Below are 72,089 nucleotides of genomic sequence, written 5' to 3'. Positions count from 1 at the left end.
AATCAATTTTTATCCTACCATATCAAAGATAACATAAGTAAAGGAAACATTTATCATGGGCACTGCTAGCAAGACTGCTGCCTCCATCAGAAGAGAAGACCCCATTAATCAAAGAATCAGCTCAAAATCATGATTCTTGGTGGATGAGTAAACCAATCGACATGTGATGTTTAATATCACAGAGGGAAAACACCGTCCTACATAATTAGAAGAAGAAGTTAGAAAACATACTAACATAAGTTTAATTAATGTTAATGATAAATTTCTACAAACTAATCATTATAAAATTGAATCTGAAAATACATAATTAACTAATAATCAGAAGATAAAAGCATCAAAGATTGTAAACACATAATAATCAAAACCCACCATTTGTTCCAAGGGATCCATATCCACAGGAAATAAAATTTAAAGAGAAGAAAATACCTACTCATTACACATAACGTTATAATCTACTAACTTTAAAATATCTGCACTAAAAAATCTTTCTCCTTTATTTCTTTTACAGTGCATATCGAAGTTATAGTTATATGAAAGTGCTCAATCTTAACTTCAACCGGGATGGCAATAATTCAAACTCTCATCTATGTACATCAGATACCCAAAAAGCACACAGTTATACCTAAGAGACACCTAATGAAAAACTAAGAGACAGAGAAGAGGAAACCACAACGAAACCCAAGAATCTAATATTATACACAATTTCACTTAACTCTTAAAAAATATCGCACTTCTAACCGAAATGAGACGAAATAGAACAAACAAAAACCCCCAATTACTACCTCCTTTCCCCAACTTACCCCTCAACTAACCTCATCCCGAAAACTAAAAATCACTCGTAAATCTCAAATTTATCCCGAAAAACGCATAAGATAAAAAATACGGCACAATTCCACCTAAAAATCAGTATCCAAATTCACCACACCATAGACAAATGATTGCACATGCTGCCAAAATCGAGCTCAACGCATAACGCGAGAAAATTAATCATAGATTTGCAAAGAAAAAAAAATCAGACATGAAAGAAGGGAGATAATAAAAGGTTCCTAGAGAGAGAAAGGCTAGGATTTTGATAGAAAGAGAGAAAAAGCATGAACTCACAGTGACATTGAGGTGGCTCCATTGAAGCTCGAGACTGATCCCCCCTCTCTTGAAGAGTGTCGAGGAGCCAAAGCATTAGGGTTTCAAAAAGGGAATATGTTAAACAAAAAAAAGAGAATATGCATTTATAAATAACAAAAAAATATATATAACAAAATGCATACATATTAAAAAAATAACTAGTGAAAGATATGTTAAACAAAATAGAGACAGAATAAAAAAAATAAAAATTAAAAGAAAGAAAGAGAAAAAGGATTTATAAAAAAAATTAAAAAAAGGGATGAGAAACAGTAAAATGTAAATTTAATAATATACATCCCATGAATTTTTTTAATAAATTCAAAAAATCATTTAACCTTTTTAACTTGGTCAAATTTAAAAAGTGTGAAAAGATTATATATGAGCATGTAATCCATTAATGTGAGTATGAAATGATTATATGTGACCGAAAAAGTTTGCATAATGAAATAGAAACAAATTGTTCACATATAATCTTTTCACACTTTTTAAATTTAACCAAATTAAAAAATTAAATAATTTTTGAATTTATGAAAAAAATTAATAGGATATATATTACTAAATTTACACTTCACTGTTTCTCATCTTTTTTTTTAATTTTTTTTATAAATTTTTTTTCTTTTTTTTCTTCTTCTTCTTTCTTTTAATTTTTTTTGTCTTTATTTTGTTTAACATATATTTGACTCATTATTTTTTAATATGTATGCATATAATATATATATATATATATATATATATATATATATATATATATAAATGCATAAAGTAATATTTTTTTCACTAATTATTTATAAATGTATTAAGAGAAAATATATTTTTTCCGATAAAAAAGGGAAGAAAGAAATCATAAAAAGAATATCTCACAATAACAAGAAAACACACACACATATATATATATATATATATATTCTTTTTTTTAAAACTTACTAAAATAATTTTTTTTAAAACTTACTAAAATAATTTATGTAAGAGTGATAGTTATTTAGAATGTTTCAATTTTCATTCTATTAATAGAAAAAAAACTTTCTTTGTATAAAAAAAGGGAAATAGAAATAAGTACAAATTATAACACGATTGAAAAAAAATACATTTTTTCAATGATTTTGAGGTTCATTATTTATATTATTGCATACATTTAAATAATTTGTAAAGAAAAAAAATATCATATATATATATATATATATATATATATATATATACAGAGACGGATTCATGTGTAGGGATGTGGGAGAAATTGCCCCATTGAACTTTTAAAAAACTAATAATAAGTATATATGTGTAGAGAATGGATTTGGATCTTCTAAAGTTGTAAATTTTATTTTAGAGAGTAAAGTGTAATTTTCTATCCTTGAATAGTTTCTCTTTCATATTTATTTTTGGTCCCACCTATGAAATTAATGGTGAGAGATCACACTTTACTCTTTAAAGTGAAATTCAAACTTTAGAGGATCCAAATTCGTAGAGAATTGTCCCCATTACAATAATTTATTTGCCCCCACACTTCAATAAAAATTATTGTATTATATAAATTCAAAACAAATATTAATAATAACTAATAACAATCTAATGATTTAATTGCCTAATAAGCTTAAATTTTTAAACATAAATGAGATTATTAGTATTTAATACTTTTTTATAATTTATATAATTTATTTATTTTTTTATTGTTTTGTTTAATTTAATTTTGTTTATACATACATATAATATTATTTTCGTTAAAAAAATTTATTATAATATTATAAAATATCAACTTTGCAATTAAATATCAAAAAATTATTTGATATTTGTTTAATAGAAAGAAATATATTATTTTATCTATACCTACATATAAAGATAACTGTGATGGTTTAATTTGAATTTTATTTTTTTCATAATTTTTTTGTCTCTCTCGCATAATTTTAGAAAAAATTCAGACATCAAAATAAAAAATAGTCAAAATTCTAAATTAATTCATTTGAGTTATATTCCTTATAAATTTTTTAGCTATTGAGTTATAATTTTTTTTGTATCATAAAAAATAATCAATATAAATATAATTTGACGGATATCAGATGCTTGACTAAGCACAAGTATTAATAATAAATGTATTACTCATGCAATATTATCAAAATATTAAAATAAAAAAATATTTTTAAATTAAATTACTATACTTTTAGATGTATCAATTATATTTATTTATTAGAAATTTGATTAGCTAATATATTCCAAAATTTAAATATCTAAATATATTAATATTAATATATATTTTTTATTATTTTATTATATTATTTTGCCCCCACTTTTAAAATTTTCTGGATCCGTCACTAAATATATATATACCAACCAAAGCAAATGTCTATATATAATAACCATAGTTTATTCAACAACACAAAAAAACATACCCACACATAGAAATTTAAATATATGAAAGAGAACAATAAGTTTCATAAATATCACAACTCCAGAAATGAGTTGATATTACATACCAAAATAGATATGTTGACAACAGGTTTTATCAATTTTCCAACTACTTAACACAACTAAGCAAACTTCTGACAATTCTTTACAGAGTTGGAATTATATTATAGATATCTATATATATTGTAATGTAACAAATGATTAGCCACTACACTCATCCATCCTTTCAACAGCCTCGACAGTATTTTTACATTGTCCAAAAGCACTCCAAAGCTCTTCCCTAGTAGTGAGAGGCTGATGACTCCCAAATAAATTTGAACCTTGAGAGGATGAGATTCTTGCATGAAAATTATGGTTAACAGTCTACAAATAACACAACAAAATATAAGAACAACGAATGAAGAAGCCACAAAAAAATATGAGAAAGAAACCAGGTATGATGAAACTTTGAAGAGTAATAAAACAAATATTAAACAAATAAAGTAAAAAAATTTAAGCGATACATATGTAGGAATATATCTGTTACTGTTCACATAGTTTAGCAAGAGATAAAGAATCAAAGTGCATTAGGTCAACAAATACCCAATAATTCCAGTTGAGAACAGAAATGGGTGAAGCCTGACCCACTGCAGGACTTGAGCTTGATGAACATTGAATGCTTGCATTGGAGTGAAACTGAACTGAATTCTTAAATTTGAAAGAAAAATGAGGAACAAAGGGATCCAGATCAAATTTTTAAATTGAACAACAGAGGAATAACATCAGTAACCATTAACACATGACACATGAAAAACACAGAATAATATAGCCAATTCAGGTTGACCTGATTAGAAACAAATTCGACTAACTCACATCAGATTCACTTAACAATCTTATCACCTGCTGTTGATTATTATGGCTAGAGTCCTCCAAAAACTTCACAATTTCAACATCATCACATACTGCACGAACAACGTGAAGAGATGTATTCAATTTATATCCAACAGGTCTAGGATTCACTATGAAGACAATTTTCTTGTTCATCAACTGAGAAATCATCCCATTCGAAACAGTGTAATCATCGGTTGACTAAGAAAAAAAAAAGAGAAAGTACATTAGCAAAATCCACATACCTGAACCATAAATACTAAAATGAAAATAAGGACAACTAAATTAAATTAAAACCAAAATGATTACTTGGGAGGATTTTCTTTCGTCTATCAAAAAGTCTGAACAACTCTTTTTGAGCAATTGCATCACTTCATCATCCTCAAGTATGAAAATATTGCTGCCATTTGAATGGAAAACAATAATTTTGATCCGATACCTAAATAATGTAAACAAAAAAAAAATACAGTAAGAAACATGTGCAGAAGATGCAATAAACAAAAAAAACTGGTACCAACAATTCCAAGAGATAAAATAGATACATTCTTATGCCATCAACACACTCAACTCTACACAGATAACAATAAAATACATTTCCAACATGAGAAACATGTGCATTAGACAAACAACAGTAGTACCACCACTTCTGATGTTTCAACACATCAATAATATCACCATCAAAAAACAAATCTGATCCTATAGATAAACAATAATTGGTATATTATGATACATATTTTATTATACTACACATTTTGAAACACGGTTCAGATGATTGAAAATAAAAACATAAATACTAACATTTTTTGATGTAGAAGAATATATCTTAGCACAAAGAATGTCAGCAAGCATCTCTTAATGCTATGCAGTTGTATTGGAACACCAGATATGACTTGTTTCTCATAACTTCTAAGCTGTCCATACAGAGAGAAGTCTTCAAATATTGGGTTAAAGGCCAAATCAAAACTAACAGCCTTAAAATTTGGAAATAAAACATGAATTATTAAATGCGGCCAACTTTGTAAAGTATGAGGTAAAATCATGTTGGCATGTAAAGCATACCATTCAAAACAACAGCCAAATAATTAGAAAATGGGGATTAACAAACTATATATAAAAATGACTCCTAAATTCATCCATACCTAACATAAAGAAAGAGTACTAACCTTGATGCACTGATCAGCCTGAAGTTTGTTAAAAAAATGTGTATCACTAATGACATTGATGACTTTAAAGGTACCACAATAACCCTGAGTGCTAATCCTCTTTACTTGAACTTTGAAAATAATTTCTTTTCCAATGAGTTTATGAAAAAACTGTGAACAGTATCGGTGCTCAATTCTTTGTCATAGATATTGAAAAGTGATCATTAATTAGTGAACAAAAATGAAGTATAAGAAATACTTATTCATAGAGTATACAGCAATAAAATCTAAGTGGTGATAATGAAATCTCATACCTTCATAATGATTCCCAAATTTCTAATTTCTAATAAAGAATATATAGCACAACCTTATTATGTGTGGAGAACACATTTTCATGGGAAAACCAACTGCTGGATAGTTTTTTCTTTGGCTAAGGACATGTGCTAGTTAGACAAAGAATACCATGAACCCATTTTACTCGCACAAGGTCAATCTTTTCTCAATGAACCTCTTAACTTGAGACCAAGGAGGTGTATGTCCATCCAACAGCTAAAGTATAAAACAAATTTAACACAATCAACAGAAAAATGTAATCCAATTCAGTTGAACTTAAAAAATAAATAAATAAACAACAGGCTACACATCAATTTTTGTGAATCACATTACCACTGATAAAATAGATTAGGTACAAAACTGATTCCTTCATAATCACCCACACAACCCACATGCAACCAGAAACACAAATAGTGGAGTGATGCCATAATTTTTTTTCTCTAATTATCAATAGAAAATAAGAATGAAAAAATTGTGAAAATTAGTTAAACTTTGAGGTAGACCTAGTAACACAAATAGTGGAGTGATGCCATCTTATTCTAACAAAGCCACTTCCTTTGTGAATGACATCTCAAAATCAGGAAAAGACTCCCATGTCTTTTCAAGAGGTGAAATATAAAATAATTTTTACATAAATAATAAAAAAAACTGAGAATGCAATTGAGTTGAAAAAAATATTTCATTCAATGAGAAAGATGCTACGAATTAATTTATATCAATCACATCAATACTCACCAAATAGGTTAGATAGAAAGTCTATACCTTGAGAGGCATTCCCACATTCTTATCTCTATTCAATGGCATAGAGACAACTAATCATAGGAGCAAAATCTGAACCAATATAAAAACAAGAAAAACAAGTGAAACTTTCAAGAAATCAATAAATAGGGACCAGAAATTGAGATATGAGACTATACCTACTACAGTGCACCTACAAGTCATAAGACCATAGGGAAGGCAGTAATCAACTACCCCAAATAATGATTGTACTCATCACAATGAGAGTTGATAAATGTGTTAGGTAAGGATACATTGAAAATAAGAGATGAGTGGGAAAAAAAGTATAGACAAACATGAGTAAAAATCTCTCAATGACATCAACATTTATGAAAGGGATGAGATTGAAATCTCATACCTTGATAATGATTCCTAAATTTCGAATTTTCAATGAAAAATATACAGCACAACCTTACTATGTATCCAGACCACATTTTCATGTGAATATTACATCAAACATAGATAACAGAACATGTTTCTGAATACAAAAAATAGTTTAAAAACTCAAAGAATTTGTTGAATGTACACAAAATAAAAAATTAAAAATATATTCATGAAAAACACAACACACGTGCAACAAACAATTCAACAGGTAACAAAAGGAGATCTGATAATGAGTTCAAACTAAAGGTTAACAGCAAGTCCCAAAAAATGTAACCAAGAACATGAACCCACAAAAAAACTAAGTCACAAACACAATTTGCAAAATAGAAATTTCACAAATCCTAGACAATAACATGTGCGTTAAACATCGAATAGATACCCAAAACGATCACAATTTGCAAGATTAGAAATTTCACAAACCCTAGAGAATAAAATGTCGCTTAACCATAGAACAGATACCAAAAATGATCAGAATTTGCACAATTAGAAATTTCACAAATCATAGACAATAAAACCTGGGTCAATCATGAAACAGATGCCAAAATTCATCACAAGGATCAACACAATGAAGGAAAAAGAAAAAGGATGAAGAGGAAAATAGGTTTGGATGCACCTGATTGATTGATCTGAGATCTTGAATCTGAGCGAAAAATTGGAAAATCACTAATCCGGATGAACGGCGACGAACAAACTCCCAGGAGAACACAGTTCGTAGACAGAGTTTCGTACGGCAGACGAAACGAAATTTGGAGAAGAAAGCAAAGCTCCTAGGGTTCAAAGAAATCATTACCTATTCAAACAGATCCATCAAGAAGGAAGGTTACCTCAGTGATTTGGTGAAAAGGATGCGAGGTTGCGTGAGAGAAAAGCTGAAAAGGATGGCTGACGACTACTGTCAGAGGAGCACATGCATCTCTGAACGCGAGAAGCCAGGTGGAGGAGGTGCTACCGTGGAGGAGAGCCTCCACCTGGGACTGGAACTGGTGTGGGGTGCGGGAAGCTCTCCAACTGGGAGATGAAACCACGCCTATCTAGTGTATAATAATAATAATATATATATATATATATGTTATATTAATGAAATTTATTTATTTTTTGTTTAAAAATAAACTCAGTACGAATAATATTTATTTGGATTAATTATATATAGGAGAAAGTAAAAATTCGAATACAATTAACTTTACGTGAAGTTGTGAAGTTAATAATTGAGAACTGCTAAATAATTTAACTGATTTAACTAAATTTTTATCTAATAATTTTTTACTATTAATTTCACGAAATTAACTATAATTGAGATTCCAACATAAGAGAATTAGTAGTTAGTTTCGTACCATCAAAAGATACTTTTGTTTATTGAGAGTCAAATAATCAAAAGACTAGAACAGAAAAAAACACAAACAGATGATTAGAAGACGGCAGAGGCTTTTGTTTATTCATGTGGTTTGGTGGTGAAGAATGAAGATTGCCACTTGCCAATCTGTTCCTTCTATTATCAGCATTGGAGAAAATGAGCAAAACCCGTTATTATTATATTAAAAGTTTAATAACTTGTATCATGTACAAAAATTATCTTTTAATAAATTGTTATAGGCATTTTAGAATGAAAACTTGTAAGACTAATTAATCTATTTTAAAAAATTATAAAACAAATTTTAACATTTGGGAAAAGCTATTCTAATATTTGTGGCCCGACAAGATAAAAAGGCTGAGACAAATGTATGAGCACTTTTGTCTTCTTCATCTGTTAACTATTCTGGAGGCTCAGCTTCAATGCGATTCACGAGAGCCCCATGATGGGGAAAGCGTAGTAACTTACGTGTAATAGTCCAAAGCCAGAAAATAAAAAAGTGAAATAGAATTAGGTTTAAGTGTTTAACTACCATCTATTAAGATAATATATTAAAATAATTATTATTTAGTATAAAATTTAAATTGTTTTAATAAATTTATAATAAATATATTAGAAATTTAAATTAAATATATTTTCATAAACATTTTTAATTAATAATTTTTAACAAATATTCTTAGCTAAATGACTTAAAATTCATAAAGTTAATCCACTAATCATTAAGAAAAAATCTAGCCTTTAGCATTTTTATTAAAATCTTATCAGTATTTATCTAGTAAAAAAAATGAATAATTTTACGCTATTAGACATAATCTTACACTATTAAAAATATTAATGATAATTAATTAATGATTACAAATCATAAAATCGGTAATAATTACTATGACGCTACATTAGTACTTTTAGTTAGACCTTCACAAATTAATTTAAGTTGATCGAATTAACTTATATATTTAAATAAATATTTAAAATTTAAATTTTATTTTATATATATATATATATATCAATTCGTTGGTTCTTTTAAATAAAACTCAAATCTAAATTAATCATTGGTCTGTTACTACTTACTATTAAAAAAAAAGTTAGATCACAACAATGATAAACATTGATAAAGCGATTGACTTTAACAATGTTAATTTCCTACTAAGATCTTTTATTAATATTCCAGCAAAGCCGCTTTTATTAATAAATAAGATAAAGTAAATTGCATTAGCCAAATTATATTATTTTTTTTTAGTAATTAGGTCCGTTTAAATAAGTGCATAAATTATTTTTTTTTTAATTTATGAAAAGGTATAGTATTAATATTTGATACAATTTTTAAAATTAAATTATAATTTTTTAAAAAGTTATTTTAGTGTTTATAGAGAAGTTAAAAAAATGACTTTTTTCATAATAAAAAACATTTTATTACTCTTTTTTAAGATAAACTAGTGTATATTTCCGTACCCTGCACGGAGTAATACATAAAATTATATAAATTTTTTATTAAAATTTAAATGAAAAATATCTATTGTAATTATTATTATAAATATTTTACAACTTAAAAATATTAAAAATAATTAATATTTGTTTTAATCAATTTGGATTAGTTGAATGATCATCTCATTTATCCGCTTAAGCAAGTATTTGGAGTTCGAATATCGTCTTGTGTATATAACAATTCATTAGTTAGCGACAGACTCTTAATAAATAGAGCATCAATATGTGGTGGATTAGTTCTCGACTTGTCGAGTTAGGAAATCCATAGAAAAAATTGTAATTATCTTTAAAATAAAATAATTTTTCATTAATAGCAATTGCCAATTTTATTTGTTGGTATCATATTCATTCTTGAAATCAAAACAATATGATCAATATTGTAACTTGCTAATATGAAATAATTTTCAAATTTTCAAATTCATAAACTTATGTCATTGCAAAAGTTATTAGATTGATTAATATTTCTTGATAACATGGTGTACCAAAACATCATCGTTGAGTATTAGTAAGTGTAAAAAGAAACTAATAACAACTTTTGTTATTCAATATAAATTTATTCTATTGAAAAATAAATTAATATTTTCTAAATTTGTAAATACATCTTCTTCTAATTTCTTACACTATTTTACTTGACAATATTTACCATTAAAAAATAGCAAATGACCATACTATTCTATAATATATATGATGTACAAAGTAATTTCTTATCTTGAAATGAATTCTAGTTAGTGAGATAAAATTTAAAATATTTTTTATTTTCTTATTCAAATTTAAATTTAAATTTAGAATTGATTAATAACTCATTTTTTTAATTTCAGTAAAAAAAATAAATTGGTTAGATGCAAAGTATTCAATATTTAATAATTTAAATTATTTAAAATTTAATTACCAAAAATTGGGTTAAAAATTAATTATAAACTCAATAATCGATAATATATAGAGAATTAATTTATTATCCAAAATTTTTTTCATAAACTTTGTAATATGTGATAATAGTGATCTTATTTTTTATTATTATTTAAAAAATTCTTCATAATTTTTTAATTATGTAATTAACTTAATTAATAACATTTATTATTATTTTTATACTAAAAAAATATCAATTTATACTATTTACATATTTTTAACTATTAATAAATAAATAAATATTTATATTATTATACTTATTGTTTTAGATGATGACTTAATTAAAATTATTTATTTTGTATGTTAAATAATATTTTGTATGTTAAATTTATTAAATATTAAGATAAAAAAATTATTCAATAAATTATACAAATAGTCATTATAGACAAGAAAAAAATTATATATCATATATAATAATCCTTGATATATATAGTAGTGTCATGTATATATTAAGATTATCTATTTTAATTATGTGAATGATTATTGTTATTTTCACTTTTTTGTTACATTATAAAATAATATTTAAAACTAAAAAAGATAATTAATTTTTTTAATTTGAATTAAAAAAAGTCTTATAAATATGTCTAACTTTTATATATACTATGTGTTATAATATTAAATAGTATAGTATTTGCTATAACAATGACTCAAAATATTAATCTAAGATATATTTGGACCTAGTAAGACCTCAATGCAAGCAAGATCAACTAAAATTCATTGTTAGGGTCCCAAATCTGACTTTGATTCATTACCTTAAAGGCCCAACGCAGATGAAGTCCACGTGTCCCCTCTTAAATCGGCTCGAATTGGATCTCCGTTGCTAGTTAGATATGGTAATGAGTACTCAGGAGAGCGTGAGAAGCCCCCTATCCATCCCTCACTCCTATTTAAAAGAAAATGTCTCGTTCCTTCTTCGTCATTGCAAGTTCCTATTTAATTACCCCTTAGAAAATGCAGATCTTCTCGAGTATTTATATTCTATAAATATTCTTCGAAAATTTTTGAAAAAAATTAACACAAAAAAAACATAATATAATAATCATAAAATAATCAATTCAATATAATTTAACATAATTTATAACATATTCGTTATGAAAAATAACATTTCAAAAGGAGAAAATATAAAAACATATTCCAACATAATAATATAACATAATTTTTTGGAATTATATTAAGCAACGTAGTAACGAATTTGAGAGGCATAGAAAGTGAGTTAGAGAGAGAGGATCGAGGCTGAGAATGAGTCTGAAAGAAAAAGGAAAATTTTGAATTGGAGGCAGAAAGTAAGGTTACTAAATAAAAGAAATGGATTTATGTATATATATATAAATTATGATAAATTAATAATTTTATATTTGTGTATATTTAATAGGTTCCATGGGGCGAGTACTTATGTCCGTGTCCCCATTAAGGGTGGCAAACAGGAAAGTCCGTCCTATCTCGCCAAAAGTCCTCCATCTAGTGGGCTGGCCCGCCCCGCCCTGCCTGATAATAAGGCGGTCCTGAATTTCTCTCCCGTCCTGGCTAATGGTAGGCTGGCAGGCTCTCCTTTTCTTTTTTTTATAAACCATTAAATATTAAACAATATATATAATTTCACAATAATTTTAATAAATTTATAATTTTTAAAAATATAAAAAATATAATTTTTAAATTCACACACATTAAAGTCTTTATAATTATAAATATGTAATAAACATAATTATAAACCAAATTTTTTTGAAACAAAATAATAAAACAAACATTGTCCAAAGTAAAACAAATATTATCCAAAACATATAATTAAACATCTTCAAGTTTATAATCAATCAAACATAAAACATAATCCAAAATATAACTAAGAACATCTTCAATTATCATCTTCACCCTCTTGTAGATCAATAACATCATAGAAATTTGTAAAAAAAATGACCCTAACAAATTAAAAGCTTAGTCCAGCAGGGAAGTCAGCCCCGCCCCGACAAAGTCCATGAATTAGGTGATGCGGGGGTAGGCGGGCTTTTTAAGTTTGGCGATCTTAAATTTTCAGCCCAATCCACCTTTTTTGGCGGGTTATATGGGTCAGCCCGATGGGTTTCACCCCATTTGCCACCCCCTAGTCACCATCTATTTTTGCATGGCAGGTCGTGAGGATTTCACGAGTCCCCATCTAATCCCAAAATGCGAGTAATCCCTGCAAATACCTGTTTTAGTTGTTTTTGTGATCATCCCTATTGCTAGTACTCATTGGTTCGTGACGTGGAGCTATTTTAGCCACTCAATAAATTCTCAGATAATCAATTTAGGTTATATCATTTTTATAAAATTATATGTATCCTTATTATAACAATATTAATAGAAGATAAATGGATAAACACTAAATTATTGTTTGAATATAAGATGGAAAATAAGAGGATCGAAAGAAAATGAGAGGAAAGAAAATAAAAAAATATTTTTTTGTGTTGTTTAGATGAAGAAAAAATGAATGAAAAGAAAATAGAAAAAAAAAATTCTTTTGCTTTGATGGAAGGAAAAGTAAGAAGAGAAAAAATTATAATAGAGTAAAATTATATTAATGTTTTTATATATTATATATAAATTATAATTCAAATGGTAACTCTATATTTTCACCCATATTTGCACTTCTGCATTAATTTTCTTCGCAACTTTAAAGAGAAAAAATTTACATGAGCTCCAATACACTTTTATGTTTTCAATTCAATTTCTTTGTTCACTACTACATTATAGACATTTAGTAACATTTACCTCTTAACATTTATTAAAATGTTAGTAATTATAAGAAAATTACATCTTAAGTAACATTTATGCTAAAATGTTACCAAATACATTTTTTTAAATGTTACCTATTCCTAATTATTTATTCACATTTATAGGAACAAAGAAACTTCTTAGGTCACAAAATTAAAATCTCACTCCTCACATCCAAATCTCACTCACGCTACGATCTAATCACTTATTTCTTCGCGCATTTGCTTCGATCTCGTTGGATTTCAATCCCAGTCCCACTCTTGCTCGATCTTGATCTCGCTCTCGCTCGATTCTCGATTCTCGATTCTCGATTCTCGCTCTCGCTCTCGCTCTCGCTCTCGCTCGATTCTCGATGGAGCCATCAAGTTCGACTTCACTGTGCAGAATGACGGTGATCAAGTCACGCTCAAGACCAAGATTGTTACTGCCAATATCGTTGGAACGCTCATTGACGAAAACCCGCTCGCGATCCACACCATTGATAAGGTTCTGCTTCCCAAGGAGCTTTTCAAGGCCCTGGCTCCAATATAACTAAAAAAATGTTACTAAAAATCTTTTGTAACATATTTTAAGTGTTACAAAAAATATTTATGGTAATATTTTTTGAAGTGTTACAAAAAATATCTATGGTAACATTTTTCTAAGTGTTACATAAAATATCTATTGTAACATTTTTTAAGTGTTACAAAAAATATCTATCGTAACATTTTTCTAAGTGTTACAAAATATATCTATTGTAACATTTCTTTAAGTGTTACTAAGAAAGGTCTATTGTAACATTTTTATTAAATGTTATTAAATCCTTAGAAAAATGTTAGTAAAACTCTTTAGTAACATAGGGTATATTTAACATTTGTTAAAGTGTTACTAATATACATAGCTAATATTTTAATATGATTTTGTAACATTTTTTAAATGTTAGTAAAAGTCAATTATGTAGTAGTGGCACTACCACGATAAGATAATTATCATAAGTCTTTTTAGCATAAATTAATCAGAACAACATATAATAATAAAGAAACAATCAAATCCTAAAAAGTTATAGAACACCTGTCATACATTCCGACTATTAGTATTGAGAAAGTTTTAACCATTTATTTTTTTTATTAGCTACCTATCTTTTTATCTACTCTACACTTTATCTACGAATATGTTAAGGACTGAACCTATGCTTCAACCTTTGAAAATCTTATATATTCTTGCCAAACACAATATTATTATGCCTTTTTTTATAGAAACCATTGAATAGAAGAACCATTGGTAAAAAGATGAGGTTCTCTTATAATATGTGTTACGGTAGGTAACCGGAGATTAGCCCAATAGATGGCGTTCGGCGGCCCAAGTGTATAAGGGAGGAGAACTCCGGGTAGGTCCGCAACTCGGGAGGCTCCGTCCGACTTGTGCTCGCGTGTGAATGGGGGTGGTACCTGCAAGGACACTCCGATGCCTAAGTTAGCAAGGGTGTAAGCAGGTCTAGAGAGTATTGGACTTAGGGATACCTGAGGGGTGTCAGTGTATTTATAGTGGTGAGCCAATAACCACCGTTGGAGTAGTGCCGTATCTTTAGGGTGATAACCGTCCCATTATCTTAGGGAGGTCAAGATATGGCTTTATGAAGTGGTTAGAGAGATTTCAGGGGCGGTTACTCATTTGAATGAATATTTATCTGCCAGCTAATCTCACAACCGACTTCTTCGTACTAAGTCGGGGTTGACACCGACCTCTTGAGTGGAGGTGGGTGCTTTGCTAGGCTTAATCTATTGGATCAGGCCTCTCGATTGGACCTGGGCCCTTAACATTGGGCCAGGGTATGAACAGTGCCCCTACTTGAGCCCAAGATCCCTTCAAGGCTTGGGTTCAAGTAATTAACTCGGGTTCGTAGCCGACTTTCACGGGTTTTGAAACCGACGTGATTTTCGCGACCTTTTGTTTCTGACAGTTACGTCAATTCAAGCGTCGTGTCCGTTGGGGAAGCGTTTAGGGATTGAGGGCTTTGGTAACGGTGCAGTCGCATTAATGGCTGCCTCGTTTTTACCATTATGCCCCTTAGCCTTTTTATAAATACTTTCCCTCTCTTTCCATTTTCCGTTTCTGCAATCTTTCAAACTTCTTCTTATCCTGTTCGTGTTGCATCCTTGCGTTCAAAGATTTCTGTTCTTCTCCAACCTTCATTTTCGGATAAAGGTTAGCTTTGCTTTTTTCATGTCATGCTTTTTGTTTGCATGTTTTATTTTGCAAGTAGATAGGTTGACCTGTAGATTCTAGTTTCGAATCTTTCTCCTTAGAGGCCGTGTTTTTTTATTTTTCTTTTTCTTTTTCCCTTTTTGTAGGTTTCTGCCACTTTTCTTTATATAAAAAATGGCTTCCGTAGACGTTCTTTCTCAATGGGTAGATGTCACGGTCCTTGGGGAGGAACCGTTGGTTGACACTGAGTTCATCACTCATCTCCGTACTCATCACAGGCTCTGTACTTCAGAGGAGGACGAGCCCAAATATGAACTAATAACCCCGGGTCCTGAAGACCGGGTCTGTTTTGGGAGAGAAAATGAGGAGGCCCCTCATTTTTTCTTTATGTATGAGTGCATGATCACCCGTTTGGGTGTTTTTCTTCCTTTCTCAGATTTTGAGATATCTGTTTTGCATCATTGTAATGTTTCCCCTACTCAACTTCACCCCAATTCTTGGGGTTTTTTGAAGATTTATCAGTTTATAAGCCACGCTCTGGACTTTCCGACCTCTCTAAAGATTTTCTTCTTTCTCTTCCATATGACCAAGCCCTTTAGTGGGCTCAACAATAAACAGCAATGGGTATCCTTTCGAGCCATTCAAGGTCGGAGGATTTTCACCCTTTTTGACGAATCTTTCCACGACTTTAAAAACTTCTTTTTCAAAGTTCAAGCCGTAGAGGGTCATCATCCCTTTTTTCTGGATGAGCATTCCTCCCCCCGCTTCCCCCTTTACTGGTCGCCGCCCTCCTCTTGTGAGAAGTATGGTCCCGATGACCTGGATGAGGTGGAGGCGGCCATTGTAGGGTTTTTCCGAGAAGCGTGGGGGAAGTCCCCATATTTGGATACCAGAAAAATTCTTCAGGGAACACCGACTTTCGTTCAATCTCAAATAGGTAGTGCATGCATTCTTTATTTCCGAGTTGTTTCCGCCGACTTACATTTTATCGACTTGTAACTTGGTTGTTTCTTTTGTAGATATGGCAAAAAAGAACGCTCAGGAGGCCTACCAAAGGGTCCGGGAGGCCAAGGCGAAGTCCCGGGCTAGGTCCGGGGGTGCCGGGGCGATCACTTCTCCTCCTCCTCCCCCTCCTCCTCCTAAGAATACTGGCACTCCTTCTCAACCCATTGTTATTTCTTCCTCAAGTTTGCCCCGACCACCCCCTTCTGCCCGAATTCTCTCCGAGCCCGAGAAGAAGAAGCTCAAGACTTTAGAGTCTGGCTCTTCTTCTTTTGATGGTGGGGTTAAGGCGGATGCTATGGCATTCGTCCGAAAGAACATCTATCCTTTTATCAGTATGGATGATGTTTCTGTTCGAAACCACCTCACTACCATGGCAGAGGAGAGTTTTAGGGCGGCGGGTGTTTGCGGCAAACTTTTGGACATCTTTGAGAAGGCTCCCCTTAGCTCCTTGGGTGCAACCTCGAGGGTTGAGGAGTTGGAGGGGAGACTTCGTATTTTTGAAAAACATGAGAAGGAGCTGAAGGAGGAGAGAGATAAGTTGAGGAAGGAGAGGGATCACCTGAAGGAGGAGGAGGGTAAGCTTCGGGCCCAGTGTACTTTGGAGGCTAATCTGAGGAAGACGGCGCAAGACAGCTACCACAGCTTATTTCAAGATATTGTGGCCGTGAGGAAGGACTTGCTGAACTCTCGGAACGCATATGCCGAGTTGGAGGACTCTATCGCCGATGGTGCCGAGGAGTCTTGGAGAATTTTCTTAGAACAAGTCAGAGTTATCACTCCCGACTTGGACCTTTCTCCTTTACATCCCGACAAGGTAGTTATTGATGGTGCCATCGTGTATCCTCCTGCTCCCGAGGTTATTTCCGAGTCGGACCTGAAGACTCGGGGGCAGAGGATTATAGAGTCTCCTCCTCGTTCTACGGATGCCTCGGGTTCTTCCTCCGTTCCTCCGGCTGGTCCTGGTGGCGCCCCTCCCGAGCCTAGCGGTGGTGATTCCTCAACTCCTTTGAAGAAATGATTCTTTTATTTTTGTGGCTATATGGGGGCCCGGCCTGTGGGTCCCCTCTTTTTTAAACTCTGTTTTTCTGTTGGTGGTTGTGAACAATTTCTCTTTTCTGGCCTTTTAAGGCCATAAACAAAATATTCTAATTCGTGCCCTTTTTGGATAAGGGTTTTAAAAATAAATGCCCTTTTTTGGATAAGGGTTCAAGTTACCTTGTGTGCGCACATGCTTTTCTGTTTTGGATATGTTTGATCTTTTCTGGAAAAACCTTTTGTTAGCTTGTATTGTTTTCTCAAGCCCTTTTTCGTTCAAAGGTTTGTATGCAACCTTTGAGCTTTTTCCAGGTTTTGATGTCTCTTTTGTTATCCTTCATACTCAACTTTTGCTTTAGTGAGTTTTTGTGACTTAGGTTATTTTTGCGATGCGTTTTTCATTTACTCGGAATATATCCGAGTTCTTCTACTCGGGTTCTTGTCTTTGACTTATGAGTCGGACTGTTCCCGAGTTTAATACGATCAACTTATATAACCTCTTTACACCGACTTGTACCTCGTCGTTTCATCCTGACGACCATGTTAGGTCGGTTCATGGGATTTTCACGTTTTGTCGAGCTTAAGTCGGTGCGTTTCGTAGAAAGACTTATAAAAGATAAAGGAGGATATTTAATAGAGACATAGTAATGAAAAAGATCTTTATTAATTGGGAAGGTACCTTCTTGCTACTAAGGGTCTTGATGTCCTATTTTCCCCTAGCCTCTACTATGATGCCTCGTTAAAAACCCTTCTCCAGAAAAAACCCTTTTCTTTGGGAAAAAAATCATGAAGTTGGGAAAAGAGTACATCAGGGAGTAGAGTTCGCTTCTAACTGTAGTACCTTTTCATATTACAAGCATGCCACGACCTTGGTAGCTCGGTGCCATCCAAGTCGGTTATTTTATAATAACCTTTCCCTAACACTTCCTTGATTTTGTATGGTCCTTTCCAATTTGCGGCGAGCTTTCCATCACCTGATTTGTTGACTCCAATGTCGTTTCTAGTTAGGACCAAGTCATCTAAGGCAAATGTTCTTCGAATGACTTTCTTGTTGTATCTGGTAGTCATCCTTTGCTTTAGTGCCGCTTCTCTTATCTGGGCCCCTTCTCGGACTTCGGGGAGTAAGTCGAGCTCCTCTTTGTGCCCCTGTATATTTCCGACCTCATCATGAAGAATTACCCTTGGGCTTTGCTCACTGATTTCTATAGGAATCATGGCTTCTACGCCGTAAACTAGTCGGAAGGGTGTTTCTCCTGTGGCGGATTGGGGAGTTGTCCTATAAGCCCATAATACTTGAGGGAGCTCTTCAGCCCAAGCTCCCTTTGCTTCCTGTAGTCTTTTCTTTAATCCGGCCAGTATGACTTTGTTAGCTGCCTCGGCTTGCCCGTTGGCTTGTGGGTGCTCTACCGAGGTGAACTGGTGCTTGATTTTCAAACTGGCTACTAGATTTCTGAAAGTGGCGTCAGTGAATTGGGTTCCATTGTCTGTGGTGATGGAATAAGGTATTCCATACCTTGTGATAATGTTTTTGTAGAGGAACCTGCGACTTCTTTGAGCGGTGATAGTGGCCAATGGTTCTGCTTCTATCCACTTTGTGAAGTAATCTATTCCCACGATCAAGTATTTGACTTGCCCTGGTGCTTGGGGAAAAGGACCTAACAAATCCATTCCCCATTTTGCGAAAGGCCAGGGGAAAGTTATACTGATGAGCTCTTCTGGTGGAGCCACGTGGAAATTTGCATGCATCTGGCATGGCTGGCATTTTTTCACAAAGTCTGTGGCATCTTTCTGCAAGGTTGGCCAGTAGAATCCGGCTCGAATTACTTTCCTGGCTAATGACCTTGCTCCGAGATGATTTCCGCAGATTCCACTATGTACCTCTTCCAATACCTCGGTGGTTCTTAAGGTCGGCACGCACTTCAACAATGGTGTTGATATCCCTCTTCTGTAAAGGACATTTCTCACCAAAGTATAATGTTGTGCTTCCCTTCGGATCTTTTTAGCTTCTTTCTCCTCTTTGGGAAGGATGTCGAATTTCAGGTATTCGACCAAGGGATTCATCCATCCGAGGTCTAGGCCGGCTACCTCAAGTACCTCTTGTTCCTCTTCTGTTTTTGATACCGAGGGCTCTTGGAGGGTTTCTTGAATCAGGCTTCTGTTGTTCCCTCCAGGTTTGGTACTTGCTAACTTGGACAGGGCGTCAGCTCTGCTATTTAGATCCCGAGTTATGTGCTTAACCTCGGTTTCCGCAAAGTGCCCAAGGTGTTCCAAGGTTTTTTCCAAGTATTTCTTCATATTGGGGTCCTTCGCCTGATACTCTCCACTTATTTGGGAGGTCACCACTTGTGAGTCGCTGTAGATCATCACCTTTGTAGCGCCAACTTCTTCTGCTAACTTTAATCCGGCAATCAAAGCCTCGTATTCTGCCTGATTGTTTGAAGCCGGAAATTTAAATTTTAAGGAGACCTCTATTTGGGTTCCTTTTCCATCTACCAATATTATGCCTGCGCCGCTTCCCGTCTTGTTGGAGGATCCGTCTACATAGAGTTCCCATGTAGTCGGTTTTTCCTCTTGTTCACCTGCATATTCTGCAACGAAGTCGGCGAGACATTGGGCTTTAATTGCTGTCCGAGTTTCGTATCTCAAATCGAACTCGGAGAGCTCTATCGCCCATTGAACCATTCTCCCTGCAACATCCGTCTTTTGAAGAATTTGCTTCATGGGCTGGTTTGTACGGACTCTTATTGTGTGAGTCTGGAAGTAAGGTCGTAGCCTTCGTGAGGCTATCACTAAGGAGTAAGCAAACTTCTCTAGTTTGTGGTACCTTAGCTCAGGACCTTGTAGAACCTTACTGGTGAAATAGACCGAGTGTTGCCCGACCTCGTCTTCTCTGATCAGGGCTGATGAGACAGCCCTGTTTGCGACGGATAGGTATAGGACGAGGTCTTTTCCCGGTACTGGTCGAGTTAATATAGGAGGTTGGCTTAAGAATTTTTTGAACTCTTGGAATGCCTCCTCACATTCTGGAGTCCACTCAAACTGGCATCCCTTCCTTAGTAGGGAAAATAATGGAAGGGATTTTAGTGCCGATCCTGCCAAAAACCTGGAGAGGGCTGCAAGTCGGCCATTAAGCTGTTGAACCTCTCTCAAACAAGTCGGACTTTTCATTTCTAGGATGGCTCTGCATTTGTCGGGATTGGCCTCAATCCCTCTTTGTGTTAGCATGAAACCTAGAAATTTTCCCGCTTCTACTGCGAAGGCGCATTTTGCGGGATTTAGTTTCATCCCATGCAACCTTATAGTGTTGAAGACTTGCGAGAGGTCTGTTAAGAGGTCGTTTTCTTGCTTGGTTTTTACTAACATGTCGTCGACGTATACCTCCATTAGGCTCCCTAGGTGGGGAGAAAACACTTTGTTCATTAGCCTTTGATACGTGGCTCCTGCATTCTTTAGTCCGAATGGCATGACCACATAGCAATAGTTGGCTTTTGGTGTGATGAACGATGTTTTCTCCTGGTCGGGTCCATGCATCGGGATTCGGTTATATCCCGAGTAGGCATCCATAAATGATAAGTATTGGTACCCTGAGCTGGAGTCCACCAGGGTATCAATACTCGGTAGAGGATAAGGGTCCTTAGGACACGCCTTATTCAAGTCGGTATAGTCGACGCACATTCTCCATTTACCATTCTGTTTCTTGACTAGCACTACATTGGCTAGCCATGTTGGGTATTTGACCTCTCTAATAAAGCCGGCTTCCAGGAGCGCCTGTACTTGTTCTTCTACTATTGAGGCTCGTTCCGGGCCGAGCTTGCGTCTTCTTTGCTGTACAGGTCGGGACCCTGGGTAAACCGAGAGCCTATGGGACATGAGCTCGGGATCAATCCCAGGCATGTCGGACGCCTTCCAGGCGAAGAGGTCGGAATTAGCTCTTAGGAGTTCACCCAACCTTTGCTTCAGGGTTTCCCCTAGGTTGGCTCCTATGTAAGTGTTTTTTCCTTCTTCCTCTCCGACTTGTATCTCCTCGGTTTTTCCTCCCGGCTGGGGTCGTAGCTCTTCTCTGGTTCTTGCTCCACCCAACTCTATGGTGTGGACTTCTTTGCCCTTTCCTCTCAGATTTAGGCTTTCGTTATAGCACTTCCTTGCCAATTTCTGATCTCCCCTCACCGTTGCTATTCCTCCTGGAGTTGGGAATTTCATACAGAGGTGAGGAGTTGATACCACTGCTCCAAGGCGATTGAGGGTAGTTCTGCCGATTAAGGCATTGTAGGCTGACCCTTCGTCGATGACTATAAAGTCTATGCTCAGAGTCCTTGATTTTTCCCCTTTTCCAAAGGTGGTGTGAAGGGGTAAAAATCCCAGTGGTTTTATTGGCGTATCCCCTAACCCATATAGGGTGTCGGGGTAAGCTCTCAACTCTTTTTCATCTAACCCTAGCTTGTCGAAGGCGGGCTTGAAAAGGATGTCCGCCGAGCTTCCTTGGTCTACTAGGGTTCTGTGGAGATGGGCGTTGGCTAGGATCATGGTTATTACCACGGGATCATCATGCCCGGGTATTATCCCTTGCCCATCTTCTTTCATGAATGAGATAGTGGGGAAGTCGGGTGTCTCTTCCTCGACTTGGTAGACTCTTTTGAGATGTCTTTTGCGAGAAGATTTGGTGATCCCGCCTCCCGCAAATCCTCCCGAGATCATATGGATATGTCTCTCTGGGGTCTGTGGTGGCGGATCTCTCCTGTCCATATCATCTCGCTTTCTCTTTCCATGGGTGTCCGACCTCTCCATGAGATATCTGTCAAGCCGACCTTCTCTAGCCAGCTTTTCTATCACATTTTTGAGGTCGTAACAGTCGTTGGTGGAGTGACCATATATCTTATGGTACTCACAATACTCGCTGCGACTTCCCCCTTTTTTATTTTTAATAGGTCTTGGGGGTGGCAGCCTTTCAGTGTTGCATATCTCTCTGTATACGTCCACTATAGAAGTCTTTAGAGGAGTATAAGAGTGGTACTTCCTGGGCCTCTCGAGACCGAGCTCTTCCTTCTTCTTGACTTCCCTTTCTCTCTCCCTAGAGGAGGAAGTGGGTCCAGGTCGCGAACTCAGGTCTCTTAGCTTTGCATTCTCTTCCATGTTGATGTACTTCTCGGCCCTTTGTTGTACATCACTTAGAGAAACGGGGTGTCTTTTAGATATGGACTGTGAGAAGGGGCCTTCTCTAAGTCCGTTGACTAACCCCATTATTACTGCCTCTGTGGGCAGGTCTTGGATCTCTAAACATGCCTTGTTGAACCTTTCCATATAGGCTCGTAAAGACTCTCCGACCTCCTGTTTTATTCCCAGGAGGCTCGGTGCATGTTTTACCTTGTCCTTTTGGATTGAGAACCTCATCAGGAACTTTCTTGAGAGGTCTTCGAAACTAGTGATGGATCTCGGGGGAAGGCTATCGAACCACTTCATCGCTGCTTTCGATAAAGTGGTCGGGAAGGCCTTGCATCTCGTAGCGTCGGAGGCATCAGCTAGATACATCCGACTTTTGAAGTTGCTAAGATGATGCTTTGGATCCGTAGTTCCATCATAGAGGTCCATATCAGGGCTTTTGAAGTTCCTTGGAACTTTTGCCCTCATTATGTCCTCGCTGAAGGGATCTTCTCCGCCCAGGAGTTGATCTTCGCCTTCGTCGCGGGAGTTCTTGAGGGAGGATTCTAGCTGTAAGAGTTTTCTTTCTAACTCTTTTCGCCGTTCCATCTCCTCTTTAAGGTACCTTTCGGTTTCCTTTTGTTTCTCCCGCTCTTGCTCCAATTGCTCCAGGCGGCTATGGACCAATCTCATTAGCTCATCTACGTGAGTTGGTCCGCCTTTTTCTGATTCACGTTCGTTTGAGGAATTTACCTTCGGATTCTTTACTCCGGAGGTACCCTCTCTGTGTTGGTCGTTATCTTCCTGGTGCTGGGCCAGGTCTTCATTGTTGTTGCCCGCGTTCAGATTCTCTTCTTCGGAATCTGTTTCCGCACGGACCTCTTCGTGGTATCTATCCGCCATTGATGGACGATCTCTCGGTTCCCCGGCAACGGTGCCAATGTTACGGTAGGTAACCGGAGATTAGCCCAATAGATGGCGTTCGGCGGCCCAAGTGTATAAGGGAGGAGAACTCCGGGTAGGTCCGCAACTCGGGAGGCTCCGTCCGACTTGTGCTCGCGTGTGAATGGGGGGTGGTACCTGCAAGGACACTCCGATGCCTAAGTTAGCAAGGGTGTAAGCAGGTCTAGAGAGTATTGGACTTAGGGATACCTGAGGGGTGTCAGTGTATTTATAGTGGTGAGCCAATAACCACCGTTGGAGTAGTGCCGTATCTTTAGGGTGATAACCGTCCCATTATCTTAGGGAGGTCAAGATATGGCTTTATGAAGTGGTTAGAGAGATTTCAGGGGCGGTTACTCATTTGAATGAATATTTATCTGCCAGCTAATCTCACAACCGACTTCTTCGTACTAAGTCGGGGTTGACACCGACCTCTTGAGTGGAGGTGGGTGCTTTGCTAGGCTTAATCTATTGGATCAGGCCTCTCGATTGGACCTGGGCCCTTAACATTGGGTCAGGGTATGAACAATATGTATGACTTTTTATGATAATAAAATAAAAATAAAAAACATGAAATAATAGTATATATTTAAGTTAATTTTAATCTTTTTTTAATAACCAGATTTATCATAACGTAACTGATAAACAATGACAGTTAATACGGATTTGATATGTTTTGAGTATGCTATACATTTTATGATTTTGTATGAAACAATATTAGTTTTAATTTATATATTTATTATTGGGTATTAAAAATAAAAAGTATTTGTATTGTTAGTATTTTTCAAATTTTACTCAACTTTGACCGTGATTAGACCTAAAATTAAAGATCACCTACCTCGTTGGAAATAAATATAATCCAATCAATTTTTACCTGATAGTGCTATACATTCACATAATCATAAGATAATTAATTTTAGCAAGATAACAATATAGTATTTAGTTACAACATGAGTATTTTTATATATAGAATTATCAATCAATTATGTATGACTTCTGATTAAAATAATATATTCAACATGGATATTGTTTGTTAGGTAAAAGATAACAGATTGACAAAGAAAATTAATTACAATAGGTATATTCATTTTAAAAAATATTTTCTATGTAATATTACAAAAAAATATCATGGTCACCTTGAATTACTACAAGTTCAACTTTCATTGACAGCAGTAGAATGTCTAAATTGAGACATTTTTCAGACTATAATATTTGTCAAACAAACAATTAATGAAACACGAATCCCGCTAGAGAGCCAATGGAGTATTTGTATAATGTGTATAATGAGCTATTTATTTGGCCCAATATGAGTTAAAAAAAATGAACATCCACGGTAAAATACTACTAATTTCTCAAACACAATACACAAATACTATCCAGAATAACCATCCGGGTACCAGGGATAATAAACATCTGATATCCTAATGAATCAAATATCTCTAAACCCCCCATTGTACACATTGTACAGATACTCCACTGACTCTCTATATTTTCTCATAAAACACTCATCCATACCTTCTCATTTTGAGTACATTTATACATAAAAAAAAGAGTTGAAATAGCAAAAGTGATAAAAATGATGATTTTTATAATTTTGTGTGGCTATTTATATATAGAAGACCAGAAGACCATGATTATCTAACAAAATTAATTTTATTTATTGCATTTAATTTGAATAAGTAAAAAATCATCTTATTTTAATTTAGTCCTTAATTCACATGATTTAAATTTAGCTCAATAAATATAATTTGATTTGATTTAAAATGATTTATCTAAAAAATATACATCTTTTTATTTACACTAAAAAATCAAATATAAAATAACTTATTTATAAATTATTTTTAATATAAACATTTATTATTTAAGCTATTTTTTAAAAAGAGCTTAATTAAATTATTTACCTAAATTGAACCTTAGTTTAGTAATATATTTAAGTAAAGATTAAGAGTTTAATTTTTATCTTATAGATATAATAATTTGCAACGAATCCTTTCAGAATACTATACAAATCAAAATTAATAAATAACTTGCATACATATGAAAATAGATTATCAATCTAACAGTAGCAGTCACTTTTTATGACACAGATCTCCATAATTGGATAATGCTAAACCTGGAGAATAATATTGATAAATCTTCTCTTTTTTATTGGAAAAACAAATTCTTTATTACTTGTTGGTATTTGTGAAAATAGAAAAATCAAGAAGTTCACTCCCCACTTTTTGATAGACCTTGAAATGATGTGTTAATAATTAGAAATGTTATAAACCAGTCAAAGAAAGCTTTCAAAAAATTGAACATGATAAAAGAAGGACAAGTGATAGCAGAGACAAAAATTGAATGAAAACCTCCCCCTATTGGATGGGTGAAACTGAATACAAATAGATTAGTAATAGAAAGTGTGAGGACGACAGGTTGTGGTGGATTAATCCGGACTCATAAAGATGATTGGGTAGGAGGATTTATGACAAATTTCGAAAATTGTCATGTCTTCCTGGCAGAACTATAGGGTATTTTTCATGGTTTCAATATGCTATGAAACTTGGTGATGAGGAGAGTAATTATCGAAACTGATTCGTTGGAAGTTTACAAAAAACTAAGTAAAGGAAGAAAAAGCTAAAATGATAATTTTTTTTGTTAGAGAAATTCAAAAATCGAAAGTCTTGGGAGATCAAAGTCATGCATACACATAAAAATGACAATGTCTCTACTGACTACTTGGACAAAGTTAGTATAAAAAAATAATTTAAATTTTATTTTCTTGATAGTCCACCTAAAGAGATTAAAAATATCCTTATAAATGATATAAACAGGGGCATTAACCCCTTCAATTAGTTTTTTTTCTTTTTCTTGGACTTAGACTTCGCTGATTTACCAAAAAAAAATAATGTGCATGCATGATTTTGGGAAATTTCTAAAATTTTTCACTGCAATTTTTCGTTTTCCTTGTAGTGATTCATCATTCATAGCACAAGTACTAACAACCTCATAAAATGAAAAGAAAAAGAACCAACAACGAAATGAAAATAATAGTTTGTCCTTCACAAAGTTTAATTAAGGGATAAGTATTGTTTTGGTCCCTAATGTTTAGGATCAGAAATGAAACCATTTTTAACGTAATTTTTTATTTAGAATCATCTTTAACATTTTTTTCATATTAAAATCAACGTAATTTTTTATTTAGAATCATCCTTAACATTTTTTTCGTATTAAAATCGTCTTTTTAATAAAATTTTTAATTTTATTACTAAATGACCATATTCTAATAAAAAATTATAAAATAAAAAAAACAACGATAGAGGGGAGGGGAGAAAGGAAAGGGGAGGGAACGGGAAAGGGGAGGGGAGGGGGGAGAGACGGCAAAGCTTGGAGCTGTCGTCGCCGTCGGAAATCGCGAGGGAGAGAGGAGACGCAAGCCACTGCTGCCGCTGCTCTTCGCTGCTGCACCTTGGCCCCTCGATGTCTCGCTGCTGCACCTTGCCCCCTCGACGTCTCGCTGCTGCACCTTTCCATTTTTGTTTCTACTTCTGCTTCTTGTTTCTGCTTCTTGCTTTTTGCTTCTGCATCTTGCTTCTGCTTCTGCTTCTGCTTCTTGCATTGTTGCTTTTGCTTTTTGCTTCTTATTTCTGCTTCTATTTCTGTTTTTGTTTCTGCTTCTAATTTTGAATTTGATTTGTTATTTTCTGATTTCATTGTTGTTGTGTGTTGATTGATATTATTATTTCTGAAGTTGATTATTAGTATTTGATGGCAGTAAGCTAAGGGAGATGGTGGTGGTATAGTAAGGGAGGTGGTGCTGGTGGTAAAGATAGTGGTAGTGGTGGAGAATATTTTTGTCCGTAAAAAGTTAAAAAGATAATTTTAATATGAAAAAACATTAAGAACGATTATAAATAAAAAATTACGTTAAAAATGATTTTAATTCTGATCCTAAACATTAAAGATCAAACAATACTTATCCCTTTAATTAACGAAGAATTACTATCAATGTATCAACCACCCATGCATGAATATTGCATTTGCATTTACCAACAAATTTGATTTTTTTGAATCTTCTAGAACAAATATATAATAATAAATACAGAACTCATCTAAAAGTAAGAAAAAGTAGTCTCTATTACTCTATATTATTATTTGATTAAAGGACAAATAGGTCCCTAACCTTTTTTTCGCGGACATTTTAGTCCTCGAGGAAGGAAAAATACATTCAAGTCCATCACCCCCGAAAGACGTGGACATTTCAATCCTTCCGTTGAGTTCAGGCGTTTGGACTAGACGAAAAAGTCTGACCTGGCAGAGGTGGTGCTAACCTGGTCGTTACAGAGGCCACGTGGCAGGGAGCATTTCGAAACACGACATATAAGTCCTGGAGACGAAAATGACGCCGTTTTTGTAACCTCCCCCAATCCTTCAAATTTATCTGCCCTTTTCTTCTTCCTTCGTCCTTTTTCCCTTCCATTCTTCTTCCTCGGCCCCTGCCTCCATCACCGCCACACAGCGGCGCCTTCGTCAGCCCATCAATGCCAGCGACCTCCTCCTTCCTCTCTTTTGAGTAGCTGTTGGCTCTGTGAGCGATCCTCAGGAGTATCCATCTCATCTAGCATGTCATCCAATTGTTTGTCTTGGCCCTTGATGTTCTTGTAACGTCGATCCATACGACGCTCCAGCTGGTCTAGTCAGGCCATAAGCTTGAGCCCTAGCTCTTGAGTCATGAGACCCTGAAAATCGGAAGGTGGTGTAGCTGATAGTGAGGTAGGAGGCTGTGGTGCTGTGGTGGTAGGCTGCCCCTCAGATGTCGGGAAGTTATATGTGTTCTCTGCCGGGACTCCCATGTCAGGATCAGAGAAGAGACCAATGCTCTCTTTAGCTGGTTGTTTCCCTTTCCCAGTTGATTTCTTTCCTTTGACAAGTCACAAGCAGCTCACAAGCAGGACCTCTACACAATTCACACTCATATAATGCAACCATTCAAAGCTATATAGTGGTGGCATTGAATGAAGAATGAGTGTGATGCACATTGACAAAAAAAAATGAAGTTGATAAACCTCAAGTAAAAATTTGAATATACATGTGGCCATTCATGTAATTTACATTGCAAAAAGAGGTTGAATGAAGAAGTACACATCAAACATTAAAGCATCAAATAAATAATGAATTCAATAGCCAATTATCGGTAGAGAGTGTAGATTAATTGATCAAATAATCAAGTCTCACGGAATCAAAATTGAAGTTCAATATGCATTAAGAACTCAGCATCACTAAGCAAGAACAAAAATAAGTAACATGAACCATAATCAAGCGTAGTAAAAACCAAGTAGCACAATCAACATAAGTACAACACAATGGCTTGAAATACAACACAGAGAACAAAAGCACCAGATTCAAGCAGCAATTCTCATCTAGTTCAACAATTATATCAAAAGTAAGCTACATGAAACCTAACAAAACTGCATCATTGAATCAAAGGAATTAGCTCATTTTAAAACAGAGATGTGGCATTAGACAGCAAAATGAGCACATAAGAGTTTATTGTTAACCAAAACAGGCAATGAGAATTTACATAGCAGCAGTGTAAAACATCAGTCTTAGCAATTTTTATTAACCAACCCTAATCCTAACAACTCAAGAACAATTGAACAAACTAAATATAATGAACTACAAACAGTGATTGCACAGACAGCAGCATTAAGCAAGCAAGACCTAATCCACTATCCATGCCAGATTTTCTAACAACCTAATGTAACTAACTAATCTAACCTAATTGAAATTAGCTAAACAAAACTAACTAAACAATATTAATTAACTAACTGCAATAACAGAGTGAATTAAACAGAGAGAAAGAAGACCTGGGAAGCACAAGGGTGGTAATGAGAGAGAGAGAAAATGATGGTTGGGCCCTAGTAGTGACGGTGGTGCGCCGATAGAGAGGCGGCGGCGTGGCGGCAATGGGTTGCCGAGAAGGTTGTCGCGGACGAACGGTGGGTGGAAAGAGGGTGAGAAGAGAGAGAGAGACTAATGGGAGTAAGGGAGTGAGAAAGGGAAGAAGACACGAAAAGAAAGGAAGGAGGAGGTTGCCGGCGTTGATGGTGGCTGACGGAGGCGCCGCTGTGCGACAGTGATGGAGGCAGGGGCCAAGGAAGAATAATGGAAGGGAAAAAGGAGGAAGGAAGAAGAAAAGGGCAGAGAAATTTGAAGGATTGGGGGAGGTTACAAAAACGGCGTCGTTTTTGTCTCCAGGGACTTATATGTCCTGTTTCGAAATGCTCCCTGCCATGTGGCCTCCGTAACGGCCAGGTCAGCACCACCACTGCCAGGTCAAACTTTTCCGTCTAGTTCAAACGCCTGAACTCAACGAAAAGATTGAAATGTCCACGTTTTTCGGGGGTGAGGGACTTGAATGTATTTTTCCTTTTTCGAGGACGAAAATGTCTGCAAAAAAAAGGTCAGGAACCTATTTGTCCTTTACTCTTATTATTTTATAAATACAAGATATATATTAAACAAGAAAGAATGAAGAATAATCCTTTCCTTATTTCAGAAGTAATTTTTTTTCTTAAAGTTGATTTTCTTTTTAAACATTTCAATTCGTTCTTATATCATCTTTAATTTATTTCTATACATCAGCCACCAGCTTATTGCCAGTTTGTCACAATACATGACATCTGAGAATTAGGGGTAATAAAATGGATCAAACCCATCAAATTCACTAAAAGAGACAAGTGTGTTAAGATTTAAAATTTGTCGAATAAAAAAAAAAGTCAAACTCGTACTGTTAAATTTACGAATTTTGGCAGAGCGAATGGACCGAATTTTGGCAGAGCGTTTTTTAATTATTATTTTTTATTAATTTTAATAAATTTTATTTTTCTAAAAAAAAAGTCAAATAAATTAGCTTAGAGTCCAAAAACTTATACTGATTTTGGGGTTTATCAAGAATCAAATTCTTGATCTTTCGGATCTACAGTTCTAATACTATGTCATGATACCACTCATCCCAAAAACTTCTAGTGATGAGAAGAGGTAACACTAATAATTATATCTCTAATACTTCCTAAACTTCTATTGTACATATTGTACATATATTCTATTGGCTCCCTATACTTTTTCATTAGGTTGTAAATTTTTCAATCTGCCATAAAACGAGGCAAACTAATGTTTTAAATCTATCTTAATTAACGGGACGGGTCGATTCATTCTATTTTATGATGCGGGTTTAAACGGGATGGATTAAGGCAGACTGACCTGCTTTGCGATTCCTACTGAGAACAATGTTAGGTTGTTTAATTTTTTGGCTGCTGGTAAACTAAATTTAATTAGTGAGTACCCATATATATATTTTTTTGCTTTTAAATAACATCGTTTTCAATTTGAATTTGATCCCTTCCATGTCCAACAAGAAAACCAAAAATAGAGAGTATCAAACTGTATCTAATAATAAGTTATGGTGTTATATATGAAAATTAATCAACTTTACTTTTGTATATTGCTTATTAATCATATTTATACATATATAGCAACATATAAGATGCATGCAGAGGATATATTTCTTCATTTTGTTGCCTCGTGAGACTCGGGTTCTCACATATATATATATATATATATATATATATATATATATATAAATTCAGTGACTACAAATGATTATAAGTTGACTAGCTAACAAATCTAAATTTAACACGTGGCTTGAATAATTGTTTTAGTTATCAATTTTGTTTTACATTATTAAATGAAAAATGACAAATTGTCTGCTGAGCATAATGTGCAACGATATACAATAATTGAAATGATATGATGTGCTCAATCTATCTTAAGATATATTGGTGGAGTTAAATCTCACGTTCATCATGAGAGGAATAAGTTGTACTGATTTAATTTTGATTTTTTAATTATTATAATTTGATCTTTCAATTTTTTAAAAATATATTAATATAGTTTTTCGTGATCAAAGTTTAATTTATTAGTGCCGTGATCTAAGTCTTATTGTATGTTAGGCATATTAAAATAAGAAAAGTATAGATAGATAATGAAAATATTAAATAATGTGAACAATGAATGTATTGAATGTTTATTATTCTAATATTAAGATTTAGGTGGATAATTTGGAAGTTTAGTGTGTTTTTATTTGATTGGTGATTATTTATGTTATTCAAAAAAATCATTAGTTACCTAGCATTGCCCATTAAAATAACATGTATGTATTTTAGCGATTTAAACAATTAGTATTGTTAAAAAGGAAAGATGTACTGTTTTAGTATTATTCAAATCCTCAAATAACATCGTTTTAATATGTTTAGCGTGACAAAGTTTGTGTTAGGTCATTAATGGTGTTAAACTTTGATGATATAAAATATACGAGAAATTATATTATTGGTATACTTTTTTTAAATTTAAATGATCAAAGTATAACAATTAAAAAATTAAAAACTAAATCAGTATAATTCGTCAATTTCGAAGACCAAAGTAGGGTTTAACATTATATTAGTGATAGGATTTAGATCTTTTAAAGTTTGAATTTTATTTTAGAGAATAAAGTGCGATGTTCTACCCTTGAATAGTTTTTCTTTCATATTTATTTTTAGTCCCACATATAAAATCAATGATAAAAAATCATATTTTACTCTCTAAAATAAAATTCAAACTTTAGAGAATCAAAATCCTTATTGATATATGTAATATGTAACATGTAACATGTTTACATATATATGAAATAACAGCAACCAGAAGGAACCCTACTAATAACTAGGTTATGTTTAAAATATACAAATTAAAGGGCCCATGCTAGCTGGTTGTTGTTAACTACTAAAGCAGAAAAGTCTAGGCTTCTAGCCATCATAGAAGGATAACACTATCAGAAATATTTGAGTATTTAGTATTATTACAACTTTGAAATCTATATAATTGTATTGGTATTTGTACATATCGCTCGTCAATCTAATATATTTGTCTTTAGTTTGCAACTTGCAAATCTATGTAAATTCTTTGATAGCTAATAAGTTATATATTAATATATAATAATAATATTTAGTTTTTTTGGTAACAACTCCGCTATGAATTATGAGTATTGCACAAATAGTGCTGCAATTTTGTTTTATTTCATCATAAATTATTATGGGTCTAATTACCCTGGACTTTGATGTGACTTGGTGGCATGACAAACTGACAATAAAACATAAAAAATTGAAAATGTTAAAAAGATAATATTCAAAATTATTTTATATAATATAATATTTATAATTATATATATATAATATATATAATTATATGTTTATTAATTTAATATGGTATAATTATTTTAATGATAATTAATAAATATTAATAAAATAATTTTAGTCTATTTGAATTTATATAATATAATATTTATAATTTTATCCATATAATATGTATAATGATATATTTATTATATTTAAAATTATATAATTATTTTAGTGATAATTAATAAATAATATTAAATAAGAAACTTTAATTTTTAATTTGTAACAAAATTAAATTTCAGTAAATTTTTTTTTACAAAGTTTAATTTGCTTATGGTGTAATACTAATAATTCTAAAACGACCAATAATTGACTGGAGAATAGCACATGGAGAACATTATTTTTGCTAATTCCATACCTTCTTTGACCTAGCCATGATGCATGTGAATGAAACATATGGATTATGTGGATGAAAGAGACCCAATAGTCATCAATATATATAATAACATGTGAAACTGAATGTAAATATCTACGCATAATGTTGATAGATGGGAAACAATTAGTCATGTATTTTTTTTTCCCACAAATTTGATGATATATTTTTTTAATGTGTTGATTCAAGATAATTGTAAGATTGTGAAAATAGTTTGAAAATAAACATGAATATAATTAAGATTGATACCTAAATCAGTTGTAGTCAATATATATTAATATATAGTTAAGTGGTCAACTCACTTATCTACTTAAATAAATGTTAAGAATTTAAATTTTATTTTATACATATAATTATTTATTGATCAACAAATTTATATTTGGTCCAGAAAACATGAAAACAGATAGCAAGAAAAATAAACCATGAATATAAGATTTTATATGTGTGGGAAAGATATGCAGAATTAAATAGTAATAGAAAAACATGTAGCTTTAGAAGAACGTGAGATAGGTAGCCCCAAGCCAATGGTTGCTTTAGAAGAATCAGGTCCTTTAATTATCTACTGATAAAATTAAGGAATAATATTTAGTATTAAAAGAGGTGTAATAACAAATTAACAATACTATAATAGTATAATACATACAAAAGCATATGGGTCCCCACCAAATGTGACGCCACATTATATTACAAAAAAAAAAGGACCACTCATGTATGTGATTATTTATTTAACCAATTGTGTGAAGACTTGAGCAAGAGAAGAGAAGGAAGAGAAGCAAGGGAAAATAAACAAAGCAAAACTCCGATCCAGAAGTGTATGAATAAGTAAGAAGGAAGAAGCTAAGGCATGGAGAATCACAAGCAGCAGAACGGTGTGGGTGGTAGCACCAGCAAGGAGAAGAAGAAGACTAGTGTAAGAGGGAAGGTGGTGTTGATGAAGAAAGGGGTGCTGGATTTCCATGACATCAAATCCAATGTTCTTGATCGAATCCATGAGTTGATGGGCAACGGTGTCTCCCTTCAGCTTGTTAGTTCTCTCACTCCTGATCCAGGTTATCATAACTTAGCTTCCTCTCATTCCTCAAACTTGCCAACTCCACAAGAAAAGAATTTTTATCTCTCTCTGTCTTGTTTGACTTGGATCTCACTATCATACCATAAATAAAAGGTGGAAACTCGATTAACTGAAAGTTGTTAGATGATTTAATTAATTTGACTAAATTTTTATCCAATCGTTCTTAACTATCAACTTCACAGAAAATTAACTGCACCTGATTTTTTACCTAAATAAAAATTATTTGTTCTATGTTATCACTTTATTCCTTGCATTTGGGTGTGAGATAAGTGAAGCTTATAAGTAACAATTTAATTAATGATATACAGTAAAGGGGAACAGAGGAAAGCATGGGAAAGTGGCATACTTGGAGAGGTGGGTTTCAAAAATAACATCATTGACAGGAGCAAAAGAGACAGAATTTGGGGTGAAATTCGATTGGGACGAGAGCATTGGGGTGCCAGGGGCAATCATAGTGAGGAACAATCACCATAGCCAGTTTTATCTAAAGACAATCACCATTGAAGACATTCCTGGCCATGGCTCTCTCCATTTTCCCTGCAATTCTTGGATATACCCTGCTCATCGTTACACCTACGACCGTGTCTTCTTCTCTAATAAGGTCATTCCCATTTCACTCTTCAAAATATTTCATTCTTCTTCTTATCCTATATATATTATCAATAATGATGTTACTCAACCACTATTATGGATCACATATAATACCTTATCAAAATAATAGTATTAAAAAGCTTTTAAATATAAATGTTTGAGTAAATTTTAGCCGTTGATTGATACATTTAAAAAATTTTCAATAATATTTATATAATTGTATGTGCCGTGCACTTACTTTTATATATATTTATCTTGCTCTTACTGTCTTACACCCACTTCTTTTAGTTTATTTTATTTTATTTGTCTTTTGTTAAATTTTTTCCCTGTCACTTCTTTTTACAACATGTTTTAAATTTTTTTCTAGTATTGTTTTTTTTTAAATTAAACCTAAACTAACCAAACATCTCTTCAAGAAAAACGGGTAATAAATTCCTTAAATGGAATTCAATATCAAAACGAATTAATCATTGACTTACTAGACTGAGAGATATCGTGAGAAAAAAAAATAACGAAACAAATAATCTGGTGCATTAACTATTAGAAAAAATATATCTATACCAATTTTTATGTAAATTTTTTTATATATATTATTTTTATAATATAAAATTATATTTTTATTTCCATTTAATTTTTATTGATTAATTTTAATACAAAATGAAGAACATACAAAAAAAAAGACTTACACAAATATTAATTTGATTCCCCTGAAGATTGGGGTTCATTGTGGGAATAGAACAATGAATAGATGAAAACTGAAACCATATGTGGTTTACTCACTTGTGTCTTGTGTGCCAGCTGGGTCATGTAGTTCCCGTTTTGCATGCTTTATTTTATTATTATTATTATTTGTTTAAATTCGATCCAATTGGTACAAGGTTATTTTATTGTCACTGTCAGTGGAATGCATCTCAACATATTCTTGTCATTATTATTATATTATTTTATTAGAATGGATCTCTCCTAATCATTCTCGCAAAATAGTCACTCCCTTAGACATGTCAAAAATGTATTTTTAAAAATATTTTTAATAATTAAAATTTAATATGTATAATTATTTAAATTGTGTTATTTTTATTAAAATTAAATTAGATAAATTAATTTGATCGAAAAATTAATAAATTAAATTTTGAATTAATTTAAATTAATTTTTTATAAAAAATAATTATAATATTTTTGTTATAAAAAATAATTAAAATATTTTTATTTTATATATATATATTAATTTTAAAAATTCTAAATTCTAATTCTATAACAATAAAAAAGAAAAGAGTTAAAATTTAGAATTTTTAAAAAATTAATATATAATAAAAATATTTTAATTATTTTTTATAATAAGAGTATTATAATTATTTTGTATGAAAAATAATATTAATTTAAACTAATTTAAAATTTAATTTACTTTTTTTTGGTTAAATTAATTTGTTTGGATAAATTTAAAAAAAAATCTTTTTTTATATTCTCTTCTTTTAAAAGATTTTATAAAAAAATAAAAATAATTTTATATTTAAATAATTCATACAAAAAGATTAATTATGTTTGGGTATAATTATATAAAAATATTTTTTTATTTATTTATTACGTAAAAAATATATTTTAAAAAAATATAAATTATAATTTTTTAAAATTTTCTTTATTTTTTTAATATTTTTATTTTTATTTTTATTATTAAAAATTTATTAAATATAATAAAAATAAAAAATTATATTTATTAAAAAAATTATTAATTTAATGAGACCAAACAAACATTTCATTTGAGTGACTCCTTTCTCGCAATCTTCTGACCCAGTTGAAAAGATAAGGTTTTAGGATTTGGGGTAAATCTGTAAATTCGAGTATAATGAATTGTTGGGTTATATAACATTGTGATAAGTTTGGGTTTCGTTATAATATATAAAAGTTGTTAATTAATTATTAAAAAAACTCTAAATAGTTCTGAAAATTATTTCGAAAGACAAAGAAGTTTAAAAATAATTTATAAATAAGTTATTTTGTATTTAAATTTTTAGTTTTAAAAGTGTTTATTTTATAAAAATATGGTAAAATATAGTAGTATTATGAGAGAAATGATTTTTTTTTAAAATTTTCTATAAATTCTTAAATAGTTTTTTATAAAACCGTAATTTTATTTTAAAAATTATACCAGATATTAATACTACTACTTTTTATAAGTCAAAAACTCAAAAAAATTACTTTTAAAATTTGTCAAACAATCTTTAATATAATCATTTATTATTTAAACTATTTTTTCAAAAGAAATTTATTTAAATTGTTTATCCAAAATGGCCTTAATCGCACTTATCAAATTATATAACAGTTTTAGTTAGGGCTGGCAATGGGTAGGGTAGGGTTGAAAATTTTATTAAAACTCTACCCTACCCTACTCGTAGGTTAAGAATCTCTCAACTCTAACCCTACTCGTACCTTAAAACTCTAAACTCTACCCTACCTTACCCTACTTACAAAAATATCAAATTTTTTTAAGTAAATATAAAATTTAATCATTTCGAATTTTATATATTTTAATAACATAAAAAAATAAAAAATTAATGCTCTAAATTACTAAATTAACCAACTAATTTAATAATTGTTCATTTATTGTAAATCATTATATAAAAGAAGTTGTAAATTTAATTCTCACTTCTTTTACTATATATACCTAATAAATTAGAGGGTAAAGTATGAATTGCCAGCTCTAATTTTAGTATATCAACTTTACACAGAGATTAACTCCACACACGAATTTTCACCTATAATATTATGTTAATTATTATTGCAATTTTGTTGGCTTAATTCAGGCATACCTACCAAGTGAAACACCGGAGACACTTAGGAAGTTGAGGGAAGAAGAGTTAGCGACGCTTCGAGGGACAGGGACCGGTACCCTTAACGAATGGGACAGAGTCTACGACTATGCCTTCTACAACGACCTTGCTCTTCCTGACAATGGTCCCCATTTTGCTCGTCCCGTTCTTGGTGGCTCCCAGGACCTTCCATACCCACGCCGTGGAAGAACCAGTCGCCACAACTCCCTCACCGATCCCGATACTGAGTCCAGATTGCACCTTTTCAATCTTGACATCTATGTTCCCAGAGATGAACGCTTTGGTCACCTCAAGTTCTCTGATTTTCTAGCTTATTCTCTCAAATCCATTGCTCAAGTTCTTCTTCCTGAGATCAGATCTCTCTGCGATAAAACCATTAACGAGTTTGACACTTTCCAAGATGTTCTTGATATTTACGAGGGAAGCCTTAAGCTGCCCAGTCCAGGTGTCGCTTCTCAACTTCGAAACCTCATTCCATATGAACTGTTTAGAGAACTTGTTAGGAATGATGGTGAGAGGTTCCTCAAATTCCCAGTTCCAGATGTCATCAAAGGTAATGCTTCCTTCCATGCATGCATGCTTATCCATTCCTGTCTTTGATTATTATGAACTAAGCTTTAACTATAAATAATGCAGCTAGCAAGACTGCATGGAGAACCGATGAAGAATTTGCCAGAGAAATGCTTGCCGGTGTTAACCCTGTCATCATTCGTCGTCTCCAGGTACTATGCAACAACCATTGATATATACAGATGTCTACATGTGGAGTTAATATTTAAAAATTGTTAGATAATTTGATAAATTTGACTAAATTATAGTTTAATAATTTTAACTATCAACTTTACATGCAATTGCACGTGAGTTTTCACCTTATATGTAGTTGTATTCTTGGTTTGGATATCATTAGAAACCTTTTGGTATTAAAAAATAGAAAGGTGATTTACATCTGCAGGAATTTCCCCCGGTGAGCAAGTTGGACCCTGAAATCTATGGAGATCAAAATAGTATCATCAAAGCAAAGCACTTAGAAAACAGTTTGGATGGACTTACCATAGATGAGGTACTAACTACTTTCGTCTTGCATTGTATTTAGTGTGTGCCTCTTTTTAGCAAATTCTTTTAAATATTCTTAAAATGTGTCCTACTTGAAGAAGCAACACCTAATCCATATTGAAATGCTCTGTGTATTTGATTTTGATAATTGTTTTATAGGCGCTTGAAAACAAGAAGTTGTATATACTTGATCACCATGATGCATTGATGCCATACTTAACTCGAATAAATTCTACAACCACAAAGACTTATGCCACAAGAACACTCTTGTTTCTACAAAATGATGGTACATTGAAACCATTGGCTATTGAACTGAGCTTGCCACACCCACAAGGGGACCAACATGGAGCAGTTAGCAAAGTTTTTACTCCCCAAAAAGAAGGAGTACCGGCTACTGTTTGGCAACTGGCCAAAGCTTATGTTGCTGTCAATGATTCAGGATACCATCAACTAGTTAGTCATTGGTATGAGACTATTTGAAACTTCATTCATTAATCTTCTTGTTTTCTTTTATGGTTCCCAATAATGATGACTAAATAACAAGAAAGCCATTAATCCAAGCTCATTATTTGTAGGTTATTCACTCATGCAGTGATTGAACCATTCATAATTGCCACAAACAGACAATTAAGTGTTCTTCACCCAATACATAAGCTTTTGCAGCCACACTTTAGAGACACAATGCATATAAATGCCTTAGCTAGACACACTCTCATTAATGCCGGAGGGGTGCTAGAGAGAACAGTTTTTCCCGGTAAATTTGCCTTGGAAATGTCAGCTGTTATATACAAGAGTTGGGTTTTCACAGAGCAAGCACTTCCTACTGATCTTCTCAAGAGGTGAGTTTTCAAAAAACTTCATACCAGAAAATGATTTATATGATCATAACCAAATTGTAATTCTGTTATTGCTGAATTTTAGAGGGATGGCGGTTCCAGATTCAAGCAGCCCTCATGGACTTAAACTCATGATAGAGGATTACCCGTTTGCTGTGGATGGCTTAGAAATCTGGGATGCCATTGAAACTTGGGTGACTGAATACTGCAATTTCTACTACAAATCTGATGAGATGGTTGAGAATGACACTGAAGTCCAATCTTGGTGGAAAGAAGTCCGCTATAAGGGTCATGGTGACTTGAAAGACAGGTCATGGTGGCCAGAGATGAAGACTAAAGATGAACTCATTCAATCATGCACCACCATCATATGGATAGCTTCTGCATATCATGCGGCAGTGAATTTTGGACAGTACCCTTATGCCGGATACCTCCCTAACCGGCCCACGGTGAGCCGCAGATTCATGCCAGAGCCAGGGACACCGGAGTACAAAGAGCTTGAGTCGGATCCTGACTTGGCATTCCTGAAAACAATCACAGCACAGTTTCAAACATTGCTTGGTGTGTCACTGATTGAAGTTCTGTCAAGACATTCAACAGAAGAGGTTTATCTTGGGCAAAGAGAGAATCCTTACTGGACTTGTGATGCTGAACCATTAGCAGCATTTGAGAGATTCAAACAGAAGCTCATAGAGATTGAGAACAATATCATGGAAAGGAACAAGGACAAGAGATTGAAGAACAGGAACGGTCCAGTGCAGATGCCTTATACCTTGTTGTATCCAAATACCTCAGATTATTCAAGGGAGGGTGGTCTCACTGGAAAGGGAATCCCCAACAGTGTTTCTATCTAAGTAGTAAGAATTTCCCTGTTTGCCAGGATCCCTTCTCTTATTGGGTTGTAAAAGATGATTGTTTTTCAGCTTAGTATTTAAATGTAATTGTTTATGCCAAGACTAGAGTATATGTGAAATCTATATGTTAATAGGCTTAACATTATCATGTTAGCACTTCATTGATTTGTTGGAACTTGTACAATAATACATTATGTAATGGTTTTGATTCCAAACTTGAGATATACTAGTAATGATCCTTCTTTTGTTAAGTAGTTGACTTTAGTTTTTTTGCATTTAGAGTATTAGCATAATCGTTGACATGCTCATACACAAAAGCACAAAATAGAAACCACTTTTCGCTCATTCATATATAAATATATATGAGCCTTTTTGGGGAACTACACACCAAAAGGAAAAAGAAGCTAACAAAAAGAAAATACATAGAATCAAAGAAAAACTCAGAGTCTTTTCACTTGCGTTGTGTCTTATCTTCCTTTTCTTTATGTGTTGTGATACTTGTCAAGCTTGGTTAATTAAGCTTGCTTGCCATGGCCATGTATGAACCTTGCAGCTTCCTCTGTATATACATGAGTTTCATTGTCCAACCTGCCAATAGTAAAACATTTATGTCTGTCAACACTAGTATATGAGATTGGGAAAACTTCTTGTCATAGGTTAGCATTTCACTTACGATTTACGAACAACTTTGCTCAATGTTGATGCTGAAGAGAATGTTCTGCCGTCCAGATATCTATTTTCCCCTTTAATTCTTTGTCTCATTCTGTTGTCTAGCTCTTCCACACTCAGATCTATTGGAGAATCTGAGGCCTATTGTATTCCAACAGAACCCAAGAAAAGAAAAAAGTCAGCATCAACTCATCTATTTCATTCTATGATATTGCATGCCAATTTGTCTCGAGTCTTATAAAGAAAGATGTTTACCATGACCCAGCCCCAAATATCAGCATAGGATGGTATGTGAGCTGAATAAGGCACAACATCTGCAAACAATAGGAAACGTGATTGATTTACTATAACTGGGTATCAAATGCAACAAAAAGAAAGGACCATATCTAAAAAGGGAAATCTTTCGAATGTCCTGGAAGATTTCTTACACTTAAAAACCTGTCTCAAGGTGTTGTAGATAGATGAAAACACCTCAGTGTGGCTGAATATTCCAGCTGGTCCTGCCTGAAGTATAACAACAATGTAGAAATGTTACTTTAGTTTTGTTTCCTCTAATAAGTGTTTGATTCAAGTTATGTACACTGGTCTTATAATACCTGTGTTACAAATATGCCACTCTGCTTCAGTCTAGGCTTGACAGTGCAATCATAGAAGGACTTGGTGTAGAGTTTATAACAAGGGCCTCCATCAATTGGGTCTGCCAAGTCCCCAATTATCACATCATACCTCTCTTCTCTGCTTTCTAGCTCGGCCCTTCATATCATGACACATTGCAGTAAAATTTATCACAATTTTTGCATTCATGGCTGATACCTATTAGAACTTGGTAAATTCAAGAATCACAAGTTATAATTTTGATTAACAGACCTGGCATCATTGATGATGACCTTAAGTCTCGGATCATGGAATGCTTCCCTGTTTGCCACTAAGTATGATTTGCAGAAGTCTACCACCTCCTGATCAATAAAAGCTTTGAAGAAATGAATTTTGATAATATAGCTCCATGGAATGTATATTATCCAACTTAGGAGACATTAATTTACCTCATCTATATCACACATTATAACTGTGTCAATGGTATTATGCCTGAGCAATTCCCTTGCAGTGGATCCCTCTCCTCCCCCCATAATAAAAACATTCTTTGGGCTGAATGAATAAAAGTTCTAGGTAAATCACATGGGATTGGGAATAAAATAAGATTCTTAAAGAGCATATAGGAGGGAGTTACTTAGGATGGTGAAGGAGTGGTGGATGAACAAGACATTCATGGTAGATGAATTCATCTGTCTCAGCACTTTGAAGCTTCCCATCAATTACCAATGCCTGTAACAGCCACATAAACTTAGTTTCCTCTTCATAAAGGTAGATTTAATTCTTTTGTATAAAGGAGATGCTTACCTTTCCAAAGGGCTTAGTGTCCAATAGTGCAATGTCTTGGTATTGGCTAGTTCCTGTATGCAATATACTACAACCGATCCAAAGAAGAAAATGAAATTACTCTTACATTAGTGTGTCTTCATAATAAAAGCAAATAAGATAATTGAAATATAGCTACACTTTGCAATATAAAAAAAACTGTCTTATTTTCATTTATGTACTGTTTGTATATGTATGTATGTCTGCCTTTTTCATAGCCATAGGCAAAAGGAGCTTATGATTTCTTAGGATCACTTTACTTTTCCTAGCATGAGAAGCTGCAATCACCAAAGATTGTTCCACTTGTTCTATTTTTGTCTCATTTGGACTCAAAGAAGTTCTTGCTTCTCTTACCATATTGTCTCTGGCTTTATTCTTTTCATGAATCTTCTAAAGTCAATAAGGAAAAGTTATAATAGTAAATCATAAATGAACATGAAAAAGGCCAAAATGCTAATGTGGTATTTCATGTGACAGTTAGTGATATGAGGTTTTGGATTAGCTAAGAACAGGGAAGAAAAAAGAGTAGTTAAAAAGATGTACCTATTAAGAGCAAAGCACCATCTTAAGTTGTCTTCAATCTCTTCTTCATACCAACAACTCTTCCTGTAACCATTCATAGAATGGCTCTGCCCATTTGAGAGAGCTACCTCACCCATATCTCCCTAAGCTTTAACAAATCAAAGAGAGCTAAAGAAGAGAAGTGCAGTGGTGAACATATATATAGAAGGTGAAGATGGTCGTAATAAAAAGGAACAAGAGAGAGTGATGATTATGTGAGGAAAATATCTAGCAAAGTAGAAGCAATGTATTCAATACTTGAAAAGAACAATAATATTCTCCTGGAGTTTCGTAAAAGCTACAATACAAATAAGCTCTATATATCTTGTCGTTTTTTGATGTTGATGCTCCGGAAAATACGAGTAAAGAGTAAACTATTATTTTAACTCAAAAAAATTTAATTTTTGATAAAATTAGTTTTCAAAAAATAGAAATAACAATTTATCCTTTTTAAAAATAATCCCAGTTAGACAAATATATTCATCAGGATTTAGCTAATATGTGCTTAGCACACATAATAAGTTTATTATTAGTTGAAAATTTTAATTTTTTTAAAGATAGGAAAACTTGAACCCGTGACTTTTAAATAAATATGGAGAGACTGTGTTATTTGAACTATAACTCGTTAGCTTAAACTCTTTCATTTAATAAATACAAAATAAATGCATTAAAAACTTAAATTTTTTGTATTTTCAATAAAAAAATTTTCTATTTATAATCTTAACATATGACGTTAGCACATATAATAGATAAGCCTAAAAAAATATAAAAAGATCATATCTCAACATAGTCTTATGTAAACTTACTTGAAAAAAATAGGATATTTTCTCCTTCTAATTTTAATAGTTTTATAATTTATACTAAGCGAATATTTTTAGGAAATATTTTACACAAATGCCAGAAGATTAAAAAAATATTGAAAACAAGGTCTAGTAATAAAACATTTTCTTGTTTTTTTTTTGTGTACTTGCTAAATAATTTTCGGATATTTCAACAAAATTTGGACCAAATACATGAGATGTATGTTTGTTTGTATCTTATTAAATAAAATAGTACATTTGTGTTAAATTAAAAAATCCCGCACCAAGATTAAACTCTTGACCTTTCGGATCTAGAGCTCTAATACCATGTCATGATACCATTCATTTCAAAAGCTTCAATTAATAGAAAAAGGTAACACTAATGGTTATATCTCTAATACTTCCTAAACCTCTATTGTACAAATATTCCATTGACTCTTCGTACTTTTCCTAAATTAAAAGAATCTTCAGAGGATCAAATAGTATTTTCCTTGCAATCTGTGTGTAAATAAATATATAGATTGCATGCATGCATGCATGATGCTGCAAGTTGCATTGACACGTTGGAAATGTATGTATAATGTATAATATTGTCCATCTTATTAGAAGGAAAAAAGATAAAAGAGAAATGGCTAGCCTAATTATTAAAAAAAATTTGTAAAGTTTGTGAAAATGTAAAATTTATTCGTATGAAATTAATAGTTAAAAATAGTTAAATAATTTAATAAATTTAACTAAATTATTATTTAATAATTCTTAACTATTAATTTGATATGAATACTTGTTATTGTGAAAATAAGGAGAGAGAAGGAAGCAACAAACAAGAAGAAAGCGTGCCTCGGACATAATCATAAATATTCTCGTTTTGCATCAAAAGCTATGGGCGAGAACTGCGCATGCCAATTACCATATAAATATATTTATTAATTTATTCCCTTTTTGGTTGCAATTGAACTGCGCATGCCATGGCATAAGTAATCATCATCACTATCACAATCAACCCCAACCCATGAATAGGTAGCATGATGTTTCCACATACATAGGCATTGATGAAGACAAGGGAGACAAGAGATATTGTTGCTCATGCTGCCCAACCATGAATTCACATAAATCATCCTTGGTTTCGGAGTTCTTTCGAAGCTATCATGGACTCATTGTCCTCGTGTGCTTCCTCCCTCAACACTGAAATTAAAATATATATATATAAAATAAAACTAAATGACCCCCTAATAATATAAAAAGTCCTTTTATGTAACATTTTTCTCTGTGCTACAAAGCCAATTTCTTTCTTCCTCTTGAACTCTGTTATAGGCCACTGCTGTTCTTACTTTTCATGATCCTTATTATTTTTTTTCACATGAACTATCTCCAAATATAATTAAGGCGATATACAGTATATGTATAACATGATCTTCTTTTCCTTAGCTGATAGGGATGAGGCTGGTAATCTTATCTTGTAAATGCATAACTTTATCATCAAACATGAATGACTTTTGTACCAAAGATAAGTTTGGTTTGATCCTAAACTACAGGAGATTATAGTGCCATTGATTAGTACTATATACTTTTGTATGCTTTAATTTGGTCAATTGATCTCCCTTTGGTTATGCGTTAAAGTTCCTTTTTGACATTTGCCTATCACTCAAAGCTACTCTAAATTATCGTCTAGCACATAGTAGTATATTCTACTATTATCAAAATATTATTTGTACAATACAATTAACTACTAAAATCAACTATTAATTTATTTGTATATAAATATATATATTATTTAATTTATTTTTAATATATATTTTATATTTTATATAAGTAACTAATTTTAGTAATTGATTTTGATCTAAACTAATATGAATGGTATATTATATATGTATAATGGAGTGTTTAATTTGTTTGACAAGTTGTTTGAAACTTATATCCTCTTTGTGAAATAAATAGGTCGCATAAACGATAAAAGCTGGGACTCCTTACTTTATAACAAATCACATTCAATTATTTACAAATCTTCACATGAATATGTACCTTTTCTTGGCTTTTTTACCTAAATGCGCACCTGAGAAACATTATTTTTCAAAATACGCATGGCTGGAAATCTTTCTGTAAATGGGCATCGCCATTTTGTGGCCTCTGCACGTGAAATGGAAATGAACTCCATTTCATTTATGGTGCCCACGAAATGGGCATGCCATGTCAAGCCAACCACACACGAAATGGATATTCCATTTCCATGAGGGCAGCAGTGAAATGGAGGGAGGAACTCACGGCTGGCATCAGCGAAATGGGAGTACGGCTGAGCTCAGAAGCCATGTCTCCTGTACCGCACACGAAATGTCACAAATTTGTGTGTACCGCACACGAATTGGGACAACGGCTAGGCTATATAAACCCTTTGCCAGCAGAAATAAACCCACATTTCTCACTCTCACTTCTTCTACCCTTCTTTCTTCTCCGAAAATTCCATTCTCACAGGAGCTACTTTCAGTAATTTTTGGGTGTCATAATGGCATCTGAATATATTTATGTGGTCATATATCCCGATGGTGAAATTTCGTATACAGGTGAGGGAGTGACTTTTATGTGTGACGACCCACTTTGGATAATGATTTCTCCACAGTCCTGTCTACAGCAACTTAAAAATATGATTCTGATGAACACTGGGCTGATTGGAAAAAAGGAGATCAGTACGCTCATTTACAGGATGCCCGTTGCTGTAGCTAATTCGTTTACATATCAGAAGATGCATATTAAATCTGATCAGCACGTGTCGATGATGTTTTCATATCATCGTAGCATCGGAAGCATCTATTCGATGGAACTCTGCGTGAAGCTCCAAGATGTGGGGGGGCAGCTCATCTAATTCGAATAACGTGGAGGAAATGCGAAATTCCGGTGCTGGTGAAGGCATTCCATTTTTGGACATAGGTAGGGGTCGTAGTCCGTCCTTTAATGCCTTCGTGGCCCCCGCCCAGAATACAGAAATACCTGACCGACGTCCCTCCCCAAATATCCATGTTGCATATCCGGAAGGAATGACCGACGGGTTGGCTGACTCGTCTGAGGAAGACGAGATTGAGAATGATAGTGGAGAGGAAGCAGAGGTTGTTCCGGAAACCCAACCGATTCAGGGCGATAGGGTCATCCCAAGTGTTGTTGAACCGATCAATGTTGCAAGGGTCGGAGGTCTTTCCAGCGGCACCTCCGACCATTACCTGCACCTCAGTCTTGGTCCAATGAACTCGAAAAATGCAGAGGACATACCCAGTAACTATGGTTTGACAGGTGAAATGGAGCTAGAGGTTGGCCTGAAATTCCTGACTAAGGATGCAGCAATGCTTGCTGTTAAGAACTACAACATACGTCGAAGTGCGGAATTCAAAGTAGTGGAGTCAGATCATACCAGGTATGTTTGTCGGTGCAAACTTTTTGGTGACCAATATTCCTGGGTGGTCAGGGTTGCGAAGACGAGGGCGTCCAGATTTTGCGAAGTTCGAAAATACCAAGGGCCTCACACTTGTTTGGCGTCCGCGACTTCGCAAGATCATGCTTAACTGGATTCAAATGTCATATGCCAGCACATATTCTCCATGGTTCAAGCAGATGCAACGATTTGCATAAAAGTGTCGCAGGGGTCCGTGGAGTCGGCATACGGATACAAGGTGTCTTACAAAAAGGTTTGGCTAGCAAAGCAAAAGGCAATAGCAAGAATCTATGGAGACTGGGATGATTCTTATAACCAGTTACAGAGATACTTCAATGCGTTGCAAACCTTTGTTCCAGGTAAGCCTATCTATTGGATTGCATACTAGTTTTGTAATAGTTTTCATCCTCTTACGATTTTGCCATTTCGTCGTAGGGACAATTGTTGACCTACAAACCCGACCATACTACGTGGGCAACACCCTCGATTGTGAAAGCGTCATGTTTCATCAAGTATTCTGGTCATTCCCATCGTGTGTCGAGGCATTCAAGCACTGCAAGCCTCTAGTTTCGGTTGATGGAACACACCTGTATGGTAAGTACATGGGTACCTTGTTGATGGGAATAGCACAGGACGGAAACAACAACATTCTTCCCATAGCCTTCGCGCTAGTGGAACGGGAGAACACAGATGCATGGTACTTCTTTCTGACCAACTTAAGGAGACATGTGGCTACGCAACCAGGTGTTCTACTGATCTCTGACAGGCATGCGGCCATAAAGGCTGCGCTGGAGCGAGAGGGTTGTGGCTGGGAACACAATGTTTACTGTGTCCGACACATTGCGTCCAATTTCGCAATAAACTTCAAGAGTAAAGAAGGCAAAAGACATCTTGTTAGCGCTGCATACTCGAAGACCCAAGAACAGGCATAATACTACCTAGAGTTAATCAGCGCGGAGGATCCGGCCACGTCCCCGGCAATGATGGCTTGGATAAGAGGGTTAGAGCCACCAAAATGGCTCCAACACCGGGATGAGGGGCGCCGATACGGTCACATGACAACGAACCATTCTGAGTGTATCAACTCTGTGATGAAGGGCACTCGTAACCTTCCAGTGTGTGCAATTGTGAAGTCCACGTACCACCGTTTAAATGCATTGTTTGTCCAGAAGGGTCGGCAGGCAGAAGCACAGGTAGCATGTGGCCAGATGTTCTCACAGTTCTTGCAAAAGGCAATACTTGCCAACAGGGAGGGAGTCACGCAGATGCTTGTCATATCACACGACAGGGCGACTTCGATCTTCACCGTCGATGAGATAGCCGGCGTAGGGTCTCAATCCAGGTTCAGAGTATACCTCCAGCAAAGACGGTGTGACTGCGGCTACTTCCAGGCATTGCACTACCCATGTGCCCACGCGCTTGCAGCATGTGCCCATGCTAGGCTTGATTGGCAGTCATATGTCGATGATGTCTATCGGGTCGAAAATGTCTTCCGGGTATATCAGATGGAGTTTCCCCCCTTGCCCGATGAGGAAGTGTGGCCACCCCACGAAGGACAAATTCTCCGTCCTAATCCCCAACTGCGACGATCAATGGATGGCCGACCTGTGTCGACAAGAATTCGGAATGAGATGGACGACGTAGAGCCTGGACCGGGAAAGCGATGTGGAATTTGCAGGCAACCGGGGCATACTAGGAGACATTGTCCTCATGTCACTGGCACTTAGCGTCGTGCCTGGGTCGGATACTGAGTGTTGTTATGTTTTCAATTTATTTAATTTCTCGTCTTTAGTCGGTTTGATGTGATATGTTTTAGAATTAAAGAGATGAATGCAATATTTCCTTTTCTTGTCAAATGATCACACAAAATTAAAACCCGTACTACATGAAAATTAACAGCACCGAATTTATTACATGACAATACATATAACACTTAAAAAGTAACAACCACGAACTACGATGCCATAAAACAGAATAAAGTACAAACCAAGGAAAATTACAACCATCGGACGATAACAAATAACCTTAAAACCATAACGTGAACTAGTGATGGTGTCCACCATGTCCCAACCTCCCACCTGTACCACATGAAGGTGCTCGAGTGTCGCGGCGGGGACGTCCTGGCTGTGCCTCCTCCCCTACCTCATCAGCCCCCGCATATGATAAGCGACGGCCATCTAACATCGAAGGCTCGAACGGGCGCATCTGCGATCCGGCTGTGTCACCTACAGAAACAGATCTCCTCCTACCGACAGGGGGTGACTACCTGAATCAGACAGTCGAAGTGCAAGTCCTAAGTCGGTGGGTGTGCGTGGTGATGCATGAGAAGGAATGAATTGGTCTAGCCCATCAAATAAGGATGAAAAGTTTGTCCAACCAACTCGATCCATAGAGTCAATTAGGTCCTGTGTACCGCCCCCTGCGATGAACCACCCTCCTCGTAGGTACTATTGTAAGGCATATACTGATGGACCGTGGATGACTGAAAGGGGTCCTTTACGACGAACGGCTGCGGGCAGTAGACATCTCCAGGGAAATTCACTTCTACCGGTGGATGTTCCTACTGACTCCAAACATTAACCTGACCTGGATCCGGAACTGGAGAATCTGGGACATGCATCTCATCAACTCCGACAGCCTGATGTCTGCCACGGCGGGAACGATGGCGTCTCCTGTCCTGCGGAACTGCTGGTAGCTGAACAACTGGGCCTCTACCGTACTCTGCCGGAGCCCCTCGGGGAATATCATCACCTCGGGGATCATGGAAGGCCTCCGGGGGTGAAAGAAACCTCTTTGTTCTCGAGCAATACCATCTGTAATAATCATGATTGGGATGCAAGGTATCTGCCCTATCAATCTCTAGCCGATATGACACAGTCCGTCTGTTTGCCCATACTTTAAACCATGTCTGCAGGCGGATGGGCCACCATCCATCGTCGTTGCGAGCCGACTGGCGATGGAAGGTGTCTATGTTTAGTGGAGGGTTCGGTGGACCTTGTTTGCCGCCAAATTGCCACATGACTCTATCGATGTTAACAATCTCGATCCAGCGGAACAGAATAAGTGGCACGACCGCCGTATAGAAATCCCCATGCGGAGCACCAAGAAAGTCCGCAGGCACCCTCGACAAAATACGTGCATCCAGACAAACTACCAAATCCAAATGTCATTCACACAGGTAGACTAAATTTCATGGGACAAAACAATGTCATGCGAGAGTTACGCAACAGGAATAGTTACCTCATCCACTTTCAAATTGTCCAACCTTAGCCAGTGCCTTTGTAAGCGTTGCTCGGCGTAGTCGTTCTTTCCTCTCTTGCCTGCCCACCTGCGAAAGAATAGAATGAAACTATAACCACATTTAAAAAATTACGCAGAGGAAATCAGAACACGAAGCATAAATACAGAAAATATGGAAGAAAATTTATTATGTTGTAGCTAACGGAAACGTGTACGGGCTCGTCACGTCGGGTGCCCAGAAAGGAAGCCTGAAGTATATCCAAGACATCAACAGTGTATGACAACCAGACATTCCCTCGACGTTATAATCAGTCGCTAGGCACATGCCTCTATATAACCAACAGAGCACGGCACTACCCCAACTATATGTACTAATGGCTTCATAGTTTGCCAGGAGAGGAAGATAACGTACGTGAACCGTGTTGTTCGCTTTGTCAGGAAGTAAAACGCCGCCCAATAAATACATAATATAACAACGTGCATACCGTACGAGGGCTTCCTCGGGAGAGTCAAAAGGCATCTGTTGCAGTCTACTCCTGAGCCACTTCAGTTTTATGTTATACTTTGTGGTCCCAACATGTCCGTCCAAAACTTCTCCAAGGAATTCCTCACACCATTGCCAAATATCTCTCTGGTGGAACTTACTCCATGACCTCAGAGTGCCGTTGACCGGTTCACTGTCGATTGGTAATCCCACCTGCATGGCAACATCCTCCAAAGTGATAGTACACTCACCCCATGGGAGGTGGAATGTATGGGTCTCAGGACGCCATCTCTCCACAAGAGTGCTAATCATTGGGTTGTCGTACTCAAAACGCTTTATCAGAGATGCATAATAGAAGCCGGCTCTTCTTAGATACGACTCCAGCATCTGCCTCCTAACCTCCATACTCGGATCTGCTTCGTCTACAGAGAAAACATCAACCAGCGTGCCATGCAGAGTCAAGACACGTGCCGGCTAAAAATGAAATAGATTAAAACACAATTATATAGTTTAAAACAATCATTTAAATTATTAACAAATTTTTTTTTGTAATAAAAAAAAATAAACTCACCTTAACATGTAAATGAGCAGAAATGTGAAATTCATCCAACCTATTAAGATTTTCTTCCACATTAATTCCACTCCCACTCATTTTTTTAACAATTCAATTACTCCTCAACTTCTCTTTTTTTTCACCGAAGCAACCCACTACTTCACTTCTCCTATTTTTACTTTGGCTTTGGTCCCCTCCCCTCCCAGAACCTCCTTTTATATGCTTCAACCTCACAACCCAACAATAATTTGCCTCACTTTCACCCAATGCATGCTCGTATGGGAACTGCAACGTGCTGCTTTGACTGCCCCCCCATTTCGTGCCTGCCACACTTGATATAGCCCATTTCGTGTGTGCCTACCAGGATATGGCCAACTCGTGGATGACACACTTGACTTGGCCCATTTTGTGTGTGCCATCAATGAAGTCTCCAATTTCGTGCTTCCCATGCGTGTATTGGTCCAATTCGTGGCCACCAAGGTTGACATGCTCCATTTCCTTTGTGCCAGGCACGAAATGGTTTGTGTCAGTGCCATAATCCCATTTCGTGGCCACCCTTCTTGATGTCTATACCATTTTCATTTCGTAATTGCTGCTTGCGAGTTGGGGGTGCACATTTGCAGAAACATTTTCATCCATGCGCATTTTGGGAATTAATGTTTTTCAGGTGGGTATTTTGGTAAAAAAGTCCCTTTTCTTCTTCTTTTCTGTTTGTTTTTTTCTCTCTTATAATTTAGGTCTAAGTTTACCTACCCATGCGCTCCAAGTCACCTCCATATGATAACAGGTTATTATTATTTTTTCTTTTGGTATTACAGGTTTTTTTTTTTGGTATTTTTTGGTATTACAGGTTATTATTATAGTAGGACCTCATCTTTTAACATGAGCCCAATGAGTAGCCCACTATGAAGCTTAAATTAAAAAAATAGAGATGCTAAGCCCATTGAAAATAAAAAGAATGTGTTTGTTTGTTTGATGGTATTTCCTTCCAAATAAGAGGAAAATGAATAATAGCATTGAGTATGATGGGGAGGGAAATAAGAGGTGTGAGGCTGTGGAGAGACATGGAATCAAAATCATGAATCATAATTGGTGTAAGCCATATTACCTTATCCATATATCCAAATCCAAATCCACACCACCCATCTAAATTTCAAAACAATACCTCTTCCTGAATCCTGATTCCAATTGATCTCCATCTCATTGTATCCTCTCATCCTGAAATGGCAATGGCAACACAAGCCTCCCTCTTCACTCCACCACTCTCTGCTTCCAAGCCCAGCGACCGTGCATGGAAGCAACCACCCGCAGTGTCCTTCACCACCGCAAAGCCCCAGCTCAGGTTCGCAACCATAAGAGCTTCGGCTGCAGAGGAGAAAGTAGAGGCTGCAGCACCTGCGGCTGAGAAGGAGGAGGCACCAGTGGGGTTCACCCCACCTGAGCTGGATCCAAACACGCCATCCCCAATATTCGGAGGAAGCACTGGAGGGCTATTGAGGAAGGCCCAAGTGGAGGAGTTCTATGTGATAACATGGGATTCTCCGAAAGAACAGATCTTTGAGATGCCCACAGGTGGCGCCGCCATAATGAGGCAGGGTCCGAACCTTCTGAAGCTTGCAAGGAAAGAGCAGTGCCTTGCTCTTGGAACAAGGCTTCGGTCAAAGTACAAGATCAAGTACCAGTTCTATAGGGTCTTCCCCAATGGCGAGGTCCAATACTTGCATCCCAAGGATGGTGTCTACCCTGAGAAAGTCAACCCTGGTCGCCAAGGTGTTGGTCAGAACTTCAGGTCCATTGGCAAGAACGTTAGCCCCATTGAGGTTAAGTTCACTGGCAAACAACCCTATGATTTGTAATTCCAACTTCTCTTGATGAATCATTGGTTCCCTGATTGGGTTTTTCTCTCTTGTACTTATTATGATCATATTTATATGTGACAAATTAAATGTATGTTAAGCTCTGTACCTTTATGGTTTTCCTTTCCCCTTTTTATATTTTGAAGGGATTAGTATCATCAACATGTTTTCGAATATCTATAAAAAAAAAAAATTGTTTTGGAATATGATGAATTTACTTTAGCTTAGCTTGATCAAGCCTACTCGCGCGGACAAATTCTCTGTATGTGAGGATAGAATTCTTTTGTAAAGGATATGAATGAAGTGCATCTTAAAACATATATAGAGACAAAGAAGAAAGAGACTCATATATTGCAACTTACAACGTGATGCAGTTCCCATTGGCATCTTCGCAGCTTGGGAGATATATTAACCATAAACTCAGAATCGGATCACCACATTCATTTTCTGTTTGGTTGTCACCATAAAGCATAAATACTACCTCACCAACTAAATAGGAATATTTTGAGCTTCCGAAATATCTAATACGTACGAGGTGATTGAAGACTCGTAGTTTCTTTTCGGGTGCATCATCGTTACTAAAATGCTCATTAATTGATATTTATAAATCACTTTCACAGTAACAGAGTAAACTTTATTCTTAAACCATTTGATATTTTAAGATGTACAGGTAAAATAGGAAATAATATTATTATTATTATATTACATCTTACAGTAAATTATGCACGTGATTAAAATGACGCCAATAATATAGGGGTCCTTGTGGTATTTTATTTATGTTCAATAATTATCCTTGTGAATTGGTTGGGAAGTTGGGTATGTACAAGAAGATGGGCCTTGTAAGCCCACACCTAACACCCCAAAATAAATGTAATGATCAGGCTCCAACTGCGGCAGTGGTTAGCACAGCCTCTAGATCGCTCTTAGAACGTGTCAACGTTTCATCAGCACCGTCCATTTCGCTTACCCATATCTCGGGAATTACTTGGGGAACACTGTGCACACTCTCCACAGCATAATCTGCTCCTTTACATTTCACTGTCTTCCCAACCTTCACAAATCAACCCAAAAGCCATCAATTAATTCTAATTATAAAAAACTTGGTAATGAAATGAAACTTCGTACTTGTACGTTGGTTTAGAAATTAAATTAGAATATTACCAGAGCTGTGTGAAGACCCGTTTCTTTTCCCGCCGCAATATTGCGAGCGCTGTCATCCAGAAACAACTGCAAACATGCATTCGATTTTTTAAAATTTTGAATTTTCTTCCTTCTAAGCGATTATATTAAAAATTTAACTTAGTTTTGTTTTCATTATACCGTGTGACGTGGATCCACGTTGGCAGCTTGGAGAGCGACCTTAAAGGCTTCCAGCGACGGTTTGAGGAGAACCGGGAACTCATCGGGTCGGGTCGCGTTGGGCAGGTTCGGGTTAATGGTCTCGAAGCATATGATCTGTTCGAAACAGTCCTTTATACCAAGGCGGTCTAACACCGTCAGCGCGTGAACCCGGTCCGAGTTGGTAAATATCTTGAGCATAGAAATAAAATAATTTTGCAATTTTAGTAGTAGTATATATTTCGTGAAATTATTATATGAGAGAATTAAACATTTAAACGTACAAGTTTCCTTTGGTTGATACTGCATAGGAGGTTGCGTAACTGGATATCAGGCTTGATCACCTCGTACGGTAGCCTTCCGTGCACGAAACTGTATTTGGTGTCACAAATTAAAATTGATCGACTTAAACAAGTAATTAAGTAGTTGTTAGAGTTGAAATTAATGAATAATCACTCACCTGTGGTAATCTTCTGCAGTTATGTCGTAGCCTAGTGCCTGCAGATTAAGAAATTAAGCTAAGGAATGAGGGTGGGAAAAGGGATTAGGGTAGAAGTGAATAGTGAATAGTGAATACTACTACTGACACGCAAACCGGCGAGGGTGCTTCCGTAATTTTTGAAGAGTTCAACGCGGAGTGTGGAGGCTTGCGTGTGGGAGAATCCACATTTCTCGATGAGGAAGAGTTCGATGTTCTTCTTCACGCACTTGTCGATTCCCAGGGTTGATGAGTACAAGGTGTCATCCAAATCTGCTTGTTCAATTCACAGATGGAATTAGAGAAAACAAGAAGAAATTAAAAGCTTGTTCAATTAAAAGAGAGTAGTGTAGTGGTTACCGAAGAGGATGGAATGGAAGGGAGAAGTGGAGAATCCCATTCTTGTTTTTGATGAGAGAAAACGAGAGAGGGAGAGCGGAAATGAAGCCTCAGCTGAGGTCAATTTAAAGGGAAGGAGATGATGACGTGGAGCACGTGGATTGGATAGGCATTGAAAAATAATAGTGAAGATGTTGCGAACCGAGTAGAGCAGAGGGAATGGACCGGGCCCCACACCATTGGCGCGTAACTCTAACTACCATCTACTCTATTACATATACGTGGACCAAAATACCCCCATCTCAGTGCTGGATTATTAGGCACCCACTTCAATTCATGGTAAGAAACAACTATTTGCATGGGATATGATACCGGGGCAAATTCGGAAGTTGATAACTGGCTATTTGTTTACCTATCATGCCATTTTGTCCTATGAGGAGTCAGATATGCACACTGAATTATTTATCACAATTTAGAAACTAAGTTATTATTTTTTTTTTCGAACTATTCACCTAATTGTGAAAGTATGATTTTAACAAGGAAAAGTCTAGGGGATTAGTAGTTTTATTGAATTTTAGTCAGCATGTAAATAGTGAGAAAAGTGAGCTATTGGATGAAATTTTATCCCAATCTTATACCATCAAATCATCATTGATAGCTAGTTAATGGCTAACAATCACAAAAATTACTAACCCCTAGCATTATTTTTTTAACAAAAGAAGTTTCAAACAAATGAAAAGTAGAAATGAAAATCTTAAACGACGAATTTTAAAATATAAACTATTTTGCTGTATTTTATTCATATATCGTTTTTTAAGTTAGATTTAATTATGAAAGCTCTCATATTAGTCATTAGTCATTAGTCATTTTGCATGGCATCTAATCATCTATCAATATTCGGGCAAATGTTGGAGTAGATAAATTTAGAACCACATACCCTGGTTTCAAATCAGGTAAGCACAACTAATTAAATAAAATTTTTAAGAATAATCCTCGTCATGAATCATAGTGGAAAACAAATAAACAATAATACGTCAACAACTTACGTACTCAACCCTCTAATGACAAATGACAAACGACAGTTTTGGAATCCAATTGAAGAGGAATAATAATTCACCGACGGAAATCATTTACAAACTCCAGATATTCTTTTTCTTTTATGCTTCTATGAATATGAATACAACTTATGATTTTTAATTTTTCATTATTTTGGGTAACAAATTAAATACTATACAGTTTTTTCTTTCCCTAATTATATATGTTTATTCCCATAAAAATAGAGATTTTCTAGGCATAGGGCCACACGCATTTCTAGACATAAGGACATGATTTAATAATGACATGTGAAAAGTGTGACTTATTATAGATTCTTGGTAGAATTCATTCTAGGATCCACTAATTTCCACGATGCTTCATTAACGATAAAAAGTAGAACAGAGCATCAGTACCCAGTACGTAGTACTATAGAAAAACATCGATTACTCGAGCTTGTAAATTAAGCGGATAAGAACAAGCCTCTGATGTTAATTAATTTATTTAATAAATTTTCTTTAGATTATGAGTACGATAATAATCAACGAACAATAATACTAAAGTGTATGCGCCATCGATTATATACATCTATCTTGTTGAAGATAGATAAGGGCAAACGAAAACTCTTCTGGTTCTGGATAGGATCGGAAATTTAATAACACCATGTATTGTAAGCGATGACTCACTAGTAATAATAAGACAACTTTATATCAGAACTTATTAAAAGCTGGAGTGTTATATATTGTTTTTATATTTTATTTTTGTTGTTTGGTCTTCGGGTTTGCTACTTGCTGGTGCCAACTCAAATCAAACAAATTATGAAAACCAAGATTCATATCTTTTCTAACTCTCAGTTTCTAAGAAATATATATAATTTCTAATGTATTTAATATGTGTAATATATAGGATATATATGAGAGAGATTTTGTATGTGCATAATAAACAAAAAATGTCTATACACTAAAATAAGTTATAATAATATTTATATTTTAATATATATTTTATATGAATGACTGATGTATATATAACATAGTCTTTTTTTTTTGAAGTTATCATTCATCATACATAATTTATAAAAATATACTTTGCAATATCTGAAATTTGAATTTATAATTTTTAATTTGAATATGAAATACTTAACATCTTAAATAATATTATGTTAATGTCTATTTATGTATGTAAAATATTATGAGTCTTTAATTTATATAAGGAAAGAATGATATTAAAGTATTTTAAAGTGAGTTAATAGTCAAAATCGTCCCTGAAAAAAATTTCGATCTCTATTTTCGTTTTCGAAAGATAAAATTAATCAAATTCATCCCCCAAAGATACCTTACCTGGTCACGTTCGTCTTTCTGTAATCTCTGTCGTTGAGTTGGCAAACATCCACTGACGTATGCCGTTAACTGCCAAGGTGGCAAATGCCAATCTATACCATGTTTTTCCTGATAAGATAAGTCTTGTTTTAGAAGTCAAATTAGTCCTTGAGTGGATAAACTTTAATCCCAAATTCAACGATAAATACAGCGCCGTGAACACTTTTGATGGCATGCAATAGACCTCGGTAGGAGCTGTAATCCTTAGTTTGCTGCCTAGATGGAGATAGGAAATGGGGGTTGTGGTGGTGGTTTGTCGCATGCATCGCACGATAGTCATGGTTTTAGTGCTTCGATGCGAAGGAGGAGGTTGAATATTCATGACGGATCATGTTTCTGTGGGCTGAAGACTGTGATTAAAAAATCTAGGACAGCAGAGAATCCGAATAGATTGTTCCATACATGTCCAAGGTACTAGGTGAGTGATGTTGAAAGAAGTTAAATGTTTTTCATCTTGTTCTGTGCTGTTGGGTGTTCTTTGATTTTTTTGTTTACTTCTTTCTGAAATTGCAGAAGGACAGTCATTGCAAGTATTTTAAGTGGGTTGATGATGATGACTATAAAGCAGTGGATGTATGTGGTACAAAGAAAGATGCAAGAACTGATATGGAGGTTGAAAGCGACTATGATGAATGGAGGGTGAAGGTGGCATAGAAACTGCTAATGATTTTGATGTTTGGATTAGTTGTGGTACTCTGTTGTTTGTTATGTACTTCTAAATAAACCCAGTTATGCTCTGTGAACATGTAATGGTGTATTGAATTGCATGGCTTGGATGGAAGTAGTTATTTGAAGTTGGAAATAATTTCCTGTCAATTGTTATAAATTTATCAAATTTGGTAAACAATTCTCTGTCGCTGTTCATATGAATTATTATGTTAAGCCATAAACAAAATAAGCAACAAAGTAAGTAATCTTAGTAATAACTTGTCATTGAAGACTAATTGTCACATTGTCTTAACAGAGAAATACCACAACAAAGTTATAATGTTCTCATGTCACCACAATACATTGTCTTTAGACTTAAATACCATACAAAAAAAATAAGAAACAGAATGTTGTCCCATACAAAAAAAGAGTCAACCACAACACATTCTTAACAAATCAAACTTTTTCATCATTCTTTCTTGGAGCCTTGAAGCCCAGAGTAGGCACAAAAGTCATGAAGTTGGCCAGCCTCTTCGTAGTTCCAGAACTTGTCCCTTTAATGGTCTCAGCAGAAACAGCCACAGATCCAGTTGCAATAGGCTTAGGGGAGGACCTTAACCTTGCTTTTCTTTTAATCACTTGTAACTTAGGTGGCCTAGCTACCAATTGATCCTGTATACTTCAGTACCAAATAAATTTGTTAGATGATTAAATGAAGTTGAAATTTTTTAGGAATGAAGAGTGATGATACTACCTGTTGTGTATCTTGGGTTGGTAGAATGCTTTCAGATTGGCTGATGTCAATCTCTGATGGAGGCTGGATGGGTCATGGAAGTGAAGGCAAAGGTGCTTTTGCTTCTGTAGCAATATCAGCATCAGTAGGGGCAGCATTTAGTTCAGGTTCAACACCTTCTGTAGCAGGGGCAACAACTGTCAGTTGCAGCTGCATCTGCCTGGCATGTTCCTTAGCATCCACAGCTTTTTTCTTTGCACAACCTCTTTTGTTGTGTCCAACCTCACCATATTACATGCACCGGATTGGGTTATATTTTCTTTTCATCTTTATCTTTGACCCAGTTGGTTGTTCTTCTTTGTCCCTTCTCCTTTTCTTTGTCGGCCTTCTAGGTTTAGGCTTCATTGTGGGTGGGACTGGTGCTGGATGTGGAGTTTTTTTCCATAGATCCTACCCCTTAACCGAATTGACATTGAAACAGTAAGGTCACCTATACGCTTCCATCTTCAACCAATCATGACAATATTCTTCAGCTCTCTTGTCATTCTTGTCTTGTATAGCTGATATTGCATGCATACACGGCATTCTTTTCAAACAAAATAAAAAGATCCATTAAAATTGTTATCATGAATGAAGACATTGTTAACTAATTGAGAGAAGAAATAAAAGTTGTTACCTATGAGCTGCCAAAATCTGCAAGTGCATGTGTGCTTCCCCAGGTCAACCACCGTATTGGTTGGCCAGCCATGCACTTCGTACAATTCTTCTTTTTCATCACCAGACCACTGAGGAGCCCAATGACGAGACAACGTTGTCATTGCTTCCAACCTACTTTGTTGAACATGAGGGAGAATTCCTTGATAGTTCAGCAACTTCTTCCTGTTATCAGCCATACTCTTCATGATGATTCTTTTTACTTCTTCAGCTAGGATCAGGATGGACTTACTCTTTTTGTGCTTAATCTTTGCATTGAATGACTCACATGCGTTGTTGCATATATTATCCACTTTTGAAACCTCACTGAAATGCGCCTTCGTCCATGCTTCTTTCGGCCATTTATTAAGATACTCCCAAGTTTTCTCGTTTATCAACTTAACTCTCTTCATGTTTCTATAAAATTCAATTGTTGTCCTTGACTGAGCTCATTCCCACACAAGGTCTTTTAACTTGCAGCTACCCCACTGCTTTGAGAAATTGTGCCACAAATGCCACACGCAGAAGCGATGGTGAACTCTTGGAAACACTTCCTGCACGGCAGGGATAAAATCCTACACCAAAGGCCAAACACAAAAAGATATTAAATCATTTAAGTCCTCAACAAAATATTCATTAAATCAAATTAGTCCTTGAAACATGTTATCGTGAATGAATTACATTCTTACCTTTTGCATGTCTGAAATGAAGCACCATTTGTTCTCTCTATAGTCTCCAAGATCATTGTGAAGGAGCTCTAGAAACCATTGTCAATTATCCTTGTTTTCCACACTGACAATCACATAAGCAATCACGAAGATGTGATTGTTAGCATCTTGTCCACAAGCAGTAAGTATTTGTCCTCCATGTAATGTCTTAAGAAACGCTCCATCTAGTCCAATTAAAGGTCTACAACCCACTTTAAACTTCCTCTTGCAAGCATCAAGACAGACATAGAACCGATTAAACAGAGAAGGACTCTCAGGCATGGGGATGACACCAACTTGTACTATGGATCCTGGATTGCTAGTAAGTAATTCGTTTGCATAATCCCACACCAACCCATACTGTGCTATCTCATCACCCTCTACAACTTTTCTAGCTATTTTTAGAGTCCTAGTCATGCATGTGCTATTGAGGTACACATTACATTTTCTTACAAACCAATCATATACCTCTCGATGTTTCATAGTCGAGTGCTTTCTAAGCTTAGGTACTAGTTTACTAAGTGTCCAGGTTTGGGTGGCAGCTCTATTTTTCCTCCTTCTAGGGCAAGTGTGATTATCAACTAGAGTTTTAATTTGTCATGACAAGTCTTGTTTGTTACATGTAGAATGTACCACCCATGGACAATCCTCTGACTTACAAACATCTCTAACCCTAACTCTATCATTCTTTGTAAATAAAATATTTTTACCCCACTGGATAGTGTAATCCCTAGTAGCTTGCATAAATTCAGCTTTTGACTTGGATATCATACTAACCTCAAATTTCAGGTTTTCAAATTTGGTCTTTTCATTAAATTGAGGATAAACAGTTGGTGACTCCTCATCAGTGTCTAACTCTTTGCCAGAATCCTCTGAGTGCCATGAGTTAGCATCTGAGGCACCATCAAAATCATTATCATCTCCTTCTACATCTACCAAATCAAAACATGAATGACATTAAACCTTGGCCAAATCAATTAATAAATCAATACCACTAAGAAAACCCTTAAACATACCAGATTCAAAGCTTTCTTCATCTTCAAAACCCTCATAGCGTAAGTTATCAATGTCTATTTTTTTATCACCTAATCTAGACTTAGGAGACCTATGCTTCTCCATGGCTTCAGCTTTCTTTTGCTTTCTTGGTGCACCTTTTCTGCTGTCACTATCACTGTCACTACAATACAAATTGTCTCCTAAAACTTTGGGAGGCTTGTACAACTCATCTTCAGCACTCTCATATGAGTCATGAGAGTCAAAATCTTCTTCCTAGATGGGACCTTCTTTTACACATCTTCCAGATCTTGTGAATCTGCATACACTGGTATTTCCTTTGTTCATATTACTTTCTGAGTTCTTGGCTGGTTGAGATGATGTTTTGGAATAAGGTGTGATTGTCTTCCCTTGAAGGTTGGTTTTGGTTGGCTGAGGGTGGAGTTTTGTGGACTGCAAGGGAGTCTTTATGGACTGGGAGGGCTTATATGCTGGTTTGGTGGGCTGAGAATTAGGTTTATTGGGCTTACTGGGCTGTGAGACTGCCTTAGTAGGCTGAGAATTGTGCTTACTAGGCTGTGAGGTCGCTTTAGTGGGCTGAGAGGTTGGTTTTTTGGGCTGAGGGTGCATTCTAATAGGAGTCTTGACAGGTTGAGAATGATGCTTCTTGGCCTGAGATCTAGACTTCTTCTTCTTGCTACTTCCTGCTTCTAGAAGAAATACATCTTCCCCTATGTTGTCTGATGAGTGGATTTTTGACGGTTTAGAATTTCACAAATGAAATCTCGTTGTAAAGTATAGTCTCTAAACCAACAATAATCCCTTCATACAAAAATTTTGTTTGTCACAAGTACAAACCCCTAAAATCTATAAACCGAAGTATTTAAACCTCAGGTCGTTTCTCAAAGGACTTGCAGGGTAGTGTTCTTGTTATTGGTTGTTTATTTTGGGGTTTTAGATGAGAAATATGAAAAGTAAATGGAAATGAAATTTTATTAACAAAATGGTCTTGGCAAGGTTTGATGATCAAGGACCTATATCATTATCACTAGCCACAATTATGGTAGTTGCAAGGATTAATCCCACTTAGTTATCCTTTAACCAAGTAGCAAAGGAAAGTCAAGTGAGTTATATCAATCCAAGTCCATAAGTTCTAGCTTTTCACTAATTGGATTAATGACGGCTAGAGTCAATGGCTATCAACTATCAATCACTTGGACACTAGTAATTCAAGAAATCCTAAGTTACCTACTCAAGCCAAGAACATAAAAATTCTATTCTAACATTCTCCCAAGCATTTAAACAAACACTTGGAAGGTACAAAGGAAAGTATAGTAAATCATAACAAGAATGAATTCTAACAACAATTGAATGCAAAGAATTAACAATAACAATCAAGGAAATCACAATTATCATGAATTACCTCAAATGCATTATTGAAAGAAAACAAAGGAACAACAATCTATTCCAAAACAAAATGAAGAATTACAATTATTAAAGCACATAACTAGAAAGAGGAAGAGGAGAAGAGTAAGAATTGATAAAGGAGAAGTGAATTAAAGCATGAATTAAACCTAGATCTAAGAGGAGAGATTAACCTAAACCTAATCCTAATTCTAGAGAGAAGTGAGAGCTTCTCTCTCTAGAAAACTAACTCTAAACTAAAACTAACTCCTAGTGAATCAATCTATATCTTCCCCTTTCATCCTTGGTCCTTTTAATCCTTTCTATTAGAATTCTGGCACCAAAATGGGTCCAGAAACTCTCCAAAATCGCCAGGCACGTGTTGCTTTAATGAGATCACGTGTGGACTGCGACGCGTGCGCGCACGGTACGCGTGCGCGTCCTCGGCCGATTCCGCAATGTGCGCGCGGGTGCCTTGTGCGCGTGCGCGTGCTTGGTCAAATTCTTTTCTTTGGCTTTTTATGCTTCTCTCCATTTGTATGCTTCCTTCCTTGCTCCTTTGATCTATGCCTAGCCTATTTCAATCCTGGAATTACTAGCAAACACATCAAGGCATCTTATGGAATTAAGGAGGAATTAGAATTCATCAAAATAAGGCTTAAAAAGCATATTTTTACATTCAAGCACAAATACGGGAGAGATAACAAAACCATGCTAATTCATTGGTTAAATGTGAGAGAATGTTATCAAAATACTCTAAATTCAACACAAGATAAACCCTAAAAACGGGGTTTATCAATCTCCCCATACTTAAACCTTAGCATGTCCTCATGCTAAAATAAGAAGGAACTAAGGGGTATGACATTTATTAAATGCAACTAAGCTACATGAACCTATCTAAATGCAACTATCTATAGTGAATGAAAATACTTGGTTCAAACAAATCAATTCCCAAGAGAACACGTGTAAGCACAAGAACTAGGGCAATAGGAATCGAGTCCAAACCACAATTGTATTGAATTATCAAAAGAAATTCAAGCTTGCAAGAATATAGATAATATGGGTGAACACATGTAATTGAACTTTTGAACCCTCACCGGATGTGTATCCGCTCTATTCACTCAAGTGTTTAAGGGTTAATTCACTCAATTCTCTTCTAGTCATGTTTTTCCAAGATTTGTTTCTCTTCTAACAATCAACAACCATTCAATGCATGCATACAAATATCATGAGGTCTTTTCATTGGTTATAATGGGGCTAGGGTCAAGGTAGGATCATATATGGATAAGTGGACTAGCATTTGGATCTTTGATGAGCTTAAACTTTCCCACCTAACCTATATAATGACCTATATAATTGAGTTCTAACCTAACTACCATTCTTTCACTTTTCCACATACTCATGCGTTTGCTTCTCATTTCACAACACTTATGTATTGATCCTTTATTGAGCTTCACTTTGGGGTATTTTGACCCCTTTTATTATTTTTCTTCTCTTTCCCTTTTCTATATTTTGCTTTTCTTTTCCTGTCCATACAATGAGGATTTTCTTTTTCTTTTGTTTTTCTCCTCATTTTTTTTTCTATATACAAGAATCTCAATGCATAAGGTTTTACAATTGATCAATACATGAATATGTACCTAATTACCAATATTTTCAATGATAATACAAAACTACCCTTTTATTCACCCAATGTCCCAAGGTTCCCACACTTGAATGATACTCACACACACTAGCCTAAGCCAATCAAGGATTCAAATAAGGACTTTTCTTGTTTTCCGCTTTAAGGCTTGTGGTGGACGAAATTGTGATCCATATTCTTTAAGTTGTACTCATTGTAAAATTATGGAATTTGAAATTGGCACGAGTGAACACAACTCCGTTCAACTAACCAGCAAGTGTACTGGGTCGTCCAAGTAATAAACCTTACGCGAGTAAGGGTCGATCCCACAGAGATTGTTGGTATGAAGCAAGCTATGGTCACCTTGTAAATCTCAGTCAGGCAGATTAAATTGGTTTATGGTTTCAAAAATAGAAATAAGAAAATAGAAGAATTAAAAAGGGATAGAAATACTTATGCAGATTCATTGGTGGGAATTTCAGATAAGCATATGGAGATACTGTATGGCTCAAGGACGCCTGCTCTCCTACTGCTTCAACTCAATCCTTCTTATTCCTTTCCATGGCAAGCTGTGTATAGGGGTTCACCGTTCGACGATGGCTACTTTTAATCCTCTCGGAAAAATGGTCCTCTGCGGCTGTCACTCGCATGGCTAATCGTCTGGAGGCATCACCTGGCCGAAGGCTACATCCCATCCTCGCAGTGAAAACTACGCTCACGCGCTCTGTCACAGCACGGCTAATCACTGGTTGGTTCCCGCGCCTACTGGAATAGAATCCCTTGATTCTTTTGCGTTTGTCATCACGCCCAGCACTTGCAAGTCTGAAGCACATCACAGTCATTCATTACCGGAATCCTACTCGGAATACCACAGACAAGGTTAGACTTTCCGGACTCCCAGGATCCTACTCGGAATACCACAGACAAGGTGAGACTTTCCGGATCCTCATGAATGCCGCCATCTATCTAGCTTATACAACGCAGATTCTGTTGGGGAATCTAAGAGATACACATTCAAGCTCTGTTGCATGTAGAACGGAAGTGGTTGTCAATCACATGCGTTCATAGGTGAGAATGATGATGAGCGTCACATAATCATCACATTCATCATGTTTTTGGGTGCGAATGAATATCTTGGAATAAGAATAAGAGAGATTTGAATAAAAGAAAATAGAATTGCATTAATACTTGAGGTACAGCAGAGCTCCACACCCTTAATCTATGGTGTGCAGAAACTCCACCGTTGAAAATACATAAGTAAAAGGTTCAGGCATGGCCGAGAGGCCAGCCCCCAAAACGTGATCAATAGCCTCTTAGGATGAAGAATAAAACAAAGCTGAGACCAAAGATGATGTAATACATTAGTAAATCATCCTATTTATAATAAACTAGCTCCTAGGGTTTACATGAGTAAGTAATTGATGCATAAATCCACTTCCGGGGCCCACTTGGTGTATGCTTGGGCTGAGCTTGATCAATCCACGAGCTGAGGCTTCTCTTGGAGTTGAACTCCGAGTTATGACGTGTTTTGGGCGTTCAACTCCGGATCATGACGTTTTTCTGGCGTTTAACTCCAGACAGCAGCATGTACTTGGCGTTCAATGCCAAGTTACGTCGTCAATTTCCGAATGAAGTATGGACTATTATATATTGCTGGAAAGCTCTGGATGTCTACTTTCCAACGCCGTTGAGAGCGCGCCATTTGGAGTTCTGTAGCTCCAGAAAATCCATTTTGAGTGCAGGGAGGTCAGATTCCAACAGCATCAGCAGTCCTTTTTGTCAGCCTTTTTCAGAGTTTTGCTCAAGTCCCTCAATTTCAGCCAGAATTTACCTGAAATCACAGAAAAACACACAAACTCATAGTAAAGTCCAGAAATGTGAATTTAATATAAAAACTAATGAAAACATCCCTAAAAGTAGCTTGAACTTACTAAAAACTACCTAAAAACAATGCCAAAAAGCGTATAAATTATCCGCTCATCACAACACCAAACTTAAATTGTTGCTTGTCCCCAAGCAACTGAAAATCAAATAGGATAAAAAGAAGAGAATATACTATAAATTCCAGAATATCATGAATATTAATTATAATTAGATGAGCGGGACTTGTAGCTTTTTGCTTCTGAACAGTTTTGGCATCTCACTTTTTCCTTTGAAGTTTAGAATGATTGGCTTCTCTAGGAACTTAGAATTTCAGATAGTGTTATTGATTCTCTTAGTTAAGTATGTTGATTCTTGAACACAGCTACTTATGAGTCTTGGCCGTGGCCTTAAGCACTTTGTTTTCCAGTATTACCACCGGATACATAAATGCCACAGACACATAACTGGGTGAACCTTTTCAGATTGTGACTCAGCTTTGCTAGAGTCCCCAGTTAGTGGTGTCCAGAGCTCTTAAGCACACTCTTTTTTTGCTTTGGATCACGACTTTAACCACTCAGTCTCAAGCTTTTCACTTGGACCTTCATGACACAAGCACATGGTTAGGGACAGCTTGATTTAGCCGCTTAGGCCTGGATTTTATTTCCTTGGGCCCTCCTATCCATTGATGCTCAAAGCCTTGGATCCTTTTTACCCTTGCCTTTTAGTTTTAAGGGCTCGTGGCTTTTTCTATTGCTCCTTCTCTTTTTTTTTTCATTCACTGCTTTTTCTTGCTTCAAGAATCAATTTCATGATTTTTCAGATCATCAATAACATTTTTCTTTGTTCATTATTCTTTCAAGAGCCAACAATTTTAACATTCATAAACAACAAGATCAAAAGACATGCACTGTTCAAGCATTCATTCAGAAAACAAAAGTATTGTCACCACATCAATATAATTAAACTAAATTCAAGGATAAATTCGAAATTCATGTACTTCTTGTTCTTTTGAATTAAAACATTTTTCTTTTAAGAGAGGTGAAGGATTAATGGAATTTATTCATAGCTTTAAGACATAGTTACTACATACTAATGATCATGAAGTAGAGACACAAAACATAGATAAACACAATATTAAAAACCGAAAAGCAGAAAGAAATAAGAACAAGGAATGAGTCCACCTGAGTGAAGGTGGCGCCTTCTTGAAGGTCCAATGGTGCTCTTTGAGCTCCTCTATGTCTCTTCCTTGCTTTTGTTGAATGATTCCTAGTAATTTTGGTGTTTCTACCCTTAGTTGCTTCCAATATTTGTGTGGAGGACAACTTATCCCCTGAGGTATCTCAGGGATCTCTTGATTTGCAGCCACATGTTCTACCACTGAGCTATGACGGCTTATATGAGTCTTTCCATCTCCCATGACTCAGAGGTGGAAGCTTTTGTCTTCCCTTTGAGGTTTCTCTGGCCTTAGGTGCCATTAATGGTAATGGAAAAGCAAAAAAAAAGCTATGCTTTTACCACACCAAACTTAAAATATTGCTCGCCCCCGAGCAAGAGAAGAAAGAAGAGACGAAGAAGAAGAAGAAGAAAATGGAGGAGAGTGAGGGGAGATGGATTCGGCTATATGGGTGGGATTGGGTGGGAAGGAGAATATGAATTGTGAAGGTAGGTGGGGTGTATGGGGAAGAGTAGATAAATGTAGGTGGTGAATGAAAAAACAGAAGGGATGACCATGAATGGAAAGAGAGAGGGCGAGGTAGGTGGGGATCCTGTGAGGTCCACAGATCCTGAGGTGTCAAGGAATTCCATCCCTGCACCAAATAGGCATGTAAAATGCCTTGGCACACCATTCTGGCGTTTAAATGCCCATTGGTGCACATTCTGGGCGTTCAACACCCATGTAAAGCATGTTTCTGGCGTTGAACGCCAGTTTCATGCTTGTTACTGGCGTTCAGCGCCAGTTTTTCCTCTCTGGGCACATTCCTGGCGTTCAGCGCCAGAATGTTGCTTGTTTCTGGCGTTCAGCGCCAGAATGGTGCTCTGTTCTGGCGTTGAACGCCAGCCAGATGCACCTTACTGGCGTTGAACGCCAGCCTGTGCGTCCTCCAGGGTGAAAATTTTTTCTTCTGCTGTTTTTGATTCTGTTTTTAATTTTTATGATTTTTTCGTGACTCCTCATGATCATGTACCTAATAAGACACAAAATAACAATAAAATAAAATTAGATAAATAAAATTGGGTTGCCTCCCAACAAGCGCTTCTTTAATGTCAATAGCTTGACAGTGGCTCTCATGGAGCCACAAGGTGATCAGGTCAATGTTGTATAGTTTTCCACACCAAACTTAGAGTTTGGATATGGGATCTTAACACCAAACTTAGAGTTTGGTTGTAGCCTCACAACACCAAACTTAGAGTTTGACTGTGAGGGCTCTTCTTGACCCTGAACTGAGAGAAGCTCTTCATGCTTACTCTCTTTTGTCATAGAGGGATGGCCTTGTGCCTTAAACACAAGGTATTCCCCATTCAATTGAAGGACTAATTCTTCTCTGTTGACATCTATCACAGCTTCTGCTGTGGCTAGGAAAGGTCTTCCTAGGATGATGCATTCATCCCCTTCCTTCCTAGTGTCTAGGATTATGAAATCAGCAGGGATGTAAAGGCCTTCAACCTTTACTAGCACGTCCTCTACTATTCCATAAGCCTGTCTCAATGACTTGTCTGCCAGTTGTAATGAGAACAAGGCAGGTTGCACCTCAATGATCCCCAGCTTCTCCATTACAGAGAGTGGCATAAGATTTATCCCTGACCCCAGATCACACAGAGCTTTTTCAAAGGTCATGGTGCCTATGGTACAAGGTAATAAGAACTTGCCAGGATCTTGTCTCTTTTGAGGTAGAATTTTCTGAATCCAAGTATCCAGTTCATTAATGAGCAAGGGAGGTTCACTTTCCCAAGTCTCATTACCAAATAACTTGGCATTCAGCTTTATGATAGCTCCTAAGTATTGAGCAACTTGCTCTCCAGTCACATCTTCATCCTCTTCAGAGGAAGAATAGTCTTCAGAGCTCATGAATGGCAGAAGGAGATTTAATGGAATCTCTATGGTCTCTATATGAACCTCAGATTCCTTTGGATCCTCAATAGGAAACTCCTTCTTGCTTGAGGGACGTCCCAGGAGGTCTTCCTCACTAGGATTTTCGTCCTCCTCCTCCCTTGTGCATTCGGCCATATTGACTATGTCAATGGCTTTGCACTCTCCTTTTGGATTCTCTTCTGTATTGCTTGGGAGAGTACTGGGAGGAGTTTCAATGACTTTCTTACTCAGCTGGCCCACTTGTGCCTCCAGATTTCTGATGGAGGATCTTGTTTCACTCATGAAACTGAAAGTGGCTTTTGACAGATCAGAGACTACATTGGCTAAATTAGAAGTGTTTTGTTCAGAATTCTCTGTCTGTTGCTGAGAAGATGATGGATATGGCTTGCTATTGCCCAGCCTATTGCGTCCACCATTGTTAAAGCCTTGTTGAGGCTTTTGTTGATCCTTCCATGAGAAATTTGGATGATTTCTCCATGATGAGTTATAGGTGTTTCCATAAGGTTCACCCATGTAATTAACCTCTGCCATGGCAGGGTTCTCAGGATCATAAGCTTCTTCAGAAGCCGCCTCTCTAGTACTGTTGGATGCATGTTGCCATCCATTCAGATTTTGAGAGATCATGTTGACCTGTTGAGTCAACACTTTGTTCTGTGCCAGTATGGCATTTAGAGCATCAATTTCAAGAACTCCTTTCTTCTGAGGCATCCCATTATTCACGGAATTCCTCTCAGAAGTGTACATGAATTGGTTGTTTGCAACCATGTCAATGAGTTCTTGAGCCTCTTCAGGCGTTTTCTTCAGGTGAATAGATCCACCTGCAGAATGGTCTAATGACATTTTCGAAAATTCAGAGAGACCATAATAGAATATATCTAAAATGGTCCATTCTGAAAACATGTCAGATGGACATCTTTTGGTCAGCTGCTTGTATCTTTTCCAAGCTTCATAGAGGGATTCACCATCTTTTTGTTTGAAGGTTTGAACATCCACTCTCAGCTTGCTCAGCTTTTGAGGAGGAAAGAATTTATCCAAGAAGGCAGTGACCAGCTTATCCCAGGAGTCCAGGCTATCCTTAGGTTGTGAATCCAACCATATTCTAGCTCTGTCTCTTACAGCAAAAGGGAAAAGCATGAGTCTGTAGACTTCAGGATCAACTCCATTCGTCTTTACAGTCTCACAGATCTGCAAGAACTCAGTTAAAAACTGATAAGGATCTTCAGATGGAAGTCCATAAAACTTGCAGTTTTGTTGCATCAAGGCAACTAGCTGAGGTTTCAGCTCAAAGTTATTGGCTCCAATGGCAGGAATGGAGATGCTTCTTCCATCAAACTTGGATGTTGGCTTTGTGAAGTCACCAAGCATTCTCCTTGCATTATTATTATTTTCGGCTGCCATCTCCTTCTCTTGTTCGAAAATTTCTGAAAGGTTATTTCTGGATTGTTGTAATTTAGCTTCTCTTAATTTTCTCTTCAGAGTCCTTTCAGGTTCTGGATCAATTTCAACAAGAGTGCCTTTATCCTTGTTCCTGCTCATATGAAAGAGAAGAAAACAAGAAAAGAAGAGGAATTCTCTATGTCACAGTATAGAGATTCCTTTATGTTAGTAGAAGAAGAAAGGGGTAGAAGAATGAAGAGGGATGGATTCGGATTTATGGATGAAGAGAGGTGAAGAGAAGTATTAGTAAACAAATAATTAAATAGAAGAAGAAAAGAGAAGGGAACTTTCGAAAATAATTTTGAAAAAGAGGTTAGTAATTTTTGAAAATTAGAGATAAAATGTAATTAAAATTAAAACATGAAATAATTAATTAATTAAAAAGAACTTTTGAAAAAGGGGTGAGATATTTTCGAAAATTAGAGAGGAAAAAGTAGTTAGGTGGTTTTGAAAAAGATAAGACACAAACAAGAAGTTAGTTAGTTGATTGAAAAAGATTTGAAATCAAAATTGAAAAAGATAAGAAGATAGTAAGTTAGATAAGATTTTTTTTTTGAAATCAAATTTTGAAAAAGATAAAATTTTTGAAAAAGATCAAAATAAAAGATAAAAAGGTTTAATTCAAAAATTTTGAAATTATTTACTTCACTAACAAGAAACTACAAGATAAGATTCTAGAACT

The 72,089-nt window shown here is 35.5% G+C and overlaps 5 protein-coding genes across 6 annotated transcripts; 2 read left to right on the top strand and 3 right to left on the bottom strand.

Moving 5' to 3' along the window:
- Positions 1–34,168: 34,168 nt before the first annotated feature.
- LOC130951268 (linoleate 9S-lipoxygenase 5-like) lies at positions 34,169–40,911 on the top strand. The gene is made up of 8 exons (XM_057879916.1): positions 34,169–34,478; positions 34,810–35,102; positions 37,891–38,470; positions 38,554–38,639; positions 38,870–38,977; positions 39,130–39,434; positions 39,546–39,809; positions 39,892–40,911. The coding sequence occupies exons 1-8, from the start codon at positions 34,274–34,276 to the stop codon at positions 40,658–40,660; spliced, it is 2,610 nt and encodes an 869-aa protein (XP_057735899.1). The 5' UTR covers positions 34,169–34,273; the 3' UTR covers positions 40,661–40,911.
- LOC130951269 (thermospermine synthase ACAULIS5-like) lies at positions 40,898–43,535 on the bottom strand. The gene is made up of 10 exons (XM_057879917.1): positions 43,289–43,535; positions 42,728–42,794; positions 42,558–42,652; positions 42,373–42,475; positions 42,197–42,285; positions 41,926–42,082; positions 41,758–41,833; positions 41,585–41,643; positions 41,334–41,470; positions 40,898–41,248 (listed from the first exon to the last, which is right to left on the bottom strand). The coding sequence occupies exons 1-10, from the start codon at positions 43,402–43,404 to the stop codon at positions 41,176–41,178; spliced, it is 972 nt and encodes a 323-aa protein (XP_057735900.1). The 5' UTR covers positions 43,405–43,535; the 3' UTR covers positions 40,898–41,175.
- Positions 43,536–49,407: 5,872 nt separating this feature from the next.
- Positions 49,408–52,877, bottom strand: LOC130948165 (protein MAIN-LIKE 2-like). 2 transcript variants are annotated; one of them, XM_057876882.1, is made up of 4 exons: positions 51,817–52,877; positions 51,247–51,719; positions 50,762–50,849; positions 49,408–50,671 (listed from the first exon to the last, which is right to left on the bottom strand). In XM_057876882.1, exons 1-4 carry the CDS (start codon positions 51,895–51,897, stop codon positions 50,495–50,497), a joined length of 819 nt encoding a protein of 272 aa, XP_057732865.1. In that variant the 5' UTR covers positions 51,898–52,877; the 3' UTR covers positions 49,408–50,494. The 2 variants fall into 2 exon arrangements, with proteins under 2 accessions (XP_057732865.1, XP_057732866.1); XM_057876883.1 differs by having other exon boundaries at positions 51,247–51,667.
- Positions 52,878–52,939: 62 nt separating this feature from the next.
- Positions 52,940–53,762, top strand: LOC130948167 (photosystem I reaction center subunit II, chloroplastic-like). Its single transcript, XM_057876885.1, has one exon. It carries the CDS (start codon positions 53,022–53,024, stop codon positions 53,652–53,654), a length of 633 nt encoding a protein of 210 aa, XP_057732868.1. The 5' UTR covers positions 52,940–53,021; the 3' UTR covers positions 53,655–53,762.
- Positions 53,763–54,325: 563 nt separating this feature from the next.
- LOC130948166 (uncharacterized) lies at positions 54,326–55,920 on the bottom strand. The gene is made up of 7 exons (XM_057876884.1): positions 55,831–55,920; positions 55,580–55,743; positions 55,453–55,490; positions 55,277–55,364; positions 54,975–55,184; positions 54,816–54,881; positions 54,326–54,705 (listed from the first exon to the last, which is right to left on the bottom strand). Exons 1-7 carry the CDS (start codon positions 55,868–55,870, stop codon positions 54,532–54,534), a joined length of 780 nt encoding a protein of 259 aa, XP_057732867.1. The 5' UTR covers positions 55,871–55,920; the 3' UTR covers positions 54,326–54,531.
- Positions 55,921–72,089: the final 16,169 nt, after the last annotated feature.

Source organism: Arachis stenosperma, chromosome 9 (genome assembly GCF_014773155.1).
Source record: "Arachis stenosperma cultivar V10309 chromosome 9, arast.V10309.gnm1.PFL2, whole genome shotgun sequence".
Classification (NCBI taxonomy): domain Eukaryota; kingdom Viridiplantae; phylum Streptophyta; class Magnoliopsida; order Fabales; family Fabaceae; genus Arachis; species Arachis stenosperma.
This window is presented reverse-complemented; position numbering and strand designations above follow the sequence as displayed.

Excerpts from the sequence above, each read along its gene's own strand:
- LOC130951268 (XM_057879916.1), top strand. The coding sequence starts at position 34,274 with ATGGAGAATCACAAGCAGCAGAACGGTGTGGGTGGTAGCACCAGCAAG. Across the intron at positions 34,479-34,809 it reads TTCTCTCACTCCTGATCCAG|TAAAGGGGAACAGAGGAAAG; the intron begins GTTATCATAACT and ends AATGATATACAG. Across the intron at positions 38,471-38,553 it reads AGTTCCAGATGTCATCAAAG|CTAGCAAGACTGCATGGAGA; the intron begins GTAATGCTTCCT and ends TAAATAATGCAG.
- LOC130951269 (XM_057879917.1), bottom strand. The coding sequence starts at position 43,404 with ATGGGTGAGGTAGCTCTCTCAAATGGGCAGAGCCATTCTATGAATGGT. Across the intron at positions 42,653-42,727 it reads ACACTAAGCCCTTTGGAAAG|GCATTGGTAATTGATGGGAA; the intron begins GTAAGCATCTCC and ends TGGCTGTTACAG. Across the intron at positions 41,644-41,757 it reads CTTGAGACAGGTTTTTAAGT|ATGTTGTGCCTTATTCAGCT; the intron begins GTAAGAAATCTT and ends TATTGTTTGCAG.
- LOC130948165 (XM_057876882.1), bottom strand. The coding sequence starts at position 51,897 with ATGAGTGGGAGTGGAATTAATGTGGAAGAAAATCTTAATAGGTTGGAT. Across the intron at positions 51,720-51,816 it reads CTGCTCATTTACATGTTAAG|CCGGCACGTGTCTTGACTCT; the intron begins GTGAGTTTATTT and ends TTTCATTTTTAG. Across the intron at positions 50,850-51,246 it reads CCCGAGGAAGCCCTCGTACG|GTGGGCAGGCAAGAGAGGAA; the intron begins GTATGCACGTTG and ends ATTCTTTCGCAG.
- LOC130948167 (XM_057876885.1), top strand. The coding sequence starts at position 53,022 with ATGGCAATGGCAACACAAGCCTCCCTCTTCACTCCACCACTCTCTGCT.
- LOC130948166 (XM_057876884.1), bottom strand. The coding sequence starts at position 55,870 with ATGGGATTCTCCACTTCTCCCTTCCATTCCATCCTCTTCG. Across the intron at positions 55,365-55,452 it reads ACTGCAGAAGATTACCACAG|TTTCGTGCACGGAAGGCTAC; the intron begins GTGAGTGATTAT and ends CACCAAATACAG. Across the intron at positions 54,706-54,815 it reads CGGGTCTTCACACAGCTCTG|GTTGGGAAGACAGTGAAATG; the intron begins GTAATATTCTAA and ends TGATTTGTGAAG.